We start from the raw sequence: 72089 nt of genomic DNA, 5'->3' as shown, positions 1-72089 counted from the left end.
CACCCAAGAGTAACTGTCAATGCAGTCTCTGCCCAGATAGAGGGGAGACCAGACTGCGGTCCACAGAATGTGGTTCCTTCATCAACAGCATTTAGAAAACATCAGTGGTGTGTGTGTGTGTGTGTGAGAGAGAGAGAGACAGAGAGACAGAGACAGACAGAGACAGACAGAGACAGAGTAAGAGAGAGAGACAGACAGTTGAGACAGTTGAGACAGACAAAAGGAAGAGGTCCGTTATAGACTGAACAGCCTGGAATAGGATTGCTTACCTGAGCTAATAAGAGCCCACCAACTCCAGTCTGACAGGGAGGGAACCAGCATAGGACGACATTAGGCCCTCCGAATGTGGAAGACAGTTATATGACTGGAGCAGACTGCGGGGGCCACTGGCAGCAAGAGCAGGCTTCATCCCTACTGCTTGTACTGGCTTTGTGGAACCCATTCTCTTTGGAGGGACACCTTCCTCAGCCTAGATATAGTGGAGAGGGCCTTGGTCCTGCCTCAGAGAAGTGTGCCTTACCCTCTCTGAGGAGTAGATGGGGGATGGGGTGGCGGAAGGTGGAGGGAGGAAGTGGGAACTGGGATTGGTATGTAAAATAAGAAAAGATAATTTTTTAAAAAATAAATTTTAAAAATCCCCAGAAAAAGATATAGAAGATTTGAGATTATATTCTGTAGCAGAAAATTTAAATGTTCTTTTTTTTTTTTTAAAATATTTATTTATTAATTATGTATGCAATATTCTGTTTTGCATGTATGCCTGCAGGCCAGAAGAGGGCATCAGATCTCATTTCAGATGGTTGTGAGCCACCATGTGGTTGCTGGGAATTGAACTCAGGACCTTTGGAAGAGCAGGCAATGCTCTTAACCGCTGAGCCATCTCTCCAGCCCAATTTAAATGTTCTTAATAATAAAACTCAGAATCAGATGTAGGAGTTAATGCTGAAATATCAGAGAAATGTGGAAGTTAAGATCTCACTGGAAGAGATAGGTCATTGAGGGCGTGTACTTGGTGCCCACCTCTTGCCTTTCTTTCTTCTTGTTATGATTCTATTCTGTTTCTTGTACACCACCATGGGAGCCATTTTGCTGTGCCCTCCTGGCCCCAACAAACTGAAATCTTAAAAACCACAAGGCAAAATGATTCATCCTTTTGACTTATTTTCTCAGTTGTTTGGCCACAACTCTGCAATGCTAACTAATAAACTACTACGTATGCAAATTAGCCGAGCCAATTTGACCTCTTCAGGTCTCAGAGCTCTGATCTCCAAAACAGGGATGCCGATGGTGTCTCAGGATCTACAAGGAAGATGAAAGGGGACAGTGCATGTGGAGTCCTCAGAACGGTGGTTCTCAAACTTGCCTACAAATTGGAATTACCTGGAGATCTTTAGGGAGCACCAAAATCTGGGTCCCTTTTGTTAGGATTCAGGTATGCTGGCCTACCCCCTGTCACCTGGCAGGATTCAGCCAGGCCAGGGTCCTATGGCTGTCACTATGTAGTCTGTACATAGGTGCAAAAGGCCCCTTTAAGAGACAAGCTCCTTTCCCTCAATAAAACCCCTCCATGTAAGTACGGTTTGCCTGGCATGTCTGTCTCTCACCCACCCTAAGCTATCACCCCTTAGACCTGCCAAGGTTCCTCTGTATTGGTTTCTCTGTGGCTTTGGTGCCTGTCCTGGAACTAGCTCTGTAGACCAGGCTGGTCTCGAACTCACAGAGATCCGCCTGCCTCTGCCTCCCGAGTGCTGGGATTAAAGGCGTGCGCCACCATCGCCTGGCCGGTTCCTCTGTATTTTAACGCCTTTCCCTGGCGATTGAGGTTTACCAAGACCGGTCTGAGGGGTGGCCTCTAAACACTCCCAAGGTAACTTATCAGACTGAGTTGTGTTCATCTAGCTAAAATTCATGGCCTTCACAAAGACTGTTATTTGGAGATACTAGCAGTTTTATTGTTGGTTGTAATTAGTTGAGAATATAGCAGAGCTTACGTTCATCCTCACTAACCAGCCACCAGCGAAAGGAGTCTCACGAGGCTTGCACACAGAGATGGAAGGTTCCCCAGCCAAGGGACACAAAACGCTAGGAAGGAAGCAGAGATGGAGCAATGGCTCTGCGAGCTGACAGATGCCCGGGGTTTCTAGCAATCACAGACTCTTCAGAAGGTTACCTTGGGCCTGCTAGCACTTGCACACAACCATGAAGATGTGGGTTCAAATCCCCGGGACCCATGCAACAAGCCAGGTGTGATCTCTTCTGTGTCTGTAACGTCCATGCTGTGAGGAACGGTTAAGAAGATCTCTGGGACTTGCTGGCTGCCAGTCTAGCCCAAAACTGTGAGCTTCAGGTTCAGGGAGAAAACCTGCCTGAAAGGAATAAGGCGGGGGATTATAGAGGACACCAGATGCCCTCTAACCGCTACATATTCAACACAGGCAGTCACACCCGCACCCATATTTGCATAAACCACGCTCTCTCTGTCTTCTCTCCAAAATAAGGTCACCTTGACTTTAGACTTAGAGCCTCTAGAACCATGAGTTAATAAATTCATAATGTTTTTAGAAAATGGACATTTGCGATATTGTGGTATTTTGCTGTGATATTTTGGTAGAGCAGCCATAAAAAAACTTATAAAATTATTATAAGGTTGTGGGACAAAGCCGTCAATCATAGTTCTAGATGAAGGCGTGCCAGCTACTCAATAAATGTGAGCTGTTTTTATCATCTTGCAGTGTATTGCCCTAGCCATGTGCAAGAATATCAGACTTGAACAGGCATTGGTGCTGTGTGGAAGAGGAGTCTTAGAGACCCCCGACTCCCTGGGTTGGAGAGATGTCTCAGTGGTTAAGAGCACTGGCTGCTTTCCCAGAGGATCCAGCTTCCGTTTTCAGCATATACATGGCAGCTAGCACCGTTCTGTAACTCCAGTTTGTGGCAATGCACCATGGAGTACATAGACATACATGTAGTCAAAACATACACATAAAATAAAAATAAAAGAACCTCAGTCCCCAAGTGTGGATCAGCTTCATAAACCAAGGGGTAGCTCAGTGGTGTTTGCCATGTCCCATTTAGCTTTGGTGACTCTATTACTGTGCCAAGTTGGGGTGTGGGAGCCTTTGGCCCCCTGTTGATGCTCTTGCTGGTCAGAATAAACTGCAGAGTTACTGTCCCTCTGATGTGCTGTCTTTTCCCTTCAGGGCTTCGCTTTTGGGAACCAAAGGCAGGATGATAATTTACTTCCCTGTATTCCATTATGCCATATCTTCTTTTTGGAGAAAGGAAAGACAAGAGCCAGGAGAGGGGACTGGGGAGCAGAGTCACAAGACCTTGGAGAACCACTGATCTTACTGGCAGGGAAAATTCCTATCAGGTATCGAACCAGGGTCAACATCCTCCTAGCAGTCTCTGCCACGGCAATGAACTCCAGGCCCATTTCCCTCTGCCTCAGGGAGATGAGCAGGTTCTGGGGCCGAGACCCTGCATTGTATACGTACTAGAGTACATCTTGTTCTCTACCTCTTGATCTTCCGTTCCTGGTATTCAAGGGGCATCCCAAACTTTGATGTCCAACTGTCTTATTTGCCTGGGACTGAAGAATTTCTGAGATCTGGGAATCTTCTTTGCCCAAACTGGTGTAGTCTAAAGCCAGCTGGGTCAGTTTGTCATCCTTTCAGAATTGGTTTTCCTCTGGGGTTAACATTCCGAGTCTCTGTGTAGATTGACCTTCACCTGTCTCTAGTTGGCCACGTCTCTAGTTCTATGCTAAAGAGGTAGAGACAGTTCTGTACAAGCAAGATGCTTAGTTTCCCAGGGTGGTCTGGCCCTATATCCTGGCTGACCAAAAGCTTTGATTTGGGAACGAGCATCCTGGCTCTGGAGCCTGTCCTCTGGGCAGCTTCCAGACCTACCTGTTATCGCGGCTTCACGGTCACCAGTCTGTGAGCAGCATCTTGTCTGTTTTACCCAGATCATTATTAATTTAGTGTCTGTTTATACTCATGCCAGTGGGCGGCTTACCAATGAGCAACCCGAAATGGAAAGAAGACAGATTTCACTATCAGTGGATTAGCTGTCAGCGCTGGCAAGATGCAGGAGCTCATGAAGTGTATGCGTGTTTGTGTGTGTATGGGGTTTGTGTGCGCGCGCGTGATTGGATGGGTGGGTGGGTGTAGGAAAGAGAGGAGGAGGAGGGACACAGTACAGAAGGCCATCTGTTCCTTGTAGTCTATTTTAACCATTTCCTCTCCTCTTTCCAGTAGTTACCTCCTTGGTTACCATTGTCTGGGGCAGATTTTCATCCTTAGCTGTTCCTGACTCTACTCAGCTGTCCACAACAACAAGGATTCCAAGTTTTGGCTCTTTTCTCTTCGAGTTACCCAACTCCTAGGAGGCCAGAGGAGAGAATCTTATTCTACAGTTGGGAGAAACCGTTTTCACCCACTTGTTTTTAACTTCCTTTGCCCCTTACTAGAGATGGGCCCTGTAGCTTTAAGGAACCCGGATGGCCTTTCTTATCAGCAGCTGCTTTGCAATCATGGGAGCCGTGATTTTCAAAGTGAGGCACTGGTGATGCTGATTGTGGAAAATTCTCTATATTGTACACTCTCTGGCTCAAAGGTCTAAAGCAAGGGTGCGCGAAGACACGTCCTTTATCGATACCGCACTACTGCCTCTGCCGGTCTCTGCCGTATCCACTGTGGCTTCTGGAATAATCACTGTGGCATTTGAAAGGCAGGTGTGAATGTGGCCTATCCTATGTCCTTTTCTATCTTATTCTCTCCACATCTGCAGCTGGCCCGGCAGTCAACACACCACAGTGATTCTCTTGTCCCCACCCGACACAGCACTGGGGTGGATACACCCAGCTTTCTAAAGTGGGGTTTGGGGATTCAAACTCAGGACCTCATGTTCCCTCAGCAGGTACTTTTACTTACGGGGCCCTCTCCCCAGCCCACAAGTACCTTGTGTGTATGTGGCTTGTGTGATATTTTTGTGTACGTCATGCATGTATGATATTTGTGTGTATGTGTCATACATGTGCTTGGAAAGGTGTGTGCACCCGTTATGCCCAAGTGGAGGTCAGAGGAAGATGAATTCTGGTGCTTGCAGAGCAAGAACGCAACCATGGTGCAATCTCCTTAGCCTCTAATTTTCCTCCCATGTTTTGAGATATAAGGCTTACTTCGGCTTCATAAAATGGAGTGAAAAACAGTATTGATTTACACAAATGTTGCAAATATCGAACAGAATTCTCACATACCCTATTCCAGTTCTTCTATCACTGACAAATTTAAATTGTTATTATAAGCATGAAATCTACACCTTCAGATTTCCACTGCTTTTCTCCAACCTCGCCTTTCTGTGTCAGGATCCCATCCAAAAATCCCACATCATATTTCATCTTCTCAGGCTCCCCTAGACAAAACACACCTTTGTCTGGTGTGTTTTGATTTAGTTGATTTTTGTTTTTTGTTTTTTTTTTTGATTTTCGAGACAGGGTTTCTCTGTAGTTTTTGGTGCCTGTCCTGGAACTAGCTTTTGTAGACCAGGCTGGCCTCGAACTCACAGAGATCCGCCTGCCTCTGCCTCCCAAGTGCTGGGATTAAAGGCGTGCGCCACCACCGCCCGGCGATTTTTTTTTTAATTATTTATCCTTTTCTGATTATAACGGATTCAATTCATTCTTAATATTTTTCTAGCGTCCTTTGTTGTGTTTTGTTTGAGACAGGGTCTAGTGCTGTCTTGCCTGGAACTCACTGTGGAGGCCAGATTGGCCTTGAAGTCATAGAGAACTGCTTGCAAGTGCTGGGATTAAAGGTTTGTGCCACCACACCCAGATTTTTTTCTTCTTCTTAAAATGGAAACTCGGGTAACTGCTTTTAAAACTGTCCCCCCTTTTTCACTCATATCAGCATGCCAATCTCTAATTTTTCTTTAAATTCATTTTTAGATAACTATCAGTCAGGTAAAAATGTTTTCTAATATCATGAGTGATTTCTCCTTTGACCCATGATTATTTAGAAGTGTTTTGTTTAATTGTAGGTCTAACTCTCTCTTTGTTATTTTCTAATTTAAAGCACTCAGTAGATAGTTCGGGCACAGTCTCAGAATACTTTAAATATTTCGAGGCTCCAGTATGGAGTCTAGCTGGGTGAATGTTCTCTATATGCCTGAGAAAGATCCATACGCTGCAGTTGTCTGCCTAGAGGGCTACACATGTCCATAACACCAAGTTGGTTTGCTGTAGCTGTTCTGATCTTCAGATTCCTGTTGAGTTCCGTCTTGTTGTTTTATCAATCCAGTGAGACAGACGTCACCATCTGTGTGGACTGACTCCTTCTCCCACGACTCGTGTGTCTGAAGCCCGGTCCTGAGGAGCACATGACCAATGGTTGCTTGCTGTTCTTGATGAACATCTCTTCAGAATGACCATGATTATGATGACATTGCTTGCCTTGACGTCCACTTTGTCTCCTCTCAGTGTGGCCACAGTTGTTGGGATGACATGATTTTAGATCCATTCAAATTATGTCTCTTTTGACCTTTTTGTATTTATTCTTGTAACAGTAAATTCTCTAATACCTTCTCACCCCTACTCCAGTTTCCCCACTGTAAAAATCTTGTACTAATCTCACCCATTTTCTGGAACAAATGAACCAATATTCACACATTATTTTTAGCTAAAGGCCATCTTTACGTTGGGTACTGTGTGTGCTGTGAAGTTTGATAAGTTCATGTATCCAACAGTGTGTGATCTCATAGGCCTACTTAATTACCCCCAAATCACCACACTTCACAATTCACCCCCCTTTCCTAAACTCTTTCCATGACCCACCCTTTGTCGCCAGAGTTTGCCTTTCCTTGGAATGGGGAACACAGTTGGGTTAATACGTAATGTCGACTTCTCTCACTTTGAATATGAATTTAAGGTTGCTTTACATCTTTTTGTGTTTTTATTGTTCTTTTTTATCTCTGAGCAATATTTCTTAGCATCACATATGGTAAATACAGTACATCTTCCCTGTGGAGTCTTTAAGGACCATTTCAACTGATGTGGGAATTTACACTCCAAGAGATCTGCGAAATTTAAGGATTGTCATAACAGGTTCTGCAGAGGGAGATACAACCTGCTACTGAGGAGCCATTAGGGAGGACTCCTAACGAATGGGTTCACCCAAGCAGGTGTGGAGGGGAAAGGTCAGAAATGGAGAGAGGGGGAGAAAAAGATGGATGGAGGAAGGAAGAAAACAGGAAGGAAGGGCAGATAGGGCAGGAGGAGTGATGGAGAGGGAGGGAGAAAGGGAGTAAAGAGAGATGAAAGCAGAGGGAAGAGGAAGAGAAGGAGGAAGGAGGAGGGTTGGGCAGAGAGGGAGAAGGAGGGCGGAGAACCTAGGCCATAGACAAAGGTTTTAGTTGGAGCTCAAAGTGAGTATGCAGCATAAAGTGTAAAGGGTTCCCCTAGTGTGTCTGAATGTCACTGTGTGTCAGATAGAGGAAGGCAAGAAAAGGAGTTTGAGTCAGGGAACAGCCTTATCAACCTGGTGCGCATGGCCACCTAGATCTGGTCCTTCAAGTCTGCTTGGGGCGACAGTGAAGAAGTCTTTAAACTTCACACATTGCGTGGATGTGTCTGTCATGCTGTTTATTCAGCTGTTGAAGGATCTCTTGGTTGTTTCTAAGTTCTGCTAATTATGAGTAAAGAAGCTATAAATATTTGTGTGTGGGAGTTTTGTGTGGATATAGTTTCAGCTCTCTTGAGTAAATTCCAAAGAGCGTGACTGCTGGATTTTATGGGTATGGTCATTTTTATTAATTACTTCTTGGCAATTTAATATGCACATATGATGAATGTTGATAACATTTGCTTGCATTACTTTCTTAGAGCCCTTCCCCCTCCTTCTGAATCCCTTTTTATTTCCAACTTTCATGATGCGCACGCGTGTGTGCATGCGTGTATGTGTGTGTATGTCTCACTCTGGTGCATTAGAGTTGCTGTATGAGCATGGGTGTGGTTATTTAATAGAACACGGACAATTCACCGGTAGTTATACCACTCTCCCTTTCTTGGCTGCTATTAACTGCCAATAGGTCCTCAAAGAGGGATGGGAACCCACGAGTCCCTCCCCCATCCATCGTAGACTATGGATAGATCCAATGTTATGCAGTAGACCACAGCCACTATGAGGTCAACAGTGCACAGCCATGCTGCATTGGAAGACAGCTCTCTACAGCATGTCTTCCTGTTTTCTGGCTCTTCTGCTCTTTTTTATTTGTCTGCTACGAAGGAGCACATTTTGTAAAACAGTCCCAGACTACTGTTTAACATTCTCACCAACACTGGGGAGGGTGGGTGGGAGATTCTCTGATTCCACATGCTCATCAAAACTTTATGCTCTTTATGATTTGGCTTTGGCTACTCTGTAGGTGTGTAGTTAACCACATCGTTTTAACTTATAATTTTTTTTTCATTTTTTTTATTCTTTTTTAATTAAAATTTCCAACTGCTCCCCGTTTCCCATTTCCCTCCCCCTCCTCCCACATATTGCCCCCTCCCCCCGCTCCCCTCCCCCTATCCCCACTCTACTTCTCCTCCCCCCAGTCCACTCTCCCTCCCTCTCGATACTGAAGAGCAGTCCGCTGGACTGGGACTGAATAAGCATGGGTTGAAACTGGACTCTCTGAACATGGCGGACAATGAAGGCTGATGAGAATCCAAGGACAATGGCATTAGGTTTCGATCCTAATACATGAACTGGCTTTGTGGGAGCTTAGCCTGTTTGGATGCTCACCTTTCTGGACCTAGATAGAAGTGGGAGGACCTTGGTCTTCCTGTAGAGCAGGGAATTTGGACTGCTCTTCAGTAACTTATAATTTTTTAAAGATAGGTAATGTGGGTACCTCTTTATGTGCTTATTTGCTGTTTGAATGGTTTTTGTGTGTGTGTCAACTGTCCATGTAGATCTTTTGCTCATTTTAAAATTAGATAGTTATCATAGTTAAGGTTTCTATTGCTGTGAAGAGACACCATGACCACAGCAACTCTTATAAAGGAAAACATATTTGGGGCTGGCTTACAGTTTCAGAGGTTCAGTCCATTATCATCGTGGTGAGGAGCATGGCAGCGTGCAGGCAGACATGGTGATGGAGAAGTTGAGAGCTCTGCATTTGGATCTACACGTAGCAGGAAGAGACAATGGGTTGGCTTAAGCTTTTGGAACCCCAAAGCCCACACCCAGTGACATACTTCCTCCAACAAGGTCACACCTACTCCAACAAGGCCACACCTCCTAATTCCTCTCAAGTAATGACACTCCCTAATGATCAAGTCTTCGAAACTATGAGCCTATGGAGGCAATTCTGTTTCAAACCACCACAATTGTTTATTTTCTTACTGTCATGTTGTAAGAATTACCTGTCTATTTGTCATTTTGGGATAATTTTATGAGTATTTGTGGTTTTCCTAAAAAATATCTCAATAGAGTGAATTTAAAGAAAGTCCAACTTAATGGTTTTTAAAAGAACATAATTTTGTTACATCTAAAGATTTATTATAAAACTCAGACCTCCCCCCTCCCATGTTTTCTCTTACATTTTTGTGCAGTTTTACATTTAGTTGCATGGGTGGGTCACTTTTGTGAGTTGTGTAAGGTCAGTATCTATTTTTGTGTGTTTATTACATGTCGAGTTGATTCAGCAGCATTTTTCATAAGAGAAGAAAAAAGAAAAGAAAGGAAGGAAGGAAGGAAGGAAGGAAGGAAGGAAGGAAGGAAGGAAGGAAGGAAAAAAGGACGGAAAGGAAACAATAGCCGTTTTCCCCTTTAAACCTTGGCTCCTTGGTCAAAGATGAGTTGATCATAGCTGTGTGGGTTCTACTTCTGGGCTTTCCGTTCTGTTTTGTTGATATGTGTGTTGTCTCTTCGCCGCCATGCTGTAGGTTGCTGGAGCTGCGTAGTGAGTGTCAAGGCTGGAGGTTCCTGTTCTTCAGCTGTGCTCTTTGCTTTTGGCACTCTGTTGGCTATTCTGGGCTTTTGCCTCTCCAGATAAATTTCAGAATTCATGTGTTGATTTGCGCAATGACTTGCTAGTGTTTTTACTGTGTTGCACCGAATATATAGACGTATTCGGGGCGGGGAACTGACATCTCAGACTTCCTCTCCTCATGTGGGGAACCTACTCTAGTTCCTAGATTTCTTCCTTGAGAATGTTGCGGTGTTCCTCACATAGATCTCGTACATATTTGATTAGATTCATCACCAAATCTCCTGCTTCTTTGGTCCTAACATATATCACATTGTGTTGGTTCACCATCTACTGCTGGTGCATAGGAAGATGACTGACTTCTATGTCACATGTAAAGCTGCCTTGCAGTTCCCACTTCCATGATTTTACTCTTTGTTTGGGGGAGTTCCTGCATAATCAATGCCATTTGAACAGAGAAACTTTTGTTTATTACTTCTTAATACATGTACCATTGACTTTTCTTCTAGTCTTTCTGCATGAGTTGGACTTCTGGGGTGATGGTGAATAGCAGGAGTGAGCAGCCTTCTGTGTTCTTAATTTGAACCAGAAAATTCCTAGGTTATTACTATTATTATCATGTTAGATGTTGCCTTTAATTCTTAGTAGCTTTTAAAACCAAGTTGAGATTTAAGGTTCCTGTTTATTCACAGTTTCATGAGAGTTTTTTTTATTATGAATACGTATTATTTTTTATTGAATGCCTTTCTGCATCTGTTAACACAATCATATTTTTCTGCTTTAATGTATTGATGTAATGGACCAAAGTAATTGATATTTGAACAATGGGCCCGCTTTTCATGCCTGGCTTCCATTCCACTTGCTCATGCTGTGTAATTTTCCTGACTCACTACTGGATTCAACATGTTAATATATTTAATTTTTTTTTAGGGGGAAAGAGCACAAATGCAGTCCCCCCACCCCAACTACCACAAATTATGCAGCTAAGTTTCTCATATTTGGGGAAGTTACAGAGGTCAGCACATATGCATGGCAATGGATAGGCCTCACCCTAGGTAAGTCCATCTGACTCTGAAATTTTTGCTCTGGAAGACAAAAGATTGTTGATTCAATTCAATACATATGGAACTGCTCAGATTGTTGCTGCGTGAGCTCTGTCAGATGACGTCATTCGAGGTTCAATTAGGCTGTCAAGTACCTTGGATGTATTATATTTGTATATTATACATAAGTATACTTGTATATTATAAATTGTGCATGTAGTGTAGTTATGTATTTCAGTGCTCACGAACTCTGAAATGATGTCCCCTGTTTTAATTTTGATATTAGTGTTTTCTCACTTTTTTTTTTTTTTAAAAAAAAAGGTAAAATAATGAAGACACAACGAATTTTCTCGTGTTACTTGGAAGCATGGTGCCCAGCTGCTGAGTTGCCAAAGCCCTGCTGGCCCCATAGCAGACTTCATACGATTTCTAGTCTTTACACTTCAAGGCATATTTTACAGCTCAAAATAGGATTTCTCCTGATGGATGACCCATTTTGAGTGAGTTTGAGACGAGCGTGTATTCTGTTGTTGGGTGTAATAGTCTGATGATGTCAATTATAACCAGTTGACTGATGGTGCTACTCACTTCAATTATGTCCTTAATGATTTTCTGCCTGCTGAATCTGTCAATTACTCATGGTGAGGTCTTGAAGTCTCCAACTGTCAGAGTTGGTTCATCTGCTGTTCCATGCGGCTCTCTCAGATTTTGCCTTGGTTTCATTCTGTCCTATTTTGACACTCTGCATTTAGGTGCATAAGTTAAGGGTTGTTATGTCTTTCTGGAGAGTTAACTTCTTTGCTAGTAATATAATGCCTCCTTGTCTCTGGTGGTTCTTCTTGTTCTGGACTCTGCTTTGTCAGTAGCTAAAACAGCACTCTAGGTGTATTTTAATTAATTTAACAAGGCATATCTTTCCTTATTCCTTCCTATTATTTTTTAAAATTAAATGATCTTAACTGATACACACACACACACACACACACACACACACACTGTGTATATTGTGGTAGGAATGTAGTTCAGTGGTAGAGTACTTGGCTTAGCATGTGCCAAGGTTCTGGATTTAATCCCTGGGAGTCCAAAAATTGTGCATAACTGTGGGGTGCCTTAAGATGTTTTGATAGTTTTGCTGGTTATAGAATTCTCGATTGGTAGGGTTTTCTTTTTCACATCATACATATTCTGCTCCACTTCCTCCTTGTCTGTAGTTTCTGAAGAGAAGTCTGATCACGCCCCCATCCCCTTCCCTATCCTTCCCACTGTAGCTTCCTTCACAGCTGTCTCTGGTTTTCACAATTTTCAGTTTGAATGTTAGGCCTCGGCATGGGTTTTTTGATATTTACACTGCCTGGGTGCTCCCTGAGCTTCTGGAATCTGTGGTTTTGTGTCTATGGTTACATCTGGAAATCCAGTCATTGTTGCTCCACGTAGTCTCTTCTCCCCTCGCTCCCTTACCTTTGTGTGGTCCCCTTCTGCTCTCCTGTAATTGTTCAGGATTTTAGATACTGTGTTGTCTCGTTTGGCATTTTTTTCTCTTTGCATTTCAGTTTTGGAACTTCCTCTTGTCATTCCTTCAAGCTCCTGGATTCTTTCTTCAGCTGTGGTTATTTTAAGACTAAGCCCATCGAAGGCACTTATGTAAGTTATTATGTATTGTTGTGATAAGACACCAGGACCAAGGCAAGTTATAGAAGAAAAGATTTATTTTGGCTTCTGATTGCAGATGGATAAGAGCCCAAGGTGGCGGAAAGAAGGCATGGCAACAAGGAGCAGGCATGGTGACAGGGGCAGGAAGTGGAGGGCTCACATCTTTAACATTAGTGGGAGCAAAGAAAAAGAACTGATATGGGTTTGGCTTTTTACTCTCTAGAAAGCAATGTGCAAATAATATACTTCCTTAGCAGGGTCACACTTACTAACCCTCCACAAACAGCACCACCTACTGGGGACCAAGTATTTAAATATCGGCCAGGTGATGGTGGTGCACCCTTTTATCCCAGCACTAGGGAGGCAGAGGCAGGTGGATCTCTGTGAGTTCAAGGTCAGCCTGATCTACAGAGTGAGTTCCAGGACAGGCTCCAAAGCTACAGAGAAACCCTGTCTCAAAAAAACAAAAACAAACAAGCAAAACAAAACAAAACAACAAAAAGATGTCCCCTTGTAGTCTTGGAAATTTGTTTTTGATTTTGGTTTTTGTTTTTTCTAGACAGGGTTTCTCTGTAGTGTTGAAGACTATCCTGGAACTCACCCTATAGACCAGGCTGACCTTGAACTCACAGAGATCTGCTTACCTCTGCCTCCCGAGTGCTGGGATTAAAGATGTGTGCCACCACCGCCCAGCGTCATTTTTCTTTGTAACTGCCCTGATGCATTTGAGTTAGAAGGATCCGAGGTTGGCAAAGGTGAAGCTTTATGTTCACCTGGCTAGGGGCCAGGCTGTCCTGTTTTCTAAAACTAGGGTATCAGAGCTCTGATGTGCTTGTTTTTCCTGTTGTCTTTGATTTTCCCTAGAGACACGTTAATAAAAATTAGAGTCTGCAGTTCTTTCTGCTGCACCTCCTGACATTATAAGGAGTACTGTTGATGTGGCGGTAGAGTGGGAGAATCAGAGGGAAGTTCATGTCCCTGGGATTATTAATAGAGTTAGTCCTCTAATAAGTATGTGCCCTGGGCTGTAACCATGACGCATGCTTCTTAGTTTGCCTCAGGTGAGTTTTTTTAAGTCAGTTTCTGAGTCTGTGATAAAATATTCGAGAGAATCAACTAAAAAGGAAGAAAAGTGGCAGTGCAGGTCACTTGAATTGGTGGCTTTGAGGCCCTTGGCGGCAGTGTATCTATCTCATGGCAGGGGAATGTGTGATGGAGGAATTCTTTACCACCAGATGTTCAACTATGACATGAGGAAGAAGAGCTGAACTCCCAGACACCCCTCTAGGGCATGCTCCCAATTGCCTGACTTCCTTCCAGTGAGCCTTGCTGCCTCAGAATTCCATCACCTCCTTCTAGCACCAAGGATGGCGATGAAGCCTGGAGCACATGGGTCTTTGGGGGAACATTTTATACCTAAATCCAAACAGTGAAACAAGAAGCTAAGAGGTCCTTCTCATGCCACAATGGAAGGCTAGAGATGGTTGGAGATAGGCATTTTCCTTTTTGGGGACCAGTTAGGTTCTAAAACCAGTAAGTTAGACTATGGCAAGATGGTTTCTGTTGAGGGGCTTTATTAAGAAGACAAGAATACTTGGGATATATGTTTAGATGGCTTGCCAGAAGCACGGGGGTGACACAAAACTTACAAAAGTGTGGTGATCCCTAAGATTGCATCCTTCTCTAGGGATTTTACCTCTTAGGTTTGCCTATAATGAGTTTCTAGAAACCCACCAATTGCATGTTAAAATCTCCTCCTCAGAATTGGTCTTGTGGACATTTCCTTGTTGGGTTTCTGCTCCAGTAAGGGATGGTTGTTCTATCTACCTCTTCTGTTTGGAGAGAATTTGTTGCTTCTTGTAGCTGTGACCAAGCCCCTCAGAGAAACAAGGAGAAGAGTTATTTATTTTGGCTCATGTTTCAGGAGGTTTGGTCCATGGTTGCTTGAGTCCATGTATTTGGCTCCTGGTTGACTGGAGCATCTGATGGAGGAGAGCTGCTCACCTTGTGACAGGCAGGAAGCAGCAAAGACAGGAAAAGACAATGATGAGACATCCCCGAGGGTCTGCTTCCTCCATCTAGGTTCTGCCTCTGAAGCTTCCAGAACTTCTCAAAGTAGCACCTCCAGGTATGAACCGGGCATCTAACACACACCCATGGGGGCAGGGGTGCCATTTCTATTCAAACCACAATGCACTGTGGCTTCAGTTTTCTGTTGAATTAAAGAAAAGCTATTGATATATTTTATTTGTTTAGCTTTACTCTTTGTTTTTCTTTATTGCGACTACTGTTATTATTAGTATTGGGGTATAGACCAATGCCCTGGCATTGAGCTATATCCTTGATCTGTGACATTTTTCTTATGAGGATGAGAGCGACACCTTCCAAGCTCCTTATGTGCTGGACTAGAAACCAGAAGTTCCAGCCCATAGGGCTCCATTGTTGCTTGTTTAACTTTCTTTTTGCAGCTTCTTCTTGTTTCCGGAAGAATAGTTAGTCCACAAAAGCTGTTACAATATTACTGAAAATCACTTGCCTCCAGAATCGTTTATTTTCTGAAACAATACAGCCCAGGCTGACCTTGAATTTGAGATCATCTTGCTTCAGCCTCTGTAGTATGGGTTTACAGGCACGGACCACCACACCTGGCTTTAAGATAGTTAATGATGGGCTAGTAGCAGATCTATGTTCCGTTGTCTATTTAAGCAGGAATCTTACTTTTGGCTATTCTAGTTGGTCCATTTTCACTATCATAAATACAGCTTAATATCTTTATTATTAATATCTAGTTTTTAAAAATCTGCACTTGTCTAGCATCCAAACCTCTCTGGATTTGATCTCCCGTTCTCCAGTACCCCTCCCCCACCCCAACTAAACATATATGCGTGCACGCACACTCACAATTATGTGTTCAGATAAGTGTTTCAAAAGTTTTCAGGGCTGAAGTGTGAGCATGTTTTAAGACTGTAGATTGTCTTTCTAAACACTTGTGTTAAGTTACATCCCCAAAAGTGGTATCTGAAAACAAAACACCTACATTACTACATTTTGACTAAAAACATATTTTTTGTATTTACCAATTTAAAAGCATATGGGATCCTATTTGTATTATTTGATTACTATCGAGAGTGAATGTTTTCACATGTGGCTTTTCTTCCATTTGTTAAGATCCCTTTGTTGAAGTATAGGTTTTGACCATTTGTTTACACGGGTGTTCATTTAGAGTTACAGTTTTGTTTTTAAGGCTTGTTTATGAGTCTGTGTATGTGTGTGTGTATACACGTGTGTGTGAGCACATATGTGTGCGCATTCCCACAGAGGCCGGAAGAGGACATCACGTTACTTGGAACTGGAGTTAAAGTTGTTGTAATTCATTTGACATGGGTGCTGGGCACTGAACTCAGGTCCTCCGGAAGAGCAGCAAGCGTCTTAGTCACTGAGGCATCTCTTGGCCCTTGCTAGTTTTATCAGAAGGTATCTCACACCAACTAAGAACAGAAGGCGTTGGACTCTGACAGAAGCCTTTTGTGAGCAGCGCAGTATGACTGCAGCGAATCCATATCTGTTGAACTCAGGGCAGCCTGAACCCCACTCTCCATGAGGACTGAGCAGGGAATATAAAATTTCGTGGCTGAGCAAGTTCCTTTAGAGTCTTCGCATCTCTGGTAGGAGGACAGCACTTCGAGCTGTTGCTAGGGAGAACTGGGAGGATTCTCTTCTCTACAGCAGCAGCCTGAGGTCCACCACTGGTCCTCTTCAAGTTGAGAGTATGACATCTCTATCTTTTTATTAATTCAGGCTTCTGGGATTCAAGTGGATAACTTGCGAATATTGTGCCAAAAAAATTCCCCATGGAGTGATCGCAGTCTGGGGAGACTTCCGGCGGTCTGAGGACTATTACCTCTTGGGTCTATACTTGGGTTTACTGTCGAGAACACAGTTTACCTGGCTTGTCAGTCTTAGATGTCAACCTTGATAAATAACAGTGAGAAAGGTCTTACTGTCTGTGACAGATTTAAAAGCTGCTTCTTCCTGGAAAATGCCCTGGAGGTCGCCCCCTGATGTGAATGACTGTCAGCCAGGAAGGACTCCCTACTCCCTCCGAGCAGAAGAATGCATAGTTCTGAGAAGTAGATAAAAGTGAAAGGCTTTGTGGTCAGGGGACGCCTAAGGGCACAAACTATGCATGACAACGCCATATAGATTGGGGTCTCCAAATACAGCTTTTCTATTTAACTCCCCACTTTGGTAGAAGTTAACCAGGTAAGGAGCTGTGATTGGTACAGGTGGTGTTTATATACTCATCTGCCTTTTGGGTCAGTCCTTCCCACTTCCTCACCTCCATCCCCAGGAGATCACCCCTTAACTCTCATTGGCCAGGCCTCTCGAACCTTTCTTGGACATTTCCTGCTCAAGAAGTTGGAAGCTCGCTTGAAATTTCAGAGTAACCCCCGCAGGTTACTGAACAGGAAGATGGCTTCCCATCTCCAGTTAATAATGTAATCTCAGATGCTAGGAAGGTCAGAGGCAAGCCAGCTGAGGAGGACTAATTCACAGCTTTCTGAGGAGGTATAAGTCATTGTGGCATTGTGATTCATTTGACATTTTAAGGCTGAGTCAATTCGCTTTGTCTTTCCCTGAAGCTGCTACGACAGAGGCAAAGGCTGCTGGTTGATTTGTCATCTGCCCTAAAAGGTAAAGGATGTGACAGGACTCTAGACCAGGCAAGAGGTAAAGGAAGATGAAGGTGTGCTACTCCTGCTGAGGGAGTTTATAATGTGCTGGCTGATTAGGCCAAAGATGAACAATAGCAGCGGAAATAAAGTCAATAGCATCACTGGGTTATGCATACTTATCAGAACGCAGCCAATCGATTTATGTGTGTTTTCTTGATTGCGGGGGATGACTTGCCACAGACTATTTTTTCTACTAAAAGGCATGCCAAAAAGTCACAGAGTTCTCCTGGGCGCAGAGAGAAAGCATAGCGGTCCAGAAGTCTGTGGCTGGGGCAGACTGTTCAGCAGGAACAGAATGTGGACTCAAACACAAGGCAAGTGTACATTTTAAATTTTTCTGGTAGCCATATTAAATAAAGAAAGAAAAGAAACAAGCATGTTTTTTAAACAAGCATTTTAACAAATACATATATCAAAGTTATCATTTCAATATAAGAGGTGCAAAAACATTAATTATTTTTTTGTTATATTTTTGGAAGGGGCAAGGTCATATAAAACTGAAGCTGGCTTGAATTTGTTATGCAGTTGAGACTGCCTGTGAATGCCTGATCCTCCCGCATTACCTCCCAAGACCTAGTATACAGGTGTGAATCACCAAGCCCAGCTAACGTGGAAATTATTTGTAAGATCTCTGGCATCCTCTTTTCCATCCACTCTTCTAAATCTGGTGTGTATGTGTTATTCCTAACACAGCACACTTATACTAGCCTGATTTTAGACACTCAGTAGCCACATATGGCTATAGCTACTAACTTGGAAGGCACAGTTCAAGGGGATGTCTCGCATATTCACTCGGTTACTGACAGCCATTTGAAATGCATTCAGCAAAGGTTTGTTGACTGGCTACTCTGCTGAGCCATAGGTGTCCCTCTTACCTATCGGGGACACGTCACAAGCCTCTGCATGAAGCTTCCATCTACTGCAGCCGTGTGACTGATAACACCCCTGGCTAGCCGTGACAAGCGAGTTGAGTTCTATACAGCATGGATGCACTGGACCGAGGGATTATTCACGTTTTGGGTGACGTCCTGCGTGGGATGGAGTGAGATGATGTAAGACTTCATCATGCTACCCAGAACAGCCTGCAATTTAAAACTCATGAATTGTTTATTTCTGAAACTTTCCACTTAATATGGCCATACTGAAATTGAACCATGACTGATTTGGAAAGAGCAGTTATAATAAGGGGGTGGTGGCTACTTTGGATGCACAGGTTGAGTTTTAGAACTTGGATTTTGCAGGAAAGAGGGGAGAAAATGTTACAAAGAAGTAGTGGGCATCCAAGGGTGATAACGACGCAGAGAGAATGCAGCAGCTGAGAAAACAGCTGTGGGGTTGAGGGGGGTATCTTAGTTGTGTTAGACATCTCTGAAGAGGTGACATTGGGGGTTCCTGGACACAAAAGGAAGCAAACACTGGTGATTTTGCCATAGAACAAATCAAGGAAAACCTCAAAGACTGACACAATTTGGAACTGATAGAGTGGGATGACAGGTGTCAGCAGCGGGCAGACTAGCTCTTGTTAGTGTTAGGAAGAGTGGGCAGGTGGGAAGGAGGAAGTAGCCTTTAGGATGATTATTGAGTCTCTTGCTTTTTAGAAGCTGCAGTTCCTTTGAGGACCACTGGGGGGCACCGAGAAAGTAGGGTAGGTAAGAAAGAGCAGATGGGGTTCTGGGTCTTATGTCTTGGCAAGGGCAGGCTTGATGAAGCCTTTGGGCTGTGCAGGACGTCTTTGGAGAGCTAATGGAGAACAACAGCTTTAGAGACCAGGGGCCAGTCGCTGGGGCATGAGATGGTGCAGTGGGGAAAGGAGCTTGCAGTCTAAACCGAGTGACCCGGGTTCAAACCCTGTCATCTGTGTACAGGTGGATGGATAGAAGTCGTTATACAGTGTTTCCCATAACTTCTCCAAGTATGCTGCACCCACTACCACCAACCCAGAGAGAGAGATTAAGTAAAGTTTTAAAAATATAAAATGGTTTATTTGGTGGTTTTCGTTGGGCTTGTGGGAGAGGTGGGACAGGAGTGACTAAGGCCCAAGGCCTTTGATATGTCAGTTCTCCCTTCGAGGCTGTGGTCCTCGCCTCATCGCAGGGAGTAGAATATAGCATCCTTAAAAGTAGTGGAGTTGGACTTTAAGGGATTACATTAGTGTTGTAGTGTTGCTAAAGTAATCACTACAAATTCCATGGTGTAAAACAGCAAAATGTGTCTTCTCACAGTGCTGGAGGGCAGAGGTCTGTCTTCAGTGCAAGCAGGCCCCTGCCCCCGCTCCCTCTCAAGGCTGGCAGGCATTGTATTCCTGAGCCTTCTAGCTAAGGATGGTTTCTGGTGATCTGTGACTGGTGTCCACCTCACTCCAGTTTCTGTCTCTTCCTTATGTGGCCTTCTCTTGTCTATGTCCTCTCCTCCTGTCCTACTTTTGTAGGGACGGTGTTGACAGCTTTACAACTGACCTTGATAACAGGAGGATTTCACCTTGCTCTTCTTAATTATGTCCACAAGGTCTCTTCCGGGAAGGTCACAGGCTTCTGCATGTGGGATGCTCTCTTGGGCTCTGTGTACTATGTGTTCTCTAGTTTTTTCTCCCTGTGGTAAGCTTATACCTTATATGGAGTCTTGGTGCTCTCAGTCCTGTTGATGACTGACTTGCTCATTTCCCAGATTGTGTGACTGGAAAGGAGGAGAAGGGGTGGCCAAAGGAGCATCCTGTTATCTGATCGAGCTCTGGGAAAGGCAGAATAAGGTAGGGTGAGCTTAGCCCTATCAAGGAAAGGACAGTTTTTGAGCTAAACAGCTGAGGATGGGATTATGGGACATTCATTCCTTTTCTCATGTGTGTGTGTGTGTGTGTGTCTTCCTAGCTCTTTATTAGGACTCAAAACTGTTCAATTTGAAAGAGGTGAAAGATTAAGAAAACACATGCCTTAGGGGAGGGAGTGAGAAGGGGGATGAGAAAGGGAAACTAAGGCAGAAGGCAAGAGCTAAGCTCTTCCTCTGACTCTCTGTGAAGACAAAATGGGACACCTCTGTTCTTTTCATAGTTTTTTTATGTCTTGTTTTTGTCTTTGCTTCTCTTTCCAAAACTGGAAAAGAGACTCAGGAACTCAGAGGTAGAGGTGATGTATTTGAGAGGAAGGTCTCTAGGTACATTGTATACCTCTGACAAATAAATCAGGCAAGAGGGAGGAGTTCTCATCGCGAGCCCTCTATGGGTGAGCGTGAAAAGCAGATCTTGACAGAAACAGTCCAGCGAAATCCTAACTTAATACACCATCCACACACCACGGTCCACTTGAATGCCAAGAGAGGCAAGCCAGCATTTGTTGGTTGTTTGTTCTGAGGAAGCATTGTAAACATACCCCTTTATGTCCTGATGAGCCTAAAAAAGAAGTTTTTCAATAGGATGGAAACCCAGGTTCAGAGAGCATTAGTGACTCACCTTAAGAGACATGGTGAAATCTGTTGGCTCCAGGATTAAAGCTCTAGTCTGTCTGGCTTTGAAGTTTCTGTTCTATCTCCTCCCACCGCCACCTTTGAGGATTTGAAGGAAGGAGCCAGCTACCATTATTTAGATGTGACGTTTCTCCATGTCTTATCTATCAGAACCTTTATTTTTTTCTCATATTACAAAGTAAACATTGAACATGAGCATGAATATTTAATCCAACCTTATTATTTAATTACAATGTTTATTTCATGGCAGAGGAGCCACTGATGGGCCATACACAGTGGTGCATGTGCCAGGCAACCTTGAATTCAACTTCCTTCAAACCCTCAAACCCCATGATGCACTTGCTGGGGGATACTCTGGTGAACCCTTCAGTCCTATCATTGAGGGTAGGACCAAGAACACAGATGTCAGTTTTCTGCAGTTGGGTGACTGGCAAATCTGAGAAAGCAAGACTTCCTAAGGAGAGACCTAGAACCATTCCATCCAAAGCCAAGGTCTCCATCCCAGTGACGTGTTTCAAGGATGTGTCTTGTCTGCCAGAGGGAAGGATGAAGCAAATTCTTCCCACAGGTCTAGGAATACCAGATGACTGAGTTACAGTGTCTGTCAAAGCTTAGGTCCTCAGGCGCTTTTTACCTTGTAGTCTCTTTGTTGGAATTTCAGGGGTTTCGAAGAAAATCTTTCAGAACCCCATCATGAGGGAAGACTCAGTTTTAGCTCTGCTACTTTTTAAGCTTCTGTCAGAGAAAGGAGGAATCCTGCTATTCCAGATGACATCAGCATCTCTGACGTTTGAATTGATAACCGTGGCTATATGCGTATAAAATGTCTGAGACGAGCTAAGGAGGCAAGATGCCCTTGGGGTCAGGTTCTGGATCTTCCTTCTACATCCACCAATACAGATAGAAAGCTAGCAACAGAAGCCATCATCCATGCCCCACAGGCTGTGGAGTAGCGTAGCTCATGCCTCTAATACAACCTCTGGGTAATATGGCATTAAGATGCTGGCTGGAGCCACACTGCAGAACTCATGCTCCACCTTGGAAGAAAGGGCTGTGGGGGACAGATAACAAGGGTTCCTTGGGCTTTGTAGAACAATGAGTTAGCCTATGCAATGTGCCAAGTGGTGTCAGGTGGGTTTTAATATCCCATGGGGAACAGCTTTTGCTTATTACCTCACTTCTGGTTTCCATGTGGCAAAACTTTAAATGTACCCAGGGTGAGCCCACGCGGTAGGCATTCCCACAGGCCTTGCCTCTCTCCTCACGGGTATTGTTTGGGGGCTTCTGACCAAAGAATGGCTTGAGGAAAGCAAATTTGTTGTTCACTGATCTTTGACTAGAAGGGCCTTTGTTCTGTTTTCTAACTCATCTGAGTTTCTATAGCCCCAAGGCTTCTCCAGATACTCTAGTCCTGGCAATCATCTGGTTTCCCTCTGGGTTCAGATATTTCCCTGGCTCACAAGAGACACAAGATCTTCACCAATTCATCGGGTCTCTCCGAGTCCCCAGTAACTGTACTATGTCTAACTAGATCAAGCAAGAAGATCCTCACAGCTCTGAAATGCCTCCATTCTAACATCAGGATTGACTCTGAGATGCCATTTGCCTCTCTCTAGTACTGTGCTTTCTGCTGGGACTCCGAGGTTCAGCCTTCCTAGCGAGCACAGACGAGACGTGGGACTGTCAACTGATGTGGTAGCAGTGCAGTTCTGTTGAGTTCTGAGGGCTCTATGTTGAGTAGATCCGATTATTGACCGGAGACTGACTACAGACTTCATTAAGAACAGAACCGCAGAGGTGTTAGAAACAGAACAGAAGTGTGTGGATCGATTACAATGAGCCAGCCCATTGATTCATGGATAACTTGAGAAATGGTGGACAGCTGGGCTACTTCATCTCTTTCTTAAGCAGGAATTAATTGGTGCTTGTGACTAGTACTAAGGATTTGACAGGCAAAGAAGAACTATCGCATTTTATATCTGGATGTGAATTCAAGAAGGCTAAATGTGAGCATGAACTTACTGAACAAAACCAAACAAAATCCCTCAGGATTCTGGATTGCATTTTGTACAAGGGACAAGACCATGGAGAATAATAGACCTAGATATTTTTGTAGCATTGGCTAACAGTCACCAAGAGGCCATACATGGTTGTGGTTCTAAACTCTATGCAGTATCACCAAAGAAAACTCTAGAATGCATACTCTCCAGACCTCGCCCTGCATCTGTGGCATACATAATCAACAAAGATACAGGGTTAGCTGTAAGATTTTTGAAAATAATTTATTGTTATTGTTTTAAGTCATATTTATATGCCTGCAGAGGCCATCTAATATGTGTTCTGGGAACTGAACTCTGGTCCTCCGAAATGACAATGAATGCTCTTAATGGTTGAACCATCTCGACAGTTCCTTGAGCTGTTGTTTTGTTTGGTGTTGTTCTTGGATTCTATTTCAAAAGCCTTGCTAAGTTTGAAACCACAGGCTGTTGTTGTATATTGTCCTTGTTTCTGATAGTGAGCAGATCCTGCATCTAGAAACTTTGTTTTGTTGATCTACAAGCAAAGAGTTTGTAGAGGGCACTTGGATGAAAAGTTGGGCTAGCATTGGATTTGGGGACGGAGAGACTAGAATCATGGGGACTTCAAGACAAGAGAGTTTTTCTTGATGGAAAACTGGTCGGAAGTCAAATATTCAAAAGATTCCAAATGTTTACTATGGTGTGTGTGATGGAAAGTGCTTCCGGATTCCGGGTGAGGAATGTCCAGTTACCACACCGAAACTACACGGTTGTAGAATGTGTTCTTTCTGGAGAGTGGCCAAGTTTCTGAGTCTTGCATTCAGTTGGGAAGAGAAGTCAACCTGAGAATCACAGGTGGACCACAGTGGGCATACCGGACAGTCTGGAGCATCTTGTTGAATGTGTTTACCCATGCACACACAAACAGAGCTCTAGAGGCCCTGATAGCGTGGGGTATATTTGCTACATTAATCTTTTTAAGTGAATGCCATTCTACTTCAGCCACATTTAGCAGGTTTGACAGCCAATGCCATAGTGGATAATCATGTTGTCCATATTGTCACCAGACTAAGAACACACCTTTCCTTCAGCTTTCTTGTCATTGGGGAGAAAGGGGAGGTTAAAAACACACCAACCAAATGACCATGTTCCTCGATATCCTGGCTGCTGACTTACTTAAGATCTCTTAACGTCTATGCCCTGCTAGTGCTGTAAGGGGTGTCCCACACTGAGATGCCATCTGTGTCATGGGCATCCTGAGGCTGGGCTCTGTGAGCATGCTTTAAGGTGGAACTCGGGCACCTGGCACAGAGGAGAAACTATTTTTGCTCCATCTCCACTGAGCCAGATCCTAGCTCAGATTGCATTAAAGGAACCATCTCCTTCCTTTTTCCCTTCGTTGCTAAGGAATAGCTTTTCCTCTCAGATTGGTGTTCTTTCCCTGAAGAAGTCCCAACCTACACACCGCTTGGTAGTAATTTAAAATGCGCCAGAGAGCCGCGGGTCCTATTAGAGGCACAAAGCAACCCACTAGGAGTCATTAAGGGTCGTCGGGGTCTATCTTTTAACTAAACATGGAGTGCTATTTTAGAACAAAGGAGGCTTTTCCTCCTTGGCAAACATGGCTCCGCTGTTCGGTTTTCCCAATTATGGGCTGCGCTGCCCCCTGCTCTTGGGCCTGCCGATCAACCTTTTTGTTAATATCGCTACCTCTTGCCCAGGGCTCCTGGCTGAATGCAGTCATGCTGGACTGGGGTGAGGTGGGAGGGAGTGGGCGTGCTTTCATAGAAGCGTACTTCCTACCCTGATGTATGCATCAAGCATTAGACTGACCTGCTTACTTGCTGTGGAACAAAATGAGTGAAGCGGTGGCCCCTCCAGATCTGCCTCTCTCTGCAGGCGCACGTGTTCACATGTGGCAATTTCCATTGTGGATGGGCCGGAAGCTGGGCTGCAGAAGCAGGCATGGGGTTGAGGGTGGGGGGCAGCTGAACCAGAGTGGCTCACAGTGGCTGGTTCCTGTCTAGTTTCTCCCAGAATGCTCGAATCCACACTTCAGGCCATTGTCTGCTTCTGGGACCACAGAGCTCAGAGTGTGTGTAGTTTTGTTACCAATCTGGTTTACAAAATTCTATTGTTCCAAGAGCTGTGTTTGAGGGAGCTGCATATGGGCAGGAACCGATGAGAGAACACTGGTGACTCCAGCTCACCCTGCTCATTCTCTCAGCCAGCTCACAGGCTGGGTGGGCAATGCCCTTTACCTCATCCCTGTGTACTGTCAGTAACACAAACTGGTCTCTCTTCTCGCGTGGCATCCAGCACACTCACAGCCATCACTGTGTGGATGTTTGCTGAAGAAAGGGAACCAGCTATAACATTCAGCTTACTGAATGAAGATGTCAAGGTTATTCTCCAAGTTAAGCATTTTTTAGACAAGTTCATTTTTTATTTATTTGTTTTATGTTCACATATATACACCTTCTAATGGCTTTTTTTCTCTCCCATATGTGGACCTGTTCATATTTCAGGATTCCTGGACTCTGGAAAGTCTGGAATTCTCCTTCTCATTCCCCGCTCTAGTGCCCAAGGACCTCTGGGTGCTCCCAGTGAGATTCTTTCCTCAGAGAGCACTAGAACGCTTCAGGTAGAGAGGTAGGCCATGCTAAACTACCACAGCCAGCCATCAGCCTGGACTGAACTCTAAGGAGCTACCTGAGAGTGACGTTTGGCCTGCTCCGTGATCAGCTTTAGGGCCAGAAGATACTCTTAGGGGAGCTGGCGAGATGTCTCAGTGTGAAAGAGCTTGCTGCTCAGGCGTTGAGAACTAGAGATTGGGTCCCCAGCACATACGTAAAAGCTGGTCATGACAATGCATGTTTTAACCCCAGCGTTGGGGTGAGATACAGGCAGATCCCAGGGGCTCACTGCTAGACCAGCCTAGCCAAATTGGTGAGCTTGAAGTTCAGTGAGGGCCTTGTTTCAAGAAAATAAGATGGAGAGGGAAAGAGGAAAAAACCTGCACACACACATCGATGTATGCATCTTCTCCATTAATTCCTTTTTTTCCCCCATATTTTCTATGAGAATCGTGCCATTTACTACTGGGTTGAAAACACAGGAAACATCTAGATGATTCTAGAGCGAGCTTGAAGTTGCAGAAAGTACTGACACATCTCAGTTCTTTTCCAAGGTTAAGCTTAAAAAAAATAATAATAAAATGAAAGCTGTTTCTCTCTGATGTTCCCAAACATTATAGTGTCACGTTATATTGACTAACTTCAGCTGACGCAAGGAAAGAAGGGAAAAAAATAAAAGAAGTGGCGATGGGTGAGTCACCAGCTCTCAGAGGCAATTACGGAGGGCACAAAGCATCTGCAGGAACAGCTCCGCGGTGGAGGGAGTCAAAGTCTAGAAACAAAGGCTCGGGCACTCGGGTGTGGGGTTTGCGCCTGCGTGGCTGACCGCCCTGCGTAGGATGGTAATCACGGGCTGCCTGATGGAGATTTGTGTCCTTTGAAGTTCTTTTTTTTTTTTTTTTTTTTTTAAGTGATTTCAATTATAGAGCAATTCCTCTTTTTTTTTTAAACCGTGTCCAGGGTAAAGCCAGGCTCTAAAACTCTGAAACCTTGATGACCAGGAACTAGGAGAATGGTTGAAAAGCTGTTAGCCATTTTGGTGAAAGTATCAATTTCCTTTTGATGGACAGGAGGTCGCTTCCGAAGCCTCGGGTGGGCATTGCGTTAAACCCGTGCCCAGGCAGGTAGATAACTGCTGAGGGCTGACTGACCTGGAGGCCGCCTCGGCTGCCGCTGTCTTCTCTGGAGGTGTGGCTGGGGCAAAGCTGGGCTTTTCTGGGTGGGTTTTTGGTGGGAGAGTGTTAAAATTCGAATATGGTGTGTTCCTGTCAAGAGTTGCATGGAGCTTATTTTCCCATAGCAGCAGGGCTGGGAGGCATGGCCTTCGTGGGAAGTGTTTAGGTCTTTGGACCGGAGCATTCGTGAATAAGATTAGTGCCATCTGGAAGGCGCGAGCATCTTCCCAGGTAGACTTTTACGACATTCCACAAGGAAACTTGCAGGAAGCTCAGCAACTGTCCACCCCACCTTCTTTGGACTTTCAGAACTGTGAGCCAAATAAAACTTGTTTCTTCATAAATGATCCGGACGCAGGTTTTATGTTATGGGGCAAAAGAAGATGGAAGGAGACACAGAAAAGGGGAGAGCACCCATCTCTTCTTTGGAAGTGGGGGATCATAACAGACTGGAAACTCAGTGGCAGGGATCCCACAGACAACCAGCTGGCCTTGTTGGTAGTTGCGCCTCCAGTATCTATGTTATCTTCAACACCGTCAAGCCTCATCTACGAAAATCTTATTTCTGGTTTCAGTGATCCCTCTGAGGAGTTAAAGGTCTACATGGATCTATGAGATCATGAGCAGTGGTGGTCCATGAGCAGGGGTGGGGGAGTGGGAGTAGGGGATAGGACACCAGTAGACACAGTGAGGCTGCTGTACCATGGATGAAGTCTAGAGTTAGTTTGCTGGCCTTGGGGTTGAGCGGCACAAAAACTGATCTGCAGAGGGCATGAGAATCCTTTGCAGTGATGGGAGGTGGCCCAGAAACGCCTGGGTTAGGAAGCAAGGTGAAACTCTGGATTCCGTGCAGAGAGTGAGATGGGTATTCAGAGCTAGCTAAATCTGTGGTACCCAGAGCTGTCTGACATTACAGAGGGCTTTTCACCAACCATTCCAAGGTTTCTGGTAGCTCATTTTGCCAATCTGCGCCCATCATTGCCACCGGGCAGGATAATCCCATTCTTTCTCTCAGTTCTTTTTTTTTTTTTTTAAAAGATTTATTTATTTATCATGTATACAGTGTTCTGCCTCCATGTATGCCTTCAGGCCAGAAGAGGGCACCAGATCTCATTACAGATGGTTGTGAGCCACCATGTGGTTGCTGGGAGTTGAACTCAGGACCTCTGGAAGAGCAGCCAGTGCTCTTAACCTCTGAGCCATCTCTCCAGCCCCTTTCTCTCAGTTCTTGAGCTCGCTCTGAGTTTGATTGACACAGGCTTTGCTTTAGGGTTTTTGTCTGGTCTGTTTTGGTATTGGGGGGGGGGCATCATTTCCAATGGAAGGGCTAGTTTCAGCTGTTAGCTTGATATACTTGGGAAGAGGAAACCTCACAGGTGGAACTGCTTCTGTCGGGATGGCTCATGGGCATGTCTGTGGGGGCATTTTCCTAGTAGCTAACTGATGGAGGAGGGCCCTGCCCGCTGTGAGTAGTGCCATTCCTAGGCAGGTGGACCTGGGCTGTATAGTAAAGAAGACAGAACGTGAGCCTAGAGGCAGGGCAGTAGGCAGTTTTCCTTTGTGTTCTCTACATGAGCTCCTGTTTTAGGTTCGTGCCTTGTGCTCCTGCTCTGGCTTCTCTTGATGATGGGCTGCAACCTATAAGCCAATTATGCCTGTTCCTCCCCACGTTTGTTTTGGTCAGTGTTGTATCATCTCAACAGAAAGCAGAAAGCAAGCCAGAGCATCCAGATCTTATTTTCCAGGTGAACTACAGCCATGTTTTTCCGGTTCTTACTCTCTGTTTGATGCACATTGGCTTCTTTCATTCCCCTTGAATTGCTGCTGCTTGCTTTTTCCATTTTGAGATGGCTGGTCTAGTCAGGGTGACCGGCGCTTGAGCCCATCTGAGGAGCAGAGTTCTAAATTATAATAGCAGGGGGCACAGAGGTCCTTGCACTCACAGCTAAGCACTAGGAGAACCAGGAATATTAAACATGCAGGGTCGTCTCTTCAAAGGAAGGGACGTATACCTGTTTTCTGCCCAGAAGACTGGGAACAGAGGTGGTTAATGGCCTGATAACTTTTTCGCTATCTGTATGACCAAGAACATACTAAATCCCCCCCCCCCCACACACACACGGCCCCTAAGACGTCACATGTAGTCAATCTACAGAACCCACCTTTATGGAAGATGACATATGTACTTTACAAAGATTTCAATGTAGTCATGCCGTAAACTTTGTTGTACACATGGGGTTGAGTTAATTATCACCAGGAAACTGCCTTCCAAATTGTACTGTGCTTAAATGTGCCTAAAATAAACTACCTGGTGTCAGACTCTTGCAGTTTGAACCAGCGTCAGTTAGTTATTGAATCGTGCTAAACTGGACTTCCTTCTTCCCTCACCCTTGCTGGGGACTGTGGACCCCCAAACCCTGAATTTCCTGTGACCCCCTGCTTGCTGGAATAAACAACTTGTTTTTCTGTGCTTGCAGTTACTCTGAGCAAACAACTTGTTTTAGCAGCTTCTCTGAGCACGAGATCCTCAGGAGTTCCTGATGGCAGGGGAGTGGTTTCTGGTGGGCTTGCAGCTGGGAGTTAGGGCGTGGCCATTAGTTAAGAAGACCCTATATAAGCTGTCCTGGAACACAATAAAGTGGGCATTCTTGACGTTATCTGTGTCCCTGTGTGTGTGTTTCAATCTTCAGCCCATTGCCTGTCTTGCGAACTGTACCTTAGCGTGTAGCTATAACAGTCATCAACACTCTGTTAGCCATGGTGTTTGCAGAGACCCCCCCCCATACACAGTGGCCAGTGTTCAACTTCTGCCTCAGCCAGAACCACCAGAACCAATCAGGAAATGTTGATCATTACAGATGAAGCACAAACACCTACCGCAAAACAAGAGTGGTAAAAATAACGCACATGGAACTGTTCTATTCTGGGGCTGAGCCATTTAGAAAGAAAGGTCTCACTGTCTTTACAAATCCCTGACTTAACAGGGATTATATTACGGTGAACAAAACGTGGCTAAGATAAGAGTGCTTTACCCACGCTCACAAAGGTCGTGGGCACAGAACTGGGGCTGTGGCTGGAATTGCTGAATCCTGGACTGGAGAATGCCCACAAAATCTTGTGGCTTGCCCGTGCCAAGTTATATGGGATGGGGACAGTTGCTGGAGAGTCAGCAGAGAGTGTTAGGAATTCTACAGTGACCTCAGAAGTGGCAGAGGTGGGCCATGGCGGCGATGCCATAAAGAGATGACAGGAAGACAAAAGAGCTTGCTAAAACACACGGCTGGGTCAGCCACTGTCTTCACACCACACTGAGATAAAATTGCAGTCTGAGCCACACCTTGGATGCAAAAGATGTGACAAGGTTGGACTCTGACACAAGGTCATAAGATTGACAATTTGAGTTATTGGCTTGACTTTCTCATCTTCTCATCCAGAACTCAAGAACCCTATCTTGGATCTCAGTACCCCTCTTCCATTCCATCAGAGCCTCTACTCTAGTCTTTTTTCCTACCTGTACCACCTCCAAAACAAAGTCTACTCCAAGGCTGCTGGCAAGGAGGAGGGCTTCTGAAGTTCAGGGCCACTGTCGAGTTCTTAGGGGGTTGGTAAGGGAAGGTAGGGAGTGAGGCTACCTCATTCTTTACCCACAGTCCAAGGCCTTCATGCATTCATAAGTTCAAGAATCTAAGATGGGAATCAACTCTCATTGCTTTCCATTTGCTCAGAGTGGGTGGGAGAGAAATGTATTTTTACCACATAGGAGAATAAAAAGAGCTGTAGAATATATTTCTTGTTTTAAAAAAAACAACCATGAGCATTTAGCACCTGAATACCTACCAAAGGAGCCCCAGGGAAGGCATGAACAGAGGCGTGTGGTGTATGGCAGGCAATGATTGTACTTAGATTCTTGGTATCCTGTAGGCTTATTCACACTAGAAGCTTCTGGGGCCCTCAGCCCGGAAGAATGAAATATAAAAACACAGACCCAGAATGCAAATGACTCATTTTGATCACACACACACACACACACACACACACACACACACACACACCCCGTAGTTTAATTTGAAGGAAACACATTGGTAACGCATGCTTCCTGAAGCTGCCCCTTCAGGGTCTGGTACTCACCACCTGATTAAATTTCACCTGCCATCATTAGCCCTACCAAGTTCTCCATAACAGTCTCACAGAAGCTGCCGCAATTAAAGAATTGATAATTTGGTATCTTCTGGTGCCAGAGTCCTTCAGGTTACGATGGAAGGCGATTTTAATGTGATGTAGTTTCAGGGATGTAAAACATGGCTCATTTTCACAGACACACACACACAGACACGCACACACGCACGCACACACATGCACACACACAGACACACACAAGGCACCACACAGACACACACACATACAGAGACACACACATACAGGGCTACACACACAGATACACACACACAAACACACACATGCACACACACAGACAAACACACAGACACACATACATATAGAGACACACACATACTGACACACACAGACACACACAGATACACACACACAGACACACACACACCCCACACAGCAGAGATATCTGTTCTATATTAAAAAAAAAACAAGCAAAATAATCCGTACACACAAAGAATGAAAACCATCCAAGAGCTACTATATCAGCAGATACATTAATTTATCAGTCAGAAAATTCAAATGAATGGGACGCTCGTGTATCAGAAGGGCTGACCTGGTGAAATGAACCAGTGAATGAGTGCTTTCCCTTTATCAAAGCCAGAGGCTTATCCTGCCGCAGGCATGTGTGTATTACTCCTGACTGGAGCTGGAACGTTGTTCGTGCTGTGTGAGCATTCTACCATAGCAACATCCACGGCTCTTCCTTTTTTCCTTTCTCTTTCTTGTTTAAAAAATGCCTTTGAAGGAATGAAGATGTACTGTGTAAGATACATCATTTGACATATTGATTATTTCTTTTTTTAAAAAAATTCATTTATTATGTATATAGTATTCTGGGCACCAGATCTCATTATAGATGGCTGTGAGCCACCATGTGGTTGCTGGGAATTGAACTCAGGACCTCCGGAACAACAGTCAGTTTTCTTAACCTCTGAGCCATCTCTCCAGCTCCCATATTGATTATTTCAGACTGAAATCCTGCCATTCCTTCATGAATCCATTTTTCCTTCTCTAGGCAGGGTAAAGGCATCATGTCCTCGGACTGTACTCTTCACTAGCTTGTGAAGATCCACATGTATGTGCATTTAACAAAACGTATGCTTTTCTCTTATGAATCAGCTTTTGTATTAATTGGGTTCTTTCATCTATCCAAAGAGCTCCTGTAAAATCTATGAGGGAAGGGGAGCTAGCTGTCTCCCTTACGACATCTACTCTTATTTCAGAGAAATAAATTGACTTCCACAGCAAGCCTTGTTCCACCCTCCCTGGGCAGTCATTTGACAATTACTGACTTGCTCTCAGGGGCTGCCTTATATCACGTATAATTTAGTTCCAGGTCTCCACTTCTTAGACTCCAGCTACTGGAGAGCAAGGCTGGATTTTATTGCGCCTATGCAGCATGGGAAATTCTTCCTGGACCACATGATCCCCTCCGTAGACACTTGTAGAACAAATAATTAAAAAGAAATCCTGAACTTTTCACCTGTCTGAGTCATTCATGCTGCTAACGGGAGATTTTCTTTCACCCTGTCTCTCTGCTTTATCAGTCCAGAGATGCATGGAACACTGAGCAGGGATGTCCTGCTACAGTCGCTGCCCGAGTCAGCCGTGAGCCCTACCACTTCCAGTGGATGGGAGTTTCTCAGGACACAGAAACAACAGAATTCATTTCTGCCAATGAGATTTGGAAGAAGATGGCGAACCATTCAGTGCAAACCAACTAGCTTCAGTCGAAGATGGATTCACACCTGTGCTTGGAGCCTTTACCAGAAAGGTCCATGTGTTGGGACTCTTCTTAGCATTGTTTTAAAGGGCGCGAAAGCCCACTCTTCTGAGCTCAAGCGGCTCCTCATCTTTCTTGGTCCTCAGCCACCGGCCTATCTTCCGGTATAGTTTTGTGGATGTCACTGTTACAATGCCTGATGTTGGTTTATTCCCCTCCTAAAGGTCAGAGCTTCGCTCTCATGAATTAAACTTTACTTCGTAAAAATAAAAGCAAAGAGAGGCATAGCTAAGTACTTGAGACTTTTCAGTGAGGAAGAAATGCAGAGTTTCCTGACACAGATTATAAATTCCCTCAATGTCATTTCCCAAACCAACGCTCTGTGGGGATCCTTCTAAAGAATTCAGAAATAATCCCAGCTTCCTGCTCTGCTCTTTCAAGGCACAGAGGAGCTGGAGATGAGATGCGCCCATACCATAAGGCTTATGTTGTCGGCCTAACTCCTGCATGGGAATGGAGCCCTGATGGATTAGGCAGGGCTCTCTAGAGGAACAGAATGGATAGCATGTGTTTGTATTGGAAAGGGGATGTACTATACTGTCTTACTTGATAGACGCTGGTTAGGCCAAAAGTGGCTGCCTGTACTCTGGAGAGCCTGAGAATTGCTGCTCGGTTCACAAAGCTGGGTGCTTCAGTCAGAAGGCCAGCCTAACGCTGAGGGTCTGGAAGATTTCTGGAAGTCACTGACTTCAGCCCATATTGGAAGCCAAAGAAGCTGAAATCTGATGCTGGTGAAGAATGACAGCAGCTGCAGCAGCAGGACTGCCACCACCACCACCACCACCACCAATATCACCATCACCGCCACCAATATCACCATCACCACCAACAATATCACCATCACCACCAACAATATTACCACCACTACCACCACCACCAATATCACCATCACCACCAACATCACCATCACTGCCAACAATATCACCATCACCGCCAACAATATCACCATCACCACCACCAATATCACCATCACCGCCACCAATATCACCATCACCGCCACCAATATCACCATCACCACCAACAATATCACCACCACCAATATCACCATCACCACCAATAATATCACCATCACCAATATCACCATCACCACCAACAATATCACCACCACCAATATCACCATCACCGCCAACAATATCACAACCACCACCAATATCACCACCACCAATACCACTGCCACCACCAATATCACTACCACCACAACCAATATCACCATCACTACCACCAATATCATCACCACCACCACCAATATCACCACTACCACCACCGCCAATATCACCATCACTACCATCAATATTACCACGACCACAACCAATATCACTATCAGTACCACCACCAATATCACCATTACCCACCACCACCACCACTATCACTACCATCACCACCACTATCACCACCATCACCACCAATATCAATATTACCCACCACCACCACTATCACCACCATCACCACCAATATCAATATTACCCACTACTACCACCAATATCACCATTACCCACCATCACCACCCACAAATACCACTACCACCACCACCACCACCACCACCACCACCACCACCACCACCACCACCATCACCACCACCAGTATCACTACCATCACTAACAGGGGTAGATAATGCTATTAGCAAGAGGCAAAAACAGGCAAGCAAAATAACCTTTTTTTTTTTTAACCTCTCTATATGGGTCACCTGTTGGAAGATACCTTCCACTCTGAGGGAGAGTTGTACCTGGTCAGCTGCTGGGTTTTCTCCCTCAGTTAATCCTTTCTGGAAATACCCTCCCGGATCTGTGCAGAGATGTACTTCTTTGTTGACGCCAGACTCCATGGAGTTGACAAATCAAGATTAACCACATCACAGTGACCTATTTTGTCCCTGAATTGCATGTTTGCAGCTCCAATCCCTTCACGTAGAAAGAGAAGTTGTGTGCAGCCCCTAAGTTTTGAGGTCTGGGGTAGTAAGCTTTGGGTACCCATCCTCATGTCCTATTGGCTTTCTGCTTGTTTTCTAGTCTCTTAGTCTTGCCTTGATTGTGGAGTCCACTCTAATGGACCCGACAGCTTCACCCTAATGCTCTTCCTAGGACTTTAGTGCTCCTCTTATCCTGGAGTCTAGACCTGATCCTCTTTCCCCACTGCCAGAAGTCTGCTTCAAAGAGAGTAGACTCCCCTGCTGACAGTCTGTTACCACCTTCCTGGCTACATGGTATAAGCTTCTAGATAGTGAGCTTCTTATCTAGAAACTTCTACCTCACGGAGAACTATTACTGGCCTGAAGAGTATCCAAATTGTCATGTCATTTTGATGACTTGTAATTGGGCTTGGAGTCAGCTTTCTCAGTGCTGAGATGCCGCAATGAATCAGAACTAAGGCAAATCTGTGCAATTCTTTTCTCTGTTTCTTTTGTTGCTCTAGCAGACCACAGTCATGTCTGAGGGACAGTAGTTCTCAGAGCTGAGAGAAATTGATAGAATAAACTCTTGAGCACTTACCTCTCTCAGTGAGCTGTATTCTCCCCTGCCCTGCTGGCATTTTCGGAGTCATCATGGAGACGTTACTCCTACCCCTCACTCCATCCTCTTTTCTTTCCCATTTCCTTTCTTTTCATCTTTTTGTTTCCTGCTTCCCATTCTTTTAAAGTTGTTGCAAAGGAAGGACAAAGAAATCTACTGTTTATCACTAAAATTGCCCAGACATGACATCAAACCCCGGCCAGCCAGCCCTTTCTTAGGAAAACTCAATTCTTAGGCTTTCGTCATAGTCCCAAACAAATAATCCATCTGAACCAAAGACTGAAGGTCCAGTAATGGAGGGAAACAGGAGATGGGATCCTACCATGTCACCAAGGCCAGGCACAATTTGCCCAATAGAATCACTGTGGTGGATGACGTGGCCTGTGTGATCTGAGAAAAGAAAGCAGACAAGCGGGACCACACAGTTTGGGAGATTGATTTTGTTTTGTTTGTTCTCTGTATAAAATGAGATTGGGAAGGAAGCACAGGCATTATCTGTGGAGAATGAGAATGTAATTTATGTGCTTCCTCCCGCCGCCTGCATTCTGGGTGTGCTGAGTGCCATTGCGTTCCACTGAGTTACTGTTGATATACTGCCAGTCTCTATAGATATGGCTCCTGGGAGAAATTTTAAAACCCATACTGACAAGGATGTAATCCACAATGTACTGCCTTTTATGGGAACCCCACAAAGGATCTATGTATTTTACATAGTTGTATTTTTATTTTTTAGTTCGACCTAGGAAAGGCAAAATCTTCTGGAAAATTATAAAACTAATATACCTAAGTGGAAAAGAGAAGGTCAGATTTCTCAGACTTCAGTGCAAACTTGAATCATGTGCACACCATTTTCTCATCTTAAAAAAAAAAATGACAGCCTGGCGGTGGTGGCACACGCCTTTAATCCCAGCACTTGGGAGGCAGAGGCAGGCAGATCTCTGTGAGTTCGAGACTAGCCTGGTCTACAAGGGCTAGTTCCAGGACAGGCTCCAAAACCACAGAGAAACCCTGTCTCGAAAAACAAAACAAAACAAAACAAAACAAAACAAAACAAAACAAAACAAAAAAACCAAAAAAAAAAAAAAAAAAAAAAAAAGACCGCATTGAGCTCCACCATTGCTGAGTTCAGTTTCCACCTCCCTAAAGTCTTAGATTCTCCAGTGGTAGGTTTTACTGTTTTCTCCTCAGAAAAGTGACTGCTGAATGGTAAAGGAAGTTTATCCAGGGGCTTTCTTCAGAGAATCCCTCCTTAGGAAGAAAGCTGAGATGACTTCCATCCACTCTTGGCTGGCCTACTTCCCCTGTGCTGCTACGGAGATGAGACAGGAGAACAGGGTACCACATAAGGAGGGGTGGGCTTAGCACTCCCCGGGCAACAGCCAGGAAGTAGAGGGTAGAGTCAGAGACGAACGCATGTGTTCATGTAAAACAAACAAACAAACAAAAAAAAACTGAGGTCATGGTTTAGGCATCAACAGAACCAAACACCCTTAAAGAATGTGGGGAGTAGCAGGGTGAGGTCAACTGGCAAGAACCAGACAATCTCATGTCCGGACAGCAAGGACAGGCTGAGACATTAAACAGCTTGACAATGACACCTATGAAGCAGGCAGTATGATGATCTGTGTGGCTGCCCCCACTTCTGTGGGAGACACCCCACATCACCAGGAGGGAGTCTTCTCTGAGTTGGCAGGATACATATGGAACACAGCCAAATGTAGAGTGGAGGGGGCTGGGGATTCCTTCTCCTGGCCCAGATTTTCAGCTATAGAAAGAAAATACCTCTGATGTCATGGTTGATCCTGAGCTACCTAGTTCAGTGAACCACAAGCTGGTGGCATTTGTCACTTCCTCTGTCTCTCAACCACCCATTTCCAAACAAACCTACCATATCCCCTTTTCCATCCAGGGTTTATGCAATACGTAGAGGCCCCACACATTCCAGCTTTTGGGTTCTGTCCAACATATAGTAATTCATAATTTGCCTGCAAAATTAGCTACTCATTTGCTTTACAATTGGCCATGATTTCTCAGCCATCAGCTGGCTAACTTGGGGATTCTCGTGCAGGGAGAAAATCTAATACACAAATTGTTTGCAGAGGTCATAAAATGTTATGGATTATAAACCTGGCAATGGAGGAAGCTGACACAGTGTTGATTTACTTAATGTTTACCAAGTTGTTTTCTGTATGCGCCTGGGATGAATTTTCTTTAGCACATAGAGGCTACTCAGTGCCCGCAGCCAAAGCTTACCAGGAACATATCTATGAAGAAGTTAGGCTCTGGAGAAACACACACCAGAGAGAACCATGGGACCCCTTAGCTGAGGGTTTCAGAAAGGACCATACTACAGGATTTGGGTTTGAGTTTGACCACTGAGAGAAGTTGAGGAAGTGGTACTTTGTTCTGGAGAGGTAGTTGAGAAGGGATTGTTATGCATCTTCCTAAAGAGGGCACACTCACGGAGATGAAAATCGAAACTGATGGAGCAGCTACAGTCACTTATAGCAACCAGAACAGGATACAGGGAGAGAATTTGCTATGTTTCATTGAACAAGGATTGGGTCCTATCTGTGTTTTGATAAGAGCATAGAGTGCTCTTCTTTTAGTCTTGATCCAACACAGCAGCACAGTGGCTCGTGTTAGCGTTTGGTGAAGCTGCACATATTCACTTGGGTCTCGAGATAGCATCATTTCTGCCACTGAGTGCCAAGGCCACTTCTCTCTTTTCTAAGTTAGACATTTTGTCTTTTTCAGATCTCAATAAAGTGTATGTGTGTCCTGGAAAAGTCTTACTGCATCAGAGGGGCTTCCTAGTAGATTTCTACTGGATGTTTTTAGCATTGGATTTAATGGTGTTTCTATCTATCTATCTATCTATCTATCTATCTATCTGGTCATCTATTATCTATCTTTCACCTAATGCTTGTATTGAGTGATGCCTCAAGCCTAGACTTCTCAAATTTATCTATTTAAAAAGATAACTCAATTTTTTTCACTCCTATTTCTCCTATTTGGAGTATGTAACATCTTACTCCAAAATACTTCAATAAGTATCTCATATGGACAGAGCTGTATTCTCCTACATTAACATACTGCTACATGTGTGACTGTGTTTGTGCACATGTGTGTAGTGAAAAGACATCATCTGAGCTATTTTAGAGTAAGTTGTCAACACCGTGTCTCAGAATTCTTGGATATTTTGGTGTAGGTTTCCTATAAACGAGGCTATTCTCTGCAGAACCAAACTTCAGTGGTCATCATGAAGAAATTAAGACTGCTCTATAAACACTGTACAATAATGAGACCCTGCTCAGGCTTCACCAGTTGTGCCCATTATGTGCTTTGTGGCAAAGAGATGTAGCCCTAACCTTGTGTATGAGCATTTTGCCTGCACATGTGTGTGCACTGTGTGCTTTCCTGATGTCTGTGGAAGATAGAAGGGGGCATTGGATCCACTTGAACTGGAGTTTCAGCATATGACTGAAATTCTGGAACTGTAAGGGGAACGTAGTGAGTGTCCTTCAAGATACAGGCTTATGCTGTTCTCAATTAGATTGTGGTCACTCGGGAAATAAGGCCAGTAATCAACACATGGAACCATGAAATTTAAAAATCTGTACAGCAAGGAAGCGGTCGATGGAATGAAAAGGCAGCATACTGAAAGGGAGGAAACTTTTTTTGAGTCATACATCTGACACAGGATTAGGATCTAGAATATACAAAAACTTAAGACAAATATATATCAAGAAAATGAACAATTCAATCAAAAAATAGGTCATGGATCTTAACAAATAGTTCTCAAAAGAGAAAGGACAAATGGCTAATACTGTTTTATAAAAAGTGTCCAACATCACTAGCCACCAAGGAAATGCAAATGAAAGCTACTTTGAAATTCCATCGCTCTCCAGTCAGTATGGCCCATCACCATGAACATAAATGACAATGAACACTGCTGTGGGTGTGGGGAGAGAGGGGCCCCAGCATATTTTTGTTATAGGATATAGAGACATTAATTTTGAACTGACTGGGAGATCTAACCACTGGTTTCTAGTTCTCATGGTGCTAGAAGGTGCTACGTAGGCTGTTTGGAAAGAAAAGACATCAGTGAACCTCCCCAGAACTATACCCATCTATATCAACAATATGCACAGTGGTACAATAGCGGCATGGTGGTTATGGCAGAAACCAACCACTTTCTGATTGGATTTGAGTTCTGCTTCACAGGAGACAATTCACTCCCTGTCAAAAGACCATGGTGTGGGGGTAGTTATAAACCCCGAGGGGAGCTTTACATTGTTGTTCTGTTAAATATTATTGCAAACTGCTTTCTAAATAGTCACATTGATACCTATAGATTTGTGGTGCTCTCAAAGAAACTTCTTTTGCAGTGTACTGTGGCCAGTACACAGAATCTTAACTGGTCCAAGTGCTGAAAATAAGTGGTTGTAAATGCTCACCCCAAAATGGGACATCTTTATCAACCCCCCATGAGGCCCATGGAACATGGGGAAGAACGGGCACAAAGAACACAGGGAGACCTACTGTGACAAGACTGTGGTCCCCTCACAGAAGCAGTGATCACCCATACAAGACCTCCCTAGATAAGAGGAGGCCTGTAAAAATTCCAGACTAGGTGGGGGAGAGGCACACTGGGCCCCATTCCTGGCTGAGGCAGTTGATGATTTTTCTGGGGCCAAGGGCGACTTCACTTGAGTGTGTGGCTACTGGTAGGTTGTTCGTGCTACACTTGATGACTCCACACCTGTGTGCACGTGAGCATCACTGATTCAACTCCATGGCTTGTAGAAGAGGAGGAGGAGGAGGAGGAGGAGGAGGAGGAGGAGGAGGAGGAGGAGGAGGAGGAGTTTCAGTGAAGTCGGGGGTAAGATGTGCTGAGGATGTCTAAGAGGAGTTTGAGTGGGGAAGTGAGGGATAAAAACTATGACATGTATGAAATTCTAAAAGATAAGTAAAAAAATGTTATATCCATACAGACCACCTCCTGATATAAAACAGATATACTGAGTTAGATGTTAATCTCATCCACATGCTTTAATTAATGAATTAATTCTCAGTTTTTCACAGAAGCCTTCAGAATAATGTCTGACTGACTAGCTGGACACCTTAGGGCCCAGGCCAAGCTGACCAAGACAATTACCCATCACATTTTCCAACTTCATTCCCTCAATCCTCCCAGACCTGTGTGAGTTGGAAGGAGAACCAGTGATCGTTCTCTAGTGATTCCTATGACACTCTTACTTCCTGGTTATTCAACATTGAGGCAGGAAGTCTCCATTTTCCTCAGCCACCTTAGAAGCTTATTCCGAGTTCCTCCATTTTTGTGACTGGATTAATGGATGTTGGGAGGAAAAGCAAATTTGGTGAGGCCTCTCCTGCCTTTGCCTGTCTGCACTGTTCCCTGGTTGCATCTTTCTAAGAAGGTCTGAGCAGGTCCTGGTAGGTGTTTGGAAGCTAGTCAGCATCCTTCAGAAGCCTGTGGCCGGGGAGTCCTCCGCTTGCCTGGGGGTTGGGGGGAGATCAGAGTGGTGAGGAGCATGCGCAGTTCCTTTCTACCGCTAGTTACAGGAGCTGGTAGGGGAAGCCTGGGCAGCGAGCAGCTTGTTATCTGCAACAAGATCACTTCGTTCAAAGCCCATTCTTTGAGTCTCTTAGCAGGTCTTTGTGTTTTCCTTGTCAATCACACATGTAGAACCTTATCAATAGTACTCAAAGATGAAAAATGTTAATTGCTCTCTGCTCCCTGGACGAGCCGCCTGTATCACGTGATATCCTGCTGAGCTAGAAACTAAGCCCTCCCTCTCTCTTCTCTCCCTTGCTTTCTCCCCGCTTTTCTCGCCCTCGCCCTCTTTCCATTTTTCCCTTCTCACTGTCATCCCTCCCTGATCCTTATTTATCCAGAAGGATATTCATTAAGCACTGTGGGCATAACAGCAGGTATAAAGATGGAAGAGAAGCTATTACTTCTGAGATGGTCACAGTATAGCAAAGGGACTAGAAATAGAAGCGAACCTTGTAATGCACTTGTGATTAAAACCTATGACTCAGACTGAATGATGCTGGGGAAATTGAGTCAGAAAGCCCAGGGAGGGTATGTGGTGCAGGTGTGTCACACAGGACTGGAGGTGGGAGAGAGTTTGGGGAGAGCAACAACATGCTAATGGGAGAAACGAAGAGCTTAAGTTAGCCCAAGACAATGGGGCTGCAGTGCTCTGCCGCAGTACCCCAGGCTTGCTGTGTTAAACATGGATTTCAGTGTCTTTTCTACATCCTCAGATCCCCACCCTCGCCTCCTGACTCCCATGCTTTCTATGGCTCTGCCAACTGATGTCTTTGCTCTCAGAAGCAACTTTTTGATGCCTGGCAGTCTTTATGTGCACAGCTGACCTTGCCCTTGTCCAGCTCTTCATCTCCAGCTCAGGGCTGGAGGCTGCGGGATCCTCTGATGAATATAGATGACCCCGAAAAAGCTACAGCGGGAGCCGGCTCCCTGTCTGAGTCCTAAGTAGAACACCCAGCAGAGATTTGCCGTTGCTCAGTGGCTCGCCAGTTCATACGTGCAAAGCAGCTCCACTTTGAACAAACCAGACTGGGTGTACATGCATGTGCAGGCGTGCGCGCACACACACACACACACACACACACACACACACACACACACACACACACACAGATGCTCAGGTGGAACAGGAAGCTCAGGCTTGTGCTAGTTCATTTCTCAGTAGCTCGGAGGGAAGGCTTACGCTTTTGTATTGCTATGTAAAACAGCGTGCCCACGTCCTCTGGGAGCAGTAGGAGTGTGAAAATGTGGCCACGCTGCCAATAATACAGGAGGAGGATGAAAATAGCAGATGGAAGTTGCGATTATGGCCAACAGAAATAGGAAGCTGCTGCTAGGTCACCTGCCCAGCCCTCAGCGCTGGCCTATTAGCCGTCATTAGCCCTTATCCAGGAAACAATTTGTATCCGCTGAAATCCTTGTAACATTGGATTTCTGCCCACAGACTCATCATCCTGCCTTTTCCTTGAGGATTAAGGAGAAAGCAGCCAGTGAATTACGTTTCTTTGTGGGCAGAAAAGTGCTATTCTGTGACCCAGGAGACAATGGGTGGGGGCAGCTTTCGGAGCAACAGTATGACCGTGGGGATAGAGTAGAGGGTACATCAAAAGAGCACCATGTCCCATCTGCTGCTGAGCAGACTCCAGGGTCCCCCAGAACAGGAAGGTCGGAAAGTTTCTTACGGAATTTAGCAGCCTCCAATGGAAATCTTTTCCAGGGCCTACAGGATCTTGGAGGTTAGGATTCCTTGTACAGGTTTCCTTTGCTTGTTCCCACTATCGAAGCGTCCCTGAGAGCTTTCCCTTCTAGGTACACTGGGGACCTGGCTTTAGGGGGAGACTCCCCTGGCCTAGTAGCTCAGCTCTTTGAAGCAGGTCACAGCACTGGATGACGGTCTTCTCAGATTCCCCTTGGCACCTGTTTGTTCCCCATCTCCTGGGGGGAGGGGGGGAGGTCGGTATGAGTCCTCTTACTTCTTCTCAGATCTTGCACATTCTGTTTCCAAGACAACGTGGCCGGTGCTGATGGTGCCTGAACTGGAGCCTCACGCTGGCCTCTTAGGCTTTAGAGGTGATAGGGACCAGACCCAGTGTCTTCGTGACCCTAAGAAAGCACACTGCTACTGAGACGTGTTCTTTGTATGTTGAGCTAAGTTTTCACTAAAATGTCTGGGGTGGTCCTGTACTTACTCTGTAGCCCAGGCTGGCTCCAATTTTCAATCCTTCAGTCTTGGCCTCCTGAGTAGGTGAGATTATACGGTCTATGCCACCAGGTCAAGTGCACTGACCTCTTTGGGAATGTATCTGTAGCCCATTTATCTAATGTCTCTGAGCTCCAGGCTCTCCTCTCCCCTCCCCTTCCTCCTTTCTCCTTTTCTCTGGTCACTCCAGCTCTCCTCCACTCCCCGCTCCTTTTCTTTCCCCCTTCCCTCTCAATTCCCCCCTTACAGAGTTATTATGAGGCTATAAAAATACAGTGCTGTGAAGAATAATTAAAAACATTTATAAATGGATCGCGAGAGACATTGAAATAATTCGGTTTGACCTTCTACACCAGGTCCAGAACTCCTAAGCTCTGTGTGACACAGAGCTCTCTCTGCCTCCATGTCACGATTTGAGACAGAGTTTTTGTTCGTTTGTTTTCGAGACAGGGTTTCTCTGTGTTGCTTTGGAACCTGTCCTGGAACTCGCTCTGTAGACCAGGCTGGCCTCGAACTCACAGAGATCTGCCTGCCTCTGCCTCCTGGGTTTAAAGGCATGTGTCACCACTGCCCAGCGAGACAGAGACTTTGTGGTGACCCCAGGCCACTTTCTTCCACCTCCTTTCCAATCATGGTTTAAGGCCCACTGTCAAATAAGGCTTTTAATTCACAGTCCCCTCAACCGTCTTCCTCCTCGATCAAAACCTGGGACATGTCCTGGTCTTCGACACAGGTTTTATTACCTGGCTGTTTCTTCCTGTGTTCCCCAACAGTTTGGGAAGTTTTGTTTTCCTTCCTTGGTGAGAGAACATGACTCCAGACTCTACTTGTGGTTCGCTAAGCCTAACCTTTCTTGTTTGGGATCTTTTTTCCCACTGCAGACAGGCGCCTTGGGGGAAAGCATGGCAGATCACCGTCATTTTCATAGCTCTGGTGCTGAGGACACTGCAGATGCTGTCCACTATTGGTTGAAATGAACTCGTATCCGCTCTTGGGATCTCATATCAACAGAGCGTGGGGTGGGGACAGAAGCCACCTGCAGACATTACAGGAAAGAGAATTGCGCCATCTCTTTTGGACTCGGATGATCTTCCACACCAAAGTGCAAGCAAGTGTGGTACCTATCCTTGGAGATTCCTAAGATGTATCCCTCTGTAATGATTCTTATATCCCACTACCCTCCCATCTGACCTCCTGGACTCAGAGTGGTACAACTGGAACCATCTGTGGCCACTACCAGGTGACACCAATATTCATTGTCCTTTATTTACTAGGCAATTGAATTTCTAACAGGTTATATTTTCTCCCAGACATCCTGGTGGACAGCCAAATGTCTAGGTTCTGGGGCTTTGGTATTATTATTTTTTTAAATGAAAGAGTGTGACTGTCACTTCTTTACCCATTCCTGTGGATGAGGGGTTCAAGCTTCCAGGAGGGCTCATTAATAAAACAGGCACCAGGTACTTGAGGCATGGTGCCGTCGTGGAGCGGAAGCATTGGGCCCATCTCTCTCTCTCTCTCTCTCTCTCTCTCTCTCTCATTTTGTTTTGATGAAGAGAAAGCTGAGACCGAAAATGGATCCAGCCAGGATCCATTTCTGACTTTGAGCTGCACATGGCCAAACACAGCCCTGCTGGTTGTTCCTCTATGGGGGCAGAGCGAGAAGTTTTCCATCCCTACATCAGGTGTAAATGGGAAAGGATTTATTTATTTATTTATTTTTCCACACAATATACTGCAGCATTTCATGTGTGTGAAAAGGTCGGGGTGAGCAGCCTGGAGGAAATTCAGGAACCAGCAGGGGCATAGCTAACACAGCCCTAAAGTCATCTATTTTGATAGCATTGAGATTAGGAGCCTGGCAGCTGGCAGTTTAAGACCAGGGCACGTAGGAAAACATAGCCCACATACAGGCCTGACAGGTGCCCAAGACGATGTGGAAGTTAGAGGGCAACTGAGCAGAGAATCAGCTGGGGCAGAGTGCCTGCTGTTGAGGAGACGGCACGTTGGGGAGGGGGCAGGAGGTGCTGAATCCCAGCACCAGTGTGAGGTGTGCCCACCCACAGCCTCCATCTCAACCAGTTGACTGTCTCCTCATTATGCAATGCAGGCAGGCCCGTGTTTCCTCCAGATTATGTCTCTATGGAATTCCTCATAATTAAGTTCTTTTGAAAACCTTGGATGTTGTGTACAAAACAGAGTGATGCTTCAGCACCAAATTACGTAAGGACAGTGAGCTATGCGTGTACTAAAACTTTGAGGTTGGCCAACCGGCTGCTGAAAAGGGCGGTGATGCTCTAATGGGGACTGTGAAATCTTGGGAACTCTGGGGACTCAGCCTCCTATCCTTGGAGAATTCTCTGGTTGTTGTCTCACCCTGAGACTGCATCTTGAGTTTGCTGTGGCCTTCCACTGTCCACACAATGAAGACAGTGCATGTTTGCTTTGACCACACCAGGGTCCTGCACACAGTAGAAAAGTCCTCAGCCTCTGAACTGCGTCTCCACTCCCACTGCCTCCGAATGTTTAGTTGGAGGCAGGGTTTCTTTGACTTGCCCAGGTTAGCCTCAAATGGAGAATCTTCTTGTCTCTCCTTCTCAAGTTGCTGGGATTCCAGGTGTGCATCACCTATCTTGGTCCCTAATGCCCTGCTCTTTGATAAGGTTAGGGCTAGAAGATTAGGGAGTGGGCAGCTTTGAGAGTAAGGATGTAATGTTTTTACTTTTTTTAATGTGAAAAAAACCTGAGGCTTAAAGAAGTAACATTTTCAAGTTCACAAAGCATGTGAGTAGAAAAGAAAGTCAAGACCCCTGATCCCCCTTTCACACTGTCTTGATGCAGAGAAAGTCTTGGCTGTCACCTTCATTGACATCTAACACACCAGGTGGAGTTCATTCATCCTTTAGAGAAGCAAAAACCTATAGTAATATAAATTGAAATTAAAATAAAGGTGTAGAATTAATTCTCACACCAGGAGAATGCTGTCTTTAAGGGACTGTGACTTAATACATTGGGTGGTAGTTCCCATAGAGTTGAAAGCAGGTTGTACTGGGGTATTGGCCTTAAGTGAAGTATTAAGAGTGAGTAATTTTTGAGTATATCTTGGGGAGCTCAGAAGCTGGCTAGAGAATTCTAGTTATGAAGGAAGTGGAGGCAAAGATAAGGAGATTCATTGCAGTAGAATATCAGCGAAAGCTTCAGAAGGATGATAACTATGGTGCTTTGAACAAAAACAGTCCCCATGAGGAATGGCACTGTTAGGAGGTGTGGTCTTGTTGGGAGGTGTGCCATTACAGGGTGGGCTTTGAGGTTTCAGACTCTCAAGTCAGTCCTGCTACCTGAGGATCCATGTGGAAACGCTCAGCTCCCCTCCAGAACTATGTCTGCCTGCCCTCTGCCATGTTTCTTGCATGATGATAATGAACTAAACCTCTGAACTGTAAGCCAGCCCCAATTAAATGTTTTTCTTTATAAGAGTGACTGTGGTCATGGTTTCTCTTCACAGCAATAGAAACCCTTAACAAGACAATAAGCATTTGACTTGAATCTGGGAAGAGAACCAGAGCAAGAGTTTTCTTGTGTATATGGTGTTTACTATGTGTGAATGATATCTGTGCTTGTGTGTGCAGTATGTAGCGTGTGATGCACTTGGTACATCTGCGATATCTATGTGCGGTGTATGGGATGGGTGTGTTATATTTGTGGTATATATATTACGTGTGGCATGAGTGGGGTATGGCCTATGGTGCATGTTTGATGTGCTTGTGGTCTGTGTGCTTAGGTGTGTTTGTGTGTGTGTGTGTGTGTAATATGTGTAGGTATGGTGACATGGTAGGGGTTTTAGAGATTTGATCCCCTTATGAATCTAGAGTTAGGTTTCCCAGAGAGACCGAGGTCAGAATGAGAACCGAAGAGTTAGGAGCAGGGATGACCTAGGATGGAGGAGACGGGCAGAAAGCCGCACATCTCAGAGAACAGTATATATTAGTCTGACTACAGCTTTCAGATCTGGCATTTGCAATGAATTTCCCAGGAGTTAGCGTCAACCTTTGCCCAGTTAATGCAGGCAGATGGAGAGCGAGGGAGCAGAGGCTCAGAAAGAGTGAGTGAGGTGAGAGCCATGCTGGGTCCAGGAAGTGGGGTTCTTAGAGTGCCGCCCCCACAGCTCAGGCCAGAGTGGGAAGATGCTGGCTAGATTTTTACTGTTGATAGAGCCGCTGGCATTGGTCTTGGTGGCTTTTTAGAACCCTGGTGACAGGACAGGAAGTACCGAGTGGCCTCTGCACTGTTGGCTCCTCCAGCGTGCACTACGCACCACGGGATGCCCTCTGTAGGAGAGGCTGACAGCAGAGTGATTAATGGTCACTGCAGCTGTGGACCCAAAGGGAGGGGTGAATTCTTGCCCTCTGGGGTATGCTAGAATTCAGTGAGGCTTAGATAGAGAATATTCCGGAAGGGGCTGCTTTTGCCCTTTAAAGGAAGGGGAGGGTAGGAAAGATTTAGCCTCCTTCCGGGAGGCAGGGGAATGTTTGCTTAGCTGCTTATATTAGTGGAAATAGCTGGTGTTTCCAACTCTGGGCAGTAACACGTGATTCTCTTCTGGCTAGGCTGGGAAAGGAGCGTGTGTGTGTGTGTGTGTGTGTGTGTGTGTGTGTGTGTAGAACAGTAAATGTCTGCATGAGGTCAAGCTTTGTATATGAGAATCTCTGCCTGCCATTCTATTGGCTAAAAAGGAATTTGAATTGGCATCTAAGAATCATACATATTGTTAGGACACAGGGCAATGAGTTCAGACATACGTATAACACATAATAATCCAGTCAGTGTAATTTGTAATTAAACAACAGATACCATTTTAGAGTCTGGGGAATGAGGGATAAATGAAAATATGGTTGGGTTAGGGTTTGGTTGACGGTAGGACTTTTGGAAGAAAAGAAAACAAAGGCAGGTTCATCTGCATCCCAAGTGTGCACAATGAAGCAGGTCCTGGGCAGATGCTAAGTGACCTCATTTGAAGCATCCTCCCAGAGCATCTTGAACACCAGGAGAAGGTGCAGGTGCATCTGGTACAACAATGACTAAGGGATGATGATAAGTACTTTTGGATCCCTGGTACTGGGTTTCTTTCCGGATGCAGTAAGTCAGATCAGGCCGAATTAAAAGTCCAGGTTTAATGAGCAAAGCACCCCAGGGTGATCTGTGGGCGCCAGGGTGGGGGGGGGGGAGATCACGTGGCAGCAGCTCTAGGGACCAGAGCTTAAGTATTCTATAGCTATGGTCTTGAGCATTTCCAGGGGAGAAGCTGCCACTTGGCAGACATTCTAAGAAGGGCAGGGTTTACAATGGGAGAGAGAGAGGCTGGAGTGGAGATTCCCAATAGATGAGTTCTCAACCTTGTCTCTATGAGATGTGAGATGCAGGTAAAGCCAGCTCCGTAGAGGATAGACTATCAGCTAGTCTCTGATATGACACCTATGCTGCCTGCTCTGTGGGGTGGAACACTCTGCCCTTCTTGGGTCCACCTGGTGAAGGACACAGACCTCTTCCTCCTGAAGACAAAAGCTGAACAGTCTCTTGACGCTTCTCCAAGCTCTGGAGAATCAGAGTTCATAGATTAGATTCACTTTTCTTTTGACTCCTGTGTCCTTTTGATTGGCTCCTGAGGGGTGTGTCTTCAGGTTTTTATTTCTGTGAAGAGACACCATGACCATGGCAACTCTTATAAGGAAAGCGTTTAATTGAGGGGGTTCACTTACCATTTCAGAGGTTCAATCCATCATCATGATGGGGAGCATGGTGGTGTGCAGACAGACGTGGTGCTGGAGGAGTAGCTGAGAGTCCTACATCTTGAAGGCAACAAGAAGTCAACTGGCTATCAAACTGAGGGAAGCTTGAGCAAAAGAGACCTCAAAGCATACCCCCATGATGACGTTCTTCCTCTAACAAGGCCACACCTCCTAATAGTGCTGCTTCCTTTGGGGGTCATTTTCTTTAAAACCACCAAAGGGTGGCAGGGATTGTTCAGAACTGTGTGGTTTGCTGTGCGCTCTCCTCTCTCTCTCCCTCTGGAAGCCTGTTTTAGCACATACACACACAAACACCCCTGGTCTGCTCTAACAGAATGCTATCGACTGTGTGGCTTATCAGCTATAGAAATTGATTCCTCACTCCTGGAGCCCAAGATCAAGGCTTATTTTCTGGTGTATAGAAAGTGCCTTTTGCTATATCTTCTTACGTAAGGAAGATGGCTGCCTTAATCAGTGTTAAACATGATCACAGCAACTCTAATCAAAGAAAGCATTTAATTGGGGGCTTGCTTACAGTTTCAGAGATTAGTCCATTATCATTATGTCAGGGAGTATGTGGCACATAGGCAGACATATTTTGGAGAAGTAGCTGACAGTTCTACGTCAGGATCCTCAGGCAGCAGGAAGAGAGAAACATTGGGCCTGGTTTTGGCTTTTGGAACTTCAAAGCTCACCCCCAGTGACACACCTGCTCACTTCCTCCAACAGGGCCACAACTCCTAATCCCTCCCAAGTAGTTCCAACTTCCTGGTGACTAAGCATTCAAATATATGAGCCTGTAGGGTTCTTATTCAAACCATTGCAAGATCCCTCTTGGGTTTCTTTTTGTAAGAATCCTAATCCCTTCTGTGGGAGTTCTGCCCTTTTGACCCAATCGCTGCCTGAAGACCACTTCCTAATACCATTTCTCTGAGGGTCAGAATTTCAACATAAGAATTTTGAAAAGAGACAAATATTAGGGTGACAGAAGAGTTCAAGGTTTGGCAGGTGGGGGGGAGGAAGGTGACAAGATAGAGTGAGAAGAAGAGAAAACAGAGGGATGGGGAAAAGAGGGGAGGAGGGGCAGAGGGATTAAAAGCAGCCAGTGTTTCGAATGGGATTTTTCTGGGTTGGGTGGGCAGATGGATTGATTTATATTGGTGTCTTATTCAATCTCTATCAAGTGCTTATTTTCTTAGATCTGCAAAAAAGAGACTTTTAGATATGTGTTATGAATTCCGGGTGGGGGAGGTAGGAAGGAAGAAGAGGAGGGGAGAGAGAGGGAGAAAGAGAGAGAGAAGGAGAGAGGGAGGGAGAGAGAGTGTGTTTTCCTTCTCGGCACCAGAGAAGCAGTTCAAAGTTTATTACAGCGGAGGGGCAGTCTCAACAGCAGCGACGGCTTCCAAGAGCCGACAGTCAAGGGGAAGACATCATCCTTAGCTCCTTGGTGGCCATTACTTCCTGTTGTTCTGACAACAGCTCTTTGAGGTAGGCACGACCAACCTTGATTCAAAAGTAATTTAATGGAAATCACTTAGCTAATAAGTAGTAACATGGACATGTTTGTCTAACTCTGGAGCCCAGACTGGAATCTCTAATGTGCTTCAGCCTCCCTAAACAGGAATCTTTGCCCCTGATGGAACAAAGATGCTCACGGAATGAATGACTGGGTGAGTTATGGAAGGGCAATGAGGTCAGATATTGTAAGACTGGTAAGGAAATCTGTATCCTGTCCTGAGCATCAAATTCCTTTAACAGATTTCCAAGGCAAGCCCTAAAAAACAAAATGCTCTGGTTTTTGTTTTTAGCAATTTCTATGCATAGATATGAGCTTTTTTTTTTTTTCAATCACAAGGGCTTGAGTTCTCCTTTGTGAATGAACTCAGCTTCTTGGTATCCCCAAAGGACCCAACCCCAACACCCCATGGACCACGGTTTCTTTCTTCTTAGCCCACCCTCATTGTGACCCACACCCCTGAGTTTTCCTCAAAGATATGGTAAGGAAATAATGTTTTAGGAGGAAGGAGGTAACAGGGCCATGGGTCCAATTCTGCACTTGGCATAGCCCCAAGGACACTGCATACAGACCGAAATATGAGTTCCAGTTGGCTTCATGGGGTGTTGGTTTCAAAAGAGCTGTCATTCTTGTCTGTTTACCACATAGCTCTTTGTAATAGGCGCTGCTTTTCTAGAAGTTTTATTTTCTTTCCTGACGTTTTCTGCTTTGGTAATTGACTACAAGAATAGTTCTATAGCATAAATCAATGATGAAAAACAAATTACGCCTGCCCGCATCCTTTCATCCCCTTTTCTTCTCTAACGATATTTTCTGTGATGACTAACCCAGACTGACGTAATTTATCAATTCATCTTGACGATGTACATTAGGAAATGTATTCCGCAGGCCCCAGCAGGCAGTCATCCGTGTGCCACATCACCTTCAAGAATCCATTAGTGCAACAGAGATATCTGAAGGCCAGCCTCTGTGCTGAGAGCGTCAGAGCCACTGCTAATTGCTTTATTAATCAGCAGGTGAAACAGCGGTGTGTGTGTGTGTGTGTGTGTGTCACAGCCTCAGCAAAATAAGTGGTTTTATGGCAAATGTAGTTAAAAAAGAAAAGACAAGTTGGATTTATAGTGCTCTGGAGTAAAAAAAAATAAGAGAAAAAGAAAATCAGAATACTGGTGATTTTCTATCTTTGGTTAAATTCATTAATGTATGCTACTAAAAGTCATTTGTAACTAGATCCCCAGTGAGTCTGTGTCCTAGAAGAATTTATTTGAAACTACAGAGGAAAGCTTAAATTTGCCTTTTTATTAAAAATAGATATAATGAGCCAATATTTCATCTCAGAGGAAAAGAGAGTTAGATATGAGGGGAAGGAGGGATGGCGGAGCTGGAGCTTGGGATTTGGGCTGTGCCTGTTGGTGTTTGCTATCTGCAAGGGCAGCAGGGTCTAGTGGATATGGTCCAGACTGGAACCCCAAGTACAGCCACTGGTAGGGACACCCCAAAGTCCTATATTGTGACTTAGGATGGTGCTTCTTGCACTACCTTTGTCAAGTGGAACCTGCTTTCCTTACATCAGCAGTCTATGAGAAATGAGAATAATTTTTAAATTACTCTCCCTACAAGTACCTTTGGCTTTCGCATATTGTAAAACATCAGAATCTCTCAAAACTTCACTTTCTGTTACTAAAGAGTCAGTGTGTGTGCGCGCCTGTGTTAGTGTATATATGTATGTGTGTATGAGTATGTGGTATGTTTATGTGGTGCTTGTGTGTGTGCTTCTGTTTAGTATTTGTGTGTATGTGTTTAGTGTTTATGTGTGGTGTATGTGTGTGATGTTTTTGTATGAGTATGTATGTATGAGTGTGTGTATGTGTGTGATGTGTTTGCATGTGTGTATGAGTTATTATGACTGTGTGCACATTTGTGTATGTATGTATGTGTATGTGTGAGTGTGTGTGCATGTTAGTGTATGTATGTAAGTGTGTATGAGTGTGTGTGTGTGTGTGTGTGGTGTATTAATTGCATTCTAGACACTGCCTAGGTCCTTATAGCTGTCATCTAACATTCAAAACAGTTCTCTCTTGCAGATAGTGTCACCTCTTGTCTATAGGGCAAATGTGTTCTCTAATTTATCCTTGGTCAGCTTTCAAAGGGTCACATGGAATTCTGGCTCAAAAGTGCGAGATTTCAAACTCCTCTTTGCCTTACATCATGATGTTTCCAATTAAATAACCAAACAAAATTATTGACTGCTGAGTTCTAAATGTTCCTGCACAACAAAATGGCGAGGTGTCTGTTGTCCCCTTCACTTTACGGGTGTGTATAAAAGAAAAGCACATGGCAAATGAGTCCTAGACAGTGAGGGAATTCAAACCCCAAGCCCGTTGCGGGAGCTCAGGCCTATTTATGCATCTGTTTTAGAGACTGAATTTTACAGGCTAACCGCTCAGTCCTCAGCTCAAGTCAGAGCTGGGCCTAGGATTGCTTCAAGTGGGCCGCACTGAGGAAATAGGGCAGATGTGTTGTGGTGCGGAGCCCTCCAGATGTTTGCTCTCTCATCCCTCCCGGACAAGCTCACTGGTGAGGACGCAAGATCCTAAAGGAGGAGAGTGTGGAAGTTGTGGCAAGTGGACAGGTGGCTTTAGGAAGAGCTTGTGACAGAGCTTAGGGACCAGGGATCGGGAATGAGACTACAGATTGGGAGTGAGGCAGCGCAATCAGTACAGGGACCCGTAGCCTCGTGGTACAGAGTAGTGAGAACTAAGAGCCACATTGTGAACTCACTCAAGGGCTCCTGTCGGCGCATTATGGACTCTTGTGGTCCAGATGGAGTTTGAATCTTAAATGAGTATTGGCTAGCCCACAAGTGCTCTATGGAGTCTGGTGTCCTTTAAGTTATGGGGCTTAAGGGGAGGTCTTAAGGTCATTAGGCACCTGCTCTTGAAGTAGATAAGGAAACCTTGCCTCCCTTGCTCCCACTGTTTGTATCCTGGCTATAATGTGAGTGGTTTTGCTCTGTCTTTACCCCCACCACAACGTGCTACCTCATCCATCATATACTGTAAACTACGTTCCTTCTTATGCTGATTATCTTAGCTTTTGGTATAGCCATAGAAAGCTAGCAGAAGCCTTTGAACTCCTTTATGGATGTTATAGGCTCCAGAGCCTGCTGTACATGAGACAGGTCCCCATGTATAACCCATAGGAATAACACAAAAGGAGATGGTAAACTCCTCATTTAAGAACTAGAAGGTTCTGTAATATAAAACATCTTTTCCCTAGCCTCCTTTTCTACCTACAATGAGGACGATTAATCTGTTATTTAATGTTGTGCCTCCTCAGGCATGAGATGCTTGTGAGGGCCACCATGGGGTCTAAATTGTCACTTGGTAGATTGCCTATGTGTGGGAACAATTGACTTTTTTTTTTTTTGACTACTGAAGGAAGTAAACTACAGGATACGGCAATGGCTCTTGAGATACTTCAGCCTTGTTTTGAGAATAAATGATGGCAGGTAACCAAAGATAGCACTACTTGAAGGAGCTAAAGCAAAGAGGAAGGCCCAAAATATGCTGGATAGACAGCCTAAAGGAAGACTGTGGAACCTTGGATATGACAATAACACAAACATCTAGGACTGCTCAGGACAGAAACAACTGGAGAAATGGACTGCCCATACATGCTTAAGCATTGCCGGGGCATAAATAATGATGATGGTGGTGATGATGATGGTGGTGATGATGATGGTGGTGATAATGATGATGGTGGTGATGATGATGATGGTGGTGATGATGATGATGGTGGTGGTGATGATGATGGTGGTGGTGGTGATGATGATGATGATAATGATGATGGTGGTGGTGATGATGGTGGTGATGATGATGATGGTGGTGGTGATGATGATGATAATGATGATGGTGGTGGTGATGATGATGGTGGTGGTGATGATGATGATGATGGTGGTGGTGGTGATGATGATGATAATGATGATGGTGGTGGTGATGATGGTGGTGATAATGATGATGGTGGTGATGATGATGGTGGTGATGATGATGATGGTGGTGGTGATGATGATGGTGGTGAGGATGATGATGGTGGTGAGGATGATGGTGATGGTGATAATGATGATGGTGGTGAGGATGATGATGATGGTGGTGATGGTGGTGATGATGATGATGGTGATGATGGTGGTGGTGGTGAGGATGATGATGATGGTGATAATGATGATGGTGATAATGATGATGGTGGTGATGATGATGATGATGGTGGTGATGATGATGATGGTGGTGGTGGTGAGGATGGTGGTGGTGAGGATGATGATGATGGTGGTGACAATGATGGTGGTGAAGATGGTGACGATGATGATGAGATTGCCTATGACCTACCAGCTCCTACGACATTCTCCATCAGCCCCTAGATCAATGTGGTGTGCCTGACCAAGGTGGTGGTAGCAGTCTTTTCTGCTGCTGTAACAAGATACCTGAGGCTGGACATTGATAAAAAGAACTTTATTTAGATCACAGTTTTGAAAATTGAGAGCCTAAAATGGGCAGTCTCATCTCCTCAGCTCTGGTGAGGTCAACCTTGACTGTATAACAACATGGTAGACAACAACACAGCCTCAGTGTGTGAGTGAGTGAGATCACAGGATAAGAGAGGAAGCGAGAGAAGTGAGAACTAACTCACTTTCAAAACCTGCCCTATTGTTTTCCGAGCATAATGCCTAATCACCATACGGAAGGCAACGTTTCTTAAAAGCACACAGGTGTGTGTGACATTGCTACACACAGGTGCGCGTGACATTGCTACATGACCACGGAAAAGTTCGCGGTCAAGAAACACGCAAGTTTAAAAGCACAATCACCCCAAAGCATTTGAGTTTTATGTAGGTTTGTGATCTTGTGTTTCGTTCTGTTCACAGCTATCCTGTGACGAGTGTGGCCCACGGGCCCTAGACTGGGCACACCTGTCAGGTTTCAGTATCTTAACATCACCGCACTTTGGGTCAAGTCTCCAACAAATGTGTCCCTGTGGGAAAACTATATCCAAATAATAGCAGTCATGGTGGTCAGCTGTGGCTCACAGAAGAGAGCCACTACAAAGAAATTACAGCCTCCATGCTGGTGTTGGGAACTGAATCAGGGAGGATGCTGAGATGTCTATCCGACAGTTTTGGTGCTGCCAGCCCAATACGGAATGACTGCTATCATGTCCTGCCCTTAATTTCTCCCTGTCTTTGTGTATACAGACTCCTCTTCCCTCCAGCTCGTCTCTAGCTAGCCTCAATAAACCCATGACCACTGCAGGCAGAGGGCAGTATGGGTTGTAGAGGGGGCAGAGGAGGTTGAGTTGAGCAGGGATGCAAGAAGCTGATTGATGGCAGGAAGTGGGAGAGATGGTAGAGGAAAGGCCCTGTGATAAGCAGAGGCTGCAAGGACCCCAAGGACCCACCTCTGGCTCCAGAAAGCCATATCTAGTCTCCTCTTCTTCTCTAGCACTCACAATTCTTGGATTGTGTTGATTTACAGTTTTAAAATCTCACGCTGGCGCTTGAATGGAAAGGACTCGCTAAGAGTTCACCCTGTCGTGCTCTGCATGGCCTGTGTTTTGACGAGGGGCCACTAGTGTTGTAAACTAGTTGCTGCATCTGAAACTGCTTTTAAATTAAACTGAATTAAAGCTGTGTGTGTGTGTGTGTGCGCGCGCGCGCGTGTGTGTGCATGTGCACGTGCGTGTACTTGTGTGTGCTGGATATGGAACCCAAGGTTTCATGAATGCTAGGTAAGCAAGCCCCTTACACTGAGGTACAGCCCAGTCCTGAGCCTGCTGTTTAAATTATGTTTCAGGAAAATGATGCTCCTGTGTCTTGAAAACTGATTAGTTATTGACTCCCATACTTTGATGGATAGAGAAAGGTCACTATAGGCTTGACTCACCTCTTGTTAGGAATTCACATACCTGTCCGGTAAGCAACCCAGGTCTTCATGGAGCTCTGAGGGGATTCTATCCTCTTCTGTGGAGACTCAAGGCTCAGGAGGTATGGCCAGCCAAATGTGCTTCTCAGAGGCTTCCGGGGGAGAACACCTGAGAACTCCATCATCTGCCCTATGTGTGATCTCAGGCTTGTCACGTTTCCTCTCTGGTCTCGTTTTAAAATAGAGTGGATTAGCTCATCTCTAGGGGCTCCTTTTAGCTAAAAAGTGTAAGATTTTGTGACAAAGCCTACAAGCTCCCTTTTCTTAAGCGGCCTCCATTTCTGGGAAGAAAGGCTGGCCCAGGTGGCACTGTTCATTTCTCAGGGGAGCTTGCGACCCGTTCCTCAGCCCCGTGGAGAGTGGGGGCATCTGGTGCCAGCATGGCCCTGGACTCCTCGCCTGGGTGCTCAAGCGCAGGGATGTGGGGACTCAAGAGCAGCCAGGGCAGGTCTCTGCTTCCTTGATCAGTGCCTGCAGCGACGACTGCAGCAGTCGTCGGAATGTGGAGGAGTAGGACTTCTCTGGGTGACAGAGTCACAGAGCCCGCCCAGGACCCCCACCCCAGGAGCTTTCTGGATGACCTCCGCTGCTTCTCCTGCCCCTGCCGCTGGCTATCTTGCTCTGCAGCTCTTTGCCAAGTTCATTATCGGAGCAAACCCAAAGAAGCCGGCAGTTAATTATACACTGAGACGTGCCTTCACACAAGCCTCTCCTTGGCTCCTTTTCACCCTTTGAAAAGACGCAATCATCCATTACTGTCATCACCAGCTTGGTGACTTTTGTGCCTGTAATTGGCACTTTCTTTTAGACAATGTGGTAGGGCAGCAAATCTGTTCACCGAGGAGCCAGCAGCCTGTTCCCCTGCTCTCTGGTACTCCTAAGATTTCAGGATGTGACCCGACCGGGTCCTTTGTCCGTCTCCATTGTCCAATCAAATGGCAGGGTTGGAGTGGCTCTGGGTCAAGCTTTCCTGCTGCACATTCTGCTGCCTGGATACGTCCTGCAGCAGGCTGGTTCTCATGGAGACACTGAGAAGTAAACACAGACTTTCCCCAAGGCCCCCAGAAAACTCCCAGAACTGGATAGAACAGTACCAACGGAAGTCTATCCTTGTGGAGCCCCCAAAACCTTGATATTGTCAAGGGGACCAAGAATAAGAGTCTTCAGTGGGGAGAGTAGAGTGTTACCAGGAGCAGGGGGTGGTGAGACTGTTGAAGGGTCAAGGGTGCTAACCAATGCAGGAGAGTTTCCATGTCGTCAGTGATGGGAGAGCAATTGACGATCTGGGGTCGTGGAGTTGTAAGACTCCTTGGGTTGGAAGGCATTGGGCTGCGCCACCCACAGTGCTCTGAGCACACGAAGCACACTTGTTATTAGAGGGACATCAGGGTATGGTAGTGGATTCTGGGTCTGGTTTAGCAGTTAGGGAATGTCAGTGGTTTCTGTAATTCCTGGTGCTTTTCTCAGTTACAGGACAGCTGCCATAGCTACTGCTGATGTCTGCGCGCGCACATGTGTGTGTGTGTGTGTGTGTGTCGGGGGGAGATGCAGAGAGGGTTACAGCAGTGGAGTACTTTCCTTTATAGCACATTAACACATACACACATACGTACATGCACATATAAACACACAAACACATACACGCATACATGCATGCGCATACACATAGCACATGCAAACACACACACATAGAACCTTTGAAGAAGTCTTTCAGCCTAGATCCCCTAAAAGAAAACAGAGCTGGGGTCTGTTTGGCTTCACAGCCTTTCTTTCTGCAGAGGCTGTTGAACCTGTATGATGTCATTCCCAGCTGTCTCATATTGATTGATCTTGCTAGTTTGTTTATTTTTGACTTTTTGGTGGCAAGCTGTGAGCCACTTAAGCTTCTCACCTTTTTTTTTTTTTTTTAAAAAAAACCATTTAAATTCCATTTATTATTATTAGCATCTGTGTGTGTGCATGCTTGTGTGTGTGAGAGAGAGTGTGTGTGGGTGTGAGCATGTCACTGTGCAGTTGTAGAGGTCAGCGGATAACGTTTGGGAGTTTGAGAAGCAAACCCCTTTGTCCACTGAGCCATCTTGCTGGTTTCAAGCGTTCCACCTTGGTGTCCGAAGGGATTTCCCGGTGCTGATTTCACCAGGTTTGACGTTTGTTCATGAGGGCACATGTGGATTGAACTAGGGTGCTGTATCTGTTTACTCTCTACCTGAGTAGCCAAAAGCCTGATGTGCCAGCTAGAATTCTGCTTTACTATTCTGGTCTCCCTCCAGTACCGTTCACAACAGCCATTAAAAAGATAATTCTTAGGTTCGCACTTATAAAACTTTATTGCCTTAATCCATTTATTATCCTCCACTTGAAACTGGGAGTCTTGCAGTGCAGTACTAGGTGCGTGACCACACCTACCTCCGGGTACAAACCATTACTAATAAAACGGTGACCTTCTGGTGACAGATTCAATTACTTCCCCCCAGCTGTTTGCAGTGGCCTGTACTCTTTCCTGAACGACCATAACAAATTCTTAGCTTGGTTAAATAACTCACCCTGTTAAAGAACTGCCCACTGCTGGATTTCGATTTGGGGACAAGTTTCCTCACCTTGATTTATCTCCCATGCATTACTGATTTCAGTGGTATAAACTTGGTCATTTCCACCTGCCACCACCAGGCACTGAATTCTTCCTTTTACACCCCGTCACCTGGGCACCACACACATGGTTGCTATGATTCTTCCTCCGTTTCTTTCCTGCTCAGCCTGAGAGAGCGCCCTTTCTTGCTGCAGACTTGTGGTAGAATCTTGAGTTTTGCAGAGACTCCACGACCGCGGTGGACCACTTTGCAGCCTTACAGTTTGCCCACTTCTTGGTGGATTTCGTATTTTCTCCAATTTGTGGGCTCGATCTTCATCCAGTCCTGGCACACATGTTAAGCCTTATGGTTCCTCACTACTACGTGCAAAGAGCTTTCACACATTCTAATCTGCATATTAATTTCCCTGTGATACCAAACTGGTCCCTGTAGGATTGTGCCTCATTAAGGAACATTGTCACCCCATATGCTTTCTAAATTGATCATCCAAATACAGCAAGTGCCCTGCCAGTGCCGATGGCTCAGAGCTGCAGACGCTACTGTGGGAATTCTCAAAGTGAACGGGAAGGAGAAAAGCAAAACAGGAAGCTGACCCTTGTAGATATGTGTGTGTGTGTCTGTGGTGTATGTGTGTGTATGTGTGTGATATGTATGTATGTGTCCAGACACATGTATGTGAGATATGTGTGTGTGTAGGTGCATGTGTGTTGTGTTTGTGTGTGTGATGTATGTGTGTGCAGATGCATGTATGTGTGTATTGTGTAATGTATATGATATATATGTGTGTACAGATGCATGGGTGTGATATGTGTGTTTACAGGTGCATGTATGTATTTGTGTGTATTGTATGTGTGTTTTTGTGTGTGATATATATGTGTGTATACGATGAATATGTGTGTGCGCAGATGCATGTGTGTATATGATATATGGGTGTGTGATGTAAATGTGTGTATGTGATGCATGGGTGTGTGATGTAAATGTGTGTGCACAGATGCATGTGTGTACAAAAGTATGCGTGTGATGTATGCAAATGTATATGTGTATGTGATGGATATGTGTGGTGTATGTGATGCATGTGATGCATGCGTGTAATGTATGTATATGTGATGCATGTGTGTGTGCAGATACATGTGTGTGTGTCCCACAGAATGTGCATATGCATGAGCACATAGAGGTCAGAGAGAACGACCTTGGCTGTTGTCCTTCAGGCGTCCTTACATTTATTTGCTTGTGTGCATGTGTGCTCACACATACGCATATGTGTGGAGGTCAGAGGACAACTTGCAGGAATTGCTTCTCTTCTTCCATCATGTCTGTCCCAGGGATCAAACCCAGTTTGCCAGGCTTGACAGCAGGTGCCCCTTTCCACAGAGCTTAAACGTGTCTTTTGTTTGTTTTGAGACAGGGTGTCTCATCGGTCTGGGACTCACCAAGTAGGCTAGGCTAGTCATCCAGGGAATCCCAGGGATCCTCCTGTCTCTTCCTCCCCATTTCTAGAATTGCAAGTAGGTATTACCATGTCTGGTTAGCGTTTAATGTGGGTTCTGGGAAACAAACTCAGCTCCTCCTGCTTTCAAGGTTAAGTACTGAGCTTCACCCCAGCTCAGCCCACTTTTTAGAGCTCACTTTTTAGACAAGGTTTCATTTATTTTTAAAAAATATTTGTTTATTTATTTATTTATTTATTTATTATGTATACAATATTCTGTCTGTGTATATGCCTGCAGGCCAGAAGAGGGCACCAGACCTCATTACAGATGGTTGTGAGCCACCATGTGGTTGCTGGAAATTGAACTCAGGACCTTTGGAAGAGCAGGCAATGCTCTTAACCTCTGAGCCATCTCTCCAGCCCTAGACAAGGTTTTAATATGGAGACAAGGTTGACTTGGAACTTAGTTTTTATCTCAGCCTCTTCAAGAAGTTATTACGTAGTTCTGGGGTCTTGAGCTCTTCTGGTCTCTTGCCTCTACCTCCCAAGTGCTGGGATTTCAGGTGACAGCCACCAAACCTGGATTATGTTAGTCTTTCTTTCTTCAAGATGGAGTCTCACTGTGTATCCCAGGCTAGCCTGGAACTTGCTGTCTTCCTCAAGCCTGTCTTAAACTCATGATCCTCCTGCCTTATCCTCCTGAGTCCTGGAATTACAAGCATAACCCACCACACTCTGCTGAGAGTTGGTCATTTATAAAGAAGGTTTTGGTGGTCCAATCCACCATATGTTTGGGTGGCTGAGGGTGGTTGCAATGGAAGTCACCCTGCAGCTGAGTGAGAAAATTAGAAATTGTGAATGGGGGGGAGGGCGGGCTCTGCTTTCCGCAGAGATTCATTCTCACTTGGGATTGGTAGTTATTCTTGCCTAGCAAGGAAACCATCCCAGCACACAACCCCAGCACAGAGTTCCAGAACCTCCAAGAACAACCTCTCACCAAGATCTGCTGTACATATCCCAGTGAACTGAGGATTCCCCTAGTTCCATGCAGAGGGTTCAGATGCCTGATGCCTGGAACTCAGAGAGCATCGGAAGGCAGAGAGAAAATCCCTACCTGGCGGTCTCCCCATGGACTCACCCTGCTCACAGGCCACACAGGCCTTGCCTGATGGAACCACCTCATAATTCTGGAAACATCCTTCTTCAACGAGTGCAAAGCGTGCATGCTTTAGATCCCAAGACGCAGGACCTTGTTTAGACAGTTGGAACTAGATGTCCATGGATGCGTAAAATGGCTCTCACTGGACATCGAGCGGTGTGGTGAAATTACGAAAACAGGAAGGAAGGAATTTTCATGGTTTCTGTCTAGAATTATTATGCCTTGCTTTTCCCCTTCCTCCTCCTCTTTCTCTCCCCCTTCTTCCCTCCCTCCCTCCCTCCTTTCTCCTCCTCCTCCTCTTCTTCTTCTTCTTCTTCTTCTTCTTCTTCTTCTTCTTCTTCTTCTTCTTCTTCTTCTTCTTCTTCTTCTTCTTCTTCTTCTCCTTCTCCTTCTCCTTCTCCTTCTCCTTCTCCTCCTCCTCCTCCTCCTCCTCCTCCTCCTCCTCCTCCTCCTCCTCTTCTCCTCCTCCTCCTCCTCCTTCTTCTCCTTCTCCTTTTTATTCTTCACAAGAGTGGATCGAAAGGATAGTCATCCATCTAACACAATTGGCACTTTGCAGGGACATTTGCATACAGGTCACTCTCTGCCAGATAGGTGCCAGTGTGTGTTGGCTTTAATTTCTTTACAACCACTTCATGTCAGTTTTGCTGGTGGGCCTCTCTACCCATGTCAGTCAGGGAGAATATCTCTTCAAGGGATCCTGCTGTAGTGTGTAATTTTTCCCTATTATTATTAGGGCTATATGGATACTAACAGTCCACGGTTAGGGGAGAAGGAAGGCGGGGAGGCATTTACCCAGCATCTGCGCTGAGCAAGAAGCACAAATGTCATCTTTCTTAACCTTTCCACACTTGGGGAAGTGGTGACATTGTCCCCATTTTCCAGCAGTGGAAACAGCTCCCATCAGGGACTGAACTGGGTCTGCAGGAACTCAAAACCCAGCACCTTGGGGTGGCCTAAGAAGGAGAACTTTACATTTACTGTCAACGCGATTGCGAATTTCGTTTGTGAACATTAATCAGGTCTGTACATTGCTATCCAGGTTGAAAGGCATTTTCCTGGGAAAGTTCACAAGTCATGCCCCTGCAAATTTGAGAAAAATAAAAACAAAATAAAACAAAAAGCAAAAAACTAGGCAGCGCTCAAAGGCAAGCTTTGAAGGTTTGTTTGTTCACGGCTTCTTAGATCTGTCTGTGAATCTACCTTATTCCTTTTTCGTTGTTGTGTTTTCTCTTGTAAGGCTGGGGACGGAACCGAGCGCCTTGCATGTGCTGAGAAGACATTCTCCCACTGGGCCCTGTTCTTTGCCCCCTCGTTCCATTTCATCCTTGTGGCAGAGAGTTCCAACAGCTATGCAGAGATAGAGTTATCCCAGGACCTAGCGTGTTCAGAGCACGCGGGCCTGCACCTCTGTCCACAAAGCTCAAGTGTAAGGACAAAGCATTGCTACAGGCTTTCTGTGTGTGCAAGGAAGGGGGGGAGACCCAGACACCCAGCTTTCTTAGGAATATGGGGAGAAATAAAGATAAATGCTCTTGTCTCCAGGTCCCTCCTCAGACCTGCTACTCTGGGAGGCTGACTTTCCCGGTCCCGTTCCCTCCTCCTCAGATCAGCACACATAAAGATCAAGCCACATCCTTGACTCTCAGCCCCCATTAGTTGATGCAATCAACAGCTAGTTAGGCGCCAACAGCGCAGTCAATCACATTCAGGACAGATCACCTCTGTTTTAATTGTTTAACTGGGCTAATTTAGAGGGACTGACCCCCGACTTTCACCTGTCACCTCTAGATCCATCTTCCACGTTCATGAAGCATCACGAAGAGCTGTGGAGATGGAAGGATCACTCTGAGAGCAGCCAAGTTTGACTGTCAGAGAAGGGTGGGCCCAGTACTCTGTGGATGATGGGCCTGATGCTGCCTGATGGGGCCGAGTGACGGGTGCCATATGGCCAAGCTGCCATCATTAATAATAGCAGCTGTGTTTGGAATAAAAAGGTGTCTCTGTGTGCCTTGATGGAGGGGAGCGGATTTGAAATACATTCTGGCCTCCTGTGTGGGAATAATAGAGACAGAATGTGACTTAACCCTTTCTTCCCCACGCCAGCCTGCTGAGGTCAGAAGGTGGGTTCTGCAGTTAAAACCCAGCTGTTTTCTCCTCTCCTCTGTGAGTCTGGCCAGACTGTCAAACAATTAAAGACATGGACTCAGACAGTCCTCATGCCTTGCACAGCATTCAAGTGGGCTGTCGTGGGAACATTCTCAGGCCTGTGTTTGTTTGGTGAGCCAGGGCGAACTGAACTGGTGATATGCCTGGAATCAGGGTGAGTTGCGGTTCTTGTATTGAATTGTGGACATCTCTGAGTTTCTATCTGCATGGGACTCCTCCCTGGTGAGCATCTCTGGGCTCAGGGAAAATAGAATTTTGGACTCCTTGCAGCCCTCAAAGCATGCTGGTTCAGCTGACATTGGGATAAACGGGCCACCCTATCCAGGAAAAGAAGTGGATCTCTGGTCACCTGGCCGGGAAGGCGGGATGTCATAAGAAGCCCTGTGCAGCACGAACAAGAACAATGTGCGCGTGAGAAGGTGGAAGTTACCAGCCAGCTCCAGGCCCACCTGCATCGCCTTGGCAACAGTGATGGGGTAGAATTTATAGGCTCATTCCTACGTGAGTGCCTTGGGTCTTTTTAAAATACCTGCTGGCTTTCTCTGCACTCCCACTGCTTGTCTGAATCACTGTGCAGGGCTCTAGGCGTTTCTCCCTCCCACTCAGAGCCTTGGCGAGGCTCAGGGGATACGGAGGGGTTCGAGGGAACAGCTTTTCAACATTTCGCTTTGATCCCCGGACTGTCAATTTTAGAGCCTAGATCGAAAACGTGACTTTGATGGGTTACTTCGGAACAGCCCTGGGAGGAGGTGTAAGGGAGTCAGGACACCAGCTCCTCTACTCCCAGCCATTAATGGCACCGTCTTGGCTCCCTGCTCTATGTCCCCAGTCTCTCTAAAAAGGAGCACTGGGGTACCTGGCCTGGGAGGGTCCTTCTGGTGCCAGCGTTTTCTGTGCCATTATCGGGCTTCTCCTTGGCTGTGCACACCCGGTTTAAGAACACAACACCTGCCCCACTTCACATTGCCAGAGCCTGCCAAGCCTTGCAAGCAAGCTGCATTGTCAGCGCCAGCCAACCGGAGGCCAGAGCCAGGACTCAATCAGAATGAAGTGCCAAAATCCTAAATAAGCCGAACCAGGCGCTCAACTCCCAAATTACATTAAAGACAAAAAGAAAACCAAACTTAGAAACCAAGAACCAAATGTGTGCACTTTAAAAATAAAACAAGCCACTTTTTGAACTAGTTAGAACCAGATTTGGTTCCGTGTATTTTTGAAAGCGAAGTTGAACACCAAAATATCCTCTGGACTGAATCAAGCAGATATTCCCAACAGTTTTGGTCTCCAGTTAGAAACAGACAAGCAAGCAGGAAAGTGGATAGAAGTAGGGGGGGAAAAAAGCCCTTGACATTTAGAATGAGACTTTGTTTAGGACTGAATCAGAAGAAAGATTTTTAGCCCCATTTAGTCAAGCAATTCTTCTATGACCAATTGGGAAAATACTGGCCATGTCCACTATTCAGATGACCATGGTTCTGCCACGGTTCACTGCTCAGTCACTGGGTTATGATTTCCAGTTGACTCCATAGCTCCTTCAGCACCTCACTACATTTTATCTGTGTGCAATATTGCACAGGAGTGGTTTCCTTATCATGTCTTTGGATATGCATATAATGTACTTCCACCCGTCTCCCTGTCCCCCTTTTCTCTTGTCCTGTTTTCTTGTGGGTGCTCCTCCTTTTACTAAACAGCCTGACTTTGCTTTTGTGTCTGCTGTTCTTTTTAATTGTAGGTTCTGCATAGGAGAAAATGGAGTGTGTTTCTGAGTCTGGCTTATTTAACATGGTCATTTCTGGTTTCACTCACTTTCCTGCAAATAGCAAAGCTTTGTTTTTTTTTATGACTGAATATACTCCTTTGTGTGTGTGTGTGCACGCACATACATGTGTGTATGCATGCATGCACACATGTGTGGTGTTTTCATTTCCCAGTGAATGTGGGTGTTAGCTACATCTACTGTATTCTGACGTAGAGTCTGTTGGGTCTGTACCCAGGAGCATCACACTGTCTCATTCCTCTGCTGGTACCACTCTCTTGGAAGAGTTTAGATGCCCATCTCACTGTGTGGTGACCAGGACTTTTTGAAGAATGTCTTGTCCAAATCTCAGATATGACCTTTGCTCTGGCTAGTCTGTCAGTGGGCTTTGCCAGACAATGAGGCAGGATGGCCCACAGATTACAGGTTCATACCTTTGTGATCTAGGAGAGACGATTTATGAGAAGCATCTTTGGAATTAGCTACTGTCTTCTCCTCTTCCTCTGTGATGACTGAGGGACCAAACAGGCGTGCTCTGGAAAGGAAGTTGCTGGAGTTCAGAGCTTGGTGGCTGGGCCACTTGTGTGGTGCCTCTGAGAGTCAGGAAGATGTGGTGTCCAGGGTTTCTCTGAGGATTTGTCCTGTCTGTAATTTCCTCAGACTGTGGTCTGCCCCAGCATGGGACACTTGGTCTTGGAATTCGGTAAATTCTGTAACTGGGAGACATCACGTGAGAGTGAAGATGTATTTCTGTCCTGTCCCACTGCCTGGCTCAGAAGCCAGCCTGTGATCTAAGTGGGTATAACTGCAAAGTGACGCCTCTCCTGGAAAATGCAGCTCTGGGCCAAAGCTGTCTGGACCTTCTCCATAGGCCTTCTCCCCTAACACCCACTCTTTCCTCAGCACCTTGTTCTAAACAGTTGCCCCAGGCCTTCCTACACCACAACCCTGTGACAGCAGAGCAGAGTCTGACTCTCCCTGCTGTGCCTCAGGCCCTGCTGTGGAGTGTGAAGGATGGAATGCATCTCAGTCTAGGGTGCTCACATCCCCATGGTCCATGCTAACAGCTCTAAGTTTGAGAATGCTGTCATCGTGGGTAACCTTTGAACTCAGTTTTTCTTCTCTTAAAGTTATACACAGAATCTTTAAAGTCCCATTGGAAGCAGGAAGATGACTCACTGTATAAGAGTGCTTGCTGTACAAATACAAGGACCTTAGTTTGAATCCCTAACTTTCATGTAATAAGATGGCCAAGACTGTGTCTGGCTGTATCCTGAACATTGAGGGGTAGAGACGGGTGGATTGGGAGCTTGCTGGCCAGCCTGCTTACCTGAGGCAAGCTTCCAGTTTAGTGAGAGATACTGCATCAAGGCAATACAGTGAGAATCCAGTGTCTCCTTTGATTTCCATTTGTACATGCACGGGCATCCACACCTATATACTCGTGTGTGTGCAACACACACACACACACACACACAGAGTCAGGGTCAGGTTGTCTTCTGAGCTTGTTAGGAAAAACATCATTTCCCACTCCCTTAAGAAGGTTCATCTGTATCTGAACATGCACAGACGATGTGCACCTTGTCTTTGCTCTCTGACAATGCAGCATACCGACTCTACACTGTGTCCATTGTACTCATGATGTAGAAATGATTTTGAAGATTGATTTTAGAATGATTTTGATAGGCCCTAGGCATATGCCGCACCATTTTTATAGGGAATTTGAGTATCTGCAGATCCAAGAGGAACTGTGGGCTCCATCCCCTGAGGTCACCAAAGCACAGCAGCACTGCCCTTTACTGTATCATGTTTCTTTTTTCCTGGAGTAAATAATTGCCTTGGGTTTTACATGTGTGTATGTCTTTGTATATAACATTCTATGACATGTCACTGAGTCAACTTCAGACTTCCAAACACATTGGATAATTCATTAATCTCATCTTTTTAAAAAGCTATCTCTCCTCTTGCGTTTTCATTTTGTAAGATAGGGAAAAAAATTATTTTAGCTCTACTCCCCAAAGGTTCCATGAGGCCAAACTAGATTTTAAGCTTCCTAGATCTGACTGGGAGTCGATATAAATTCATTTATTATTCTGTTTAATGTTGAAATTATTATTTTTTTCTCCATGAGCCTTTAACAGCTTCTAAAGCTTTCCAGGGTAAGACTTATCTGCAAAAATGCTTGTGGGCAAATAAGTTTCATACAAGTACAAAAGCAGGTGTAGCTCTCCAGCGCCCACCACATCTCTTCATTCTATGTCAGAGCTAAGCTGAAAATTAATCTCTTTTATACCCCACAGTTGAAGGGCCCGCTGCCATTGTTGAGGACTCTGAAATCGAAATGGCTTGTGCCTCTCCCTTAACCTCTGTGTTCTGTCGACAGCGTACAGGAGCAGCCGCAGAATCAGGGCGTTTGGTGCCTTTGTCACAATCTTTTCCAAGCCAGGGTTACAATTCCAGGAAGCAGTGTACCGGAGAAACCGAACAGAATCCTAAAGACAGAAACCCAAGTCACAGACAAGAAAAAAAAAGTACAGGAAACCCACACTTGTGAGGTCGCTGTTTTTGTTATGGTAGTCTTTTTTCCCCTTGCTTCTGAACCACCTGTGTCTATAGGGAGCCAGGAACATGCCTCTTCTTCCCCTTCTTCTTTGAAAATCTTTTAAAAGAAGATGAATTTATTGTTTATTTTATGTGGATGGGTGTTTTGCCCACTTGTAAGATGGCTTTGCATCCCTCTGAATCTGGAGCTACAGATGGTTGTCAGCTGCCGTGTGAGTGCCGGGATTTGAACTGTGTTCCCTGCCAGCATAGTCAATACTCTTAACTGCTGAGCTGTCGTCTCTCCAGCCCCAGGGATGCCCTTCTTGTCTTCAGTTAGCTGGATCATTTCTTCTCCCAAGACAAGAAACTCGGATTTCAAAACTGGCTTCTGAGTATGCTTTCCCTCTGTCCCTAAGACTCCTCCCTCCCTCCCTCCCTCCCTCCCTCCCTCCCTCCCTCCCTCCCTCCCTCCCTCCCTTCTTTCCTCTCTCCTTACTGCTGCTTCTTTCATTTTCCCTCCCTTCTCAGAGCCTGCTCTCTGAGTATGTGCACACACATGTGCGTGTGCCCCTGAGGCCACCAAGGCACAACAGCACTGCCCTTTACTGTATCATTTTTCTTTTTCTTTTTTTTTTTTGGAGTAAATAATTGCCTTGGAATTTTACATGTGTGTACGTCTTTGCATGGAACATTCTATGACATGTCACTGAGCCAACCTCAGACTTCCAAACACATTGAATAGTTCATTGTTAGCACGAGCAGCTGCGGGAGGCAGGGAGGAGCGGAAGGTAGGAGGTGGCAGCTCCCTGCTTCTAGTCTCGGAGGCCCCTCTCTGCGCAGTGTTAAGGGTCTCCGCTCTGCATGCACTGAGGGCTTTTATCTCCAAAAGCCACTTGAGGCTGTTCGGGAGGCTCGATTACAGGAAGGTGAGTGGTTGTCAAGGCAACCTCCTTTTGATTCATTCATAGAATGGGAGTTGGAAAATTTAAGAAAGAGCCAGAAATAATGGCTGCACGAGAACAACCCACACTTATTCCGCTCAGGAAATGTGGGCAGTTAAAACAAAGAAAATGAAGACTTGAATGTGTATAATCAGGCTTACCTGGTGCCTGCATTTTCTGCATGTACCCACACCGCATTTCATAGATGCAGACATGTATCAGTTTGGTGTAGGGATTATTTTAGTGTGTCACCTCGCTTTTTAACGTCACGAATCACAGCTTTGCTGTGACAGTTTGCATGAAAAAATAATTGGTGTTAAGCTTCTTCTCTGTGAAAATGCCAACTGACTTTCCCCCAGATTCTTTAAAATTTATTTATTTTATTTGATGCATGTGTGTGAATGCCCACATGTCTATATGCGTACCACATGTGTGCTGGTGCCTGTAGAGGCCAGATGGTGTTTGATCCCCTGAAACTGGAGTTAAGGGCCATTGTGCGATGCCTGGGAACCGAACCCTGGTCCTGTGCAGGAGCAGCAACTGCTCCTACCCACGGAGCTGTCTCTTCAACCCAGTTTGACCAGATTTTTAACCATCTTTGTCTGGTACAGCCCTGCCTGTACTCTGTACCTACATTTTGCTTCTTTATGCATTCAACCATTCATTCAACAAACATCAATCTGCTCTATGCCAGGCTATTGCTCACATACAGCTTATGTCTGACTATTGTTTGTTGTTGAATGCAGGTCTGGTATCACGTGCTTCCAGCACGGGCAGAATGAATGGATTCCTGGGCATGGGTAAGGGGTGGGGACCCTCCCAGGGTGGGGACCCTCCCAAGCAACCTTTGCCCAAGCAGATCAATAAAGATCAGACCCTTTTCCTTCCGTGAAAGACTTCTCACACCGCCTTTGTTTCAAGCCAAGACTTCTTTCTCAGGCAGGACCTTTGCCAGTCAGCCACTGACCCTTGAAAGAGCTCTCCTAACGCACTGCTAGCTCCCACCATTAACCCAGTTCATCTATCCTTGAAGTCTTGACCAACACATTGTTCTTAGACACGGGTTTCCCAAGAACCCATAGTAGCTTAGATCTAAGCCACTTGGCTTGCCTTTCAAAGTCTATAAAATTGTATGTAGGCACCAATGGAAATGCATGCTTTTGTTCTCTTGTTCCAGCTGCCATTCCCAACAACCTCGTTCCTCAGAATGCGCAAAGGGGCTCTGAATGTACCTCCCAACTCATAATCACATACACCAGCCTGCTTACCCTGACCATCTCTTCTCCCCTTTGCCAATGTATTGCTGGTCCAGAACCATCACCTCATTTCTGCCTAACCCTCCAGACCCCAATGAACCTCACACTAATTATTTTCCAATGTCCATCATCCCCTCCTCCACAGAGACAGTATTTTAGCTGGAAACGTGGCTTCCAGAACAAAGATCACATGGCCCTTTTCTGTGGCTGGGATGTGGACAGGGTATGCCCTTTCTGAGCTCTATTGAGGAGAAATTGTGTAGAGACGGCAGACCACAAAAAGAGGGGAGGAATCTGCTTTGCCAACAGCATGGGGCTTTACCACCAGCCCTAGATGTTTATACGCAGACATTAGAGAAATCACTTGTGGTCTCGCCTAAGCTTCGGAAGACAGTGTTTCTGTTGTGGTGCTGGAACTACACATCCTCAAGAGGACATTCTGGGCCCATCCTCCTTTAAACGCTCATCACGATCATGAAAGCCAGGTGTGTACTGATGGGGTTTCCCTTGTTACATCCTTATTTGTGTTCTCTTCCCAACAAGGTGTTACTATTTGGGAGAACAGGACCTTATACTGTACCATGAGGTATACATTTTTAAACCCCAATAATCTACTCTCGCACAGTTGAAACAAAGAGTGAGCTATGAGTTAGAAGATCTGGGTTCTAGTGTGTCTTGACACTGATGGGCGTACCTGGAGAGCACCCTTGAAGCTTTCCGGGACTCAGTTTTCTGAACTGCTTGAAGGAAGGGAATGTAAGCGCACCCTTCATGAGACAGGAGAATGGGTAAACGTTTTGTCAACTCCGGAGTTAAGTGTGTTGCTAACACAGTATTGTTCAACTTCACATCCATGATCATGCTTTGTTTGCTGTTGTGTCCAAGGTGACCAGTTCCACCAATGATATCCGTAGGTTTCTGTTCTCCTATTTCCACTATTCACTGGCTAAAGGACCTGGTGTGGGTCACTAATTATTTAAATGAATGGAACACTTTTTAATAATGAATACTTTTTAACTTTAGCAGCATTGAGAGAGAGCCATCTCAGTACTCATCCTATTGAGAAAAGAACAGAATTAAAGACCCAACATCAGCTTGTGGAAGCAGTCTTTGGAGAGTCACTGGGTGATGTCCAAGAGCATCCAGCTCAGACATGGGGACATTTGGAGTCTGGGTTGTGACTCTACAGAGAACATACATATCTGCATGCCGAGCGTGTTCAGTACCTTACACTTTTCCTCTGTCCACTGGAAAGAGCAAGCACCCACCTCAGTTGACCCTATCCAAGGTTAAGATGAGGGTTTTGCCTTCTGGCCTTCAGCAGCTACCACTGGTGAACTAGGTGTCTAATGGCCTTTCCAATAATTAGAAATTTAATTAACATCTCTGCTTTGATCAGAGCTCTCTTTATCGTTACCTTTCACTCAGCCTGTTTTGGAGTCAAGAGCTATTTCTGGGTCTTCCTATTCCAGCTGTAAAGTACTGTTGGCACTTAATTTAGCCTGGCACAGCTGTACAGACAGCCACCAATGGCTCCCCACTGACCACTGAATTAAGTGCAAACTCTAGCTTGGTGTCAGGGCCTTCCAGGAAGATCCCATACCACACTTCTCTCTCTTCACATCTTCTCACTCTCAGCCCAGGAACTGCGGCTTCTTGTTTTCCTGCTCTGTGATCTTTGTTTCTGTCTCCTTCTGACCGAACGTCTGGGCCCACAGTCTATCTCTACACCTGTTCAACAACGCCCTGCCAGGAAGCCTTTCTGGAGGGCTCCTTTTCCACCGAACGCAGGACTGATTCCCAATCGCCAGTGCTGTCTTTAGTGAGAATGAGAATTCTCTGAAAGTTGCATGGGAACTTATCTCTCTGGATTATAGACTTCAAAGGCTTTTGATTATTTTATTTATGTGGCTGCATGCCAACATGTTTGACCGCAGAGTTCAGAAAAGAGAACCAGATATTCTGGACATAGAGATACAAGCGGTTTGTGAGTTGTCATATGTGTGTAGTAGGAACTGAGCTGGGTTCTTGACA

The sequence above is a fragment of the Chionomys nivalis genome, chromosome 20, assembly GCF_950005125.1.
Source record: "Chionomys nivalis chromosome 20, mChiNiv1.1, whole genome shotgun sequence".
In the NCBI taxonomy this organism is placed as follows: Eukaryota; Metazoa; Chordata; class Mammalia; order Rodentia; family Cricetidae; genus Chionomys; species Chionomys nivalis.
This window is presented reverse-complemented; position numbering follows the sequence as displayed.